At 43.0% G+C, this 69,494-nt stretch overlaps 6 protein-coding genes across 8 annotated transcripts; all 6 read left to right on the forward strand.

The window, feature by feature from the left end:
• Nucleotides 1-8,386: 8,386 nt before the first annotated feature.
• On the forward strand, nucleotides 8,387-19,048 carry LOC306709916 (hemicentin-1-like). Its single transcript, XM_079178233.1, has 11 exons — nucleotides 8,387-8,479; nucleotides 10,168-10,443; nucleotides 10,515-10,841; nucleotides 11,424-11,657; nucleotides 12,389-12,616; nucleotides 12,703-12,966; nucleotides 14,816-15,082; nucleotides 15,184-15,345; nucleotides 15,647-15,865; nucleotides 15,989-16,231; nucleotides 17,475-19,048. Exons 1-11 carry the CDS (start codon nucleotides 8,422-8,424, stop codon nucleotides 17,675-17,677), a joined length of 2,481 nt encoding a protein of 826 aa, XP_079034359.1. The 5' UTR covers nucleotides 8,387-8,421; the 3' UTR covers nucleotides 17,678-19,048.
• Nucleotides 19,049-19,677: 629 nt separating this feature from the next.
• On the forward strand, nucleotides 19,678-25,564 carry LOC306709667 (intercellular adhesion molecule 4-like). 3 transcript variants are annotated; one of them, XM_079177905.1, is made up of 6 exons: nucleotides 19,678-19,816; nucleotides 20,334-20,606; nucleotides 20,705-21,031; nucleotides 21,159-21,416; nucleotides 21,671-21,828; nucleotides 25,443-25,564. In XM_079177905.1, the coding sequence occupies exons 1-5, from the start codon at nucleotides 19,774-19,776 to the stop codon at nucleotides 21,826-21,828; spliced, it is 1,059 nt and encodes a 352-aa protein (XP_079034031.1). In that variant the 5' UTR covers nucleotides 19,678-19,773; the 3' UTR covers nucleotides 25,443-25,564. The 3 variants fall into 3 exon arrangements, with proteins under 3 accessions (XP_079034031.1, XP_079034030.1, XP_079034032.1); XM_079177904.1 differs by lacking the exon at nucleotides 25,443-25,564 and having other exon boundaries at nucleotides 21,671-23,706; XM_079177906.1 differs by lacking the exons at nucleotides 21,671-21,828; nucleotides 25,443-25,564 and adding an exon at nucleotides 21,516-21,659.
• On the forward strand, nucleotides 25,445-28,505 carry LOC306709668 (vascular cell adhesion protein 1-like). Its single transcript, XM_079177907.1, has 5 exons — nucleotides 25,445-25,619; nucleotides 26,102-26,368; nucleotides 27,263-27,595; nucleotides 27,689-27,943; nucleotides 28,015-28,505. The coding sequence occupies exons 1-5, from the start codon at nucleotides 25,568-25,570 to the stop codon at nucleotides 28,020-28,022; spliced, it is 915 nt and encodes a 304-aa protein (XP_079034033.1). The 5' UTR covers nucleotides 25,445-25,567; the 3' UTR covers nucleotides 28,023-28,505.
• Nucleotides 28,506-30,717: 2,212 nt separating this feature from the next.
• LOC306710008 (hsp90 co-chaperone Cdc37) lies at nucleotides 30,718-34,652 on the forward strand. The gene is made up of 8 exons (XM_079178371.1): nucleotides 30,718-31,075; nucleotides 31,535-31,816; nucleotides 32,163-32,268; nucleotides 32,350-32,465; nucleotides 32,552-32,674; nucleotides 33,207-33,389; nucleotides 33,480-33,551; nucleotides 33,675-34,652. The coding sequence occupies exons 1-8, from the start codon at nucleotides 30,968-30,970 to the stop codon at nucleotides 33,813-33,815; spliced, it is 1,131 nt and encodes a 376-aa protein (XP_079034497.1). The 5' UTR covers nucleotides 30,718-30,967; the 3' UTR covers nucleotides 33,816-34,652.
• Nucleotides 34,653-35,997: 1,345 nt separating this feature from the next.
• Nucleotides 35,998-46,598, forward strand: tyk2 (tyrosine kinase 2). Its single transcript, XM_079176815.1, has 24 exons — nucleotides 35,998-36,139; nucleotides 37,108-37,310; nucleotides 37,403-37,523; nucleotides 37,615-37,747; nucleotides 37,850-38,013; nucleotides 38,495-38,873; nucleotides 38,960-39,136; nucleotides 39,502-39,659; nucleotides 39,766-39,883; nucleotides 39,966-40,149; nucleotides 40,226-40,332; nucleotides 40,424-40,594; nucleotides 41,226-41,313; nucleotides 41,544-41,671; nucleotides 42,018-42,153; nucleotides 43,370-43,521; nucleotides 43,625-43,775; nucleotides 43,874-43,965; nucleotides 44,056-44,245; nucleotides 44,538-44,656; nucleotides 45,329-45,501; nucleotides 45,591-45,708; nucleotides 45,797-45,922; nucleotides 46,021-46,598. The coding sequence occupies exons 2-24, from the start codon at nucleotides 37,127-37,129 to the stop codon at nucleotides 46,159-46,161; spliced, it is 3,510 nt and encodes a 1,169-aa protein (XP_079032941.1). The 5' UTR covers nucleotides 35,998-36,139; nucleotides 37,108-37,126; the 3' UTR covers nucleotides 46,162-46,598.
• Nucleotides 46,599-47,994: 1,396 nt separating this feature from the next.
• Nucleotides 47,995-56,477, forward strand: raver1 (ribonucleoprotein, PTB-binding 1). Its single transcript, XM_079177669.1, has 15 exons — nucleotides 47,995-48,333; nucleotides 49,278-49,344; nucleotides 50,382-50,851; nucleotides 51,961-52,152; nucleotides 52,248-52,368; nucleotides 52,449-52,549; nucleotides 52,702-52,737; nucleotides 53,132-53,204; nucleotides 53,531-53,718; nucleotides 53,800-53,881; nucleotides 53,998-54,140; nucleotides 54,277-54,348; nucleotides 54,438-54,560; nucleotides 54,724-54,789; nucleotides 54,897-56,477. The coding sequence occupies exons 1-15, from the start codon at nucleotides 48,007-48,009 to the stop codon at nucleotides 55,041-55,043; spliced, it is 2,208 nt and encodes a 735-aa protein (XP_079033795.1). The 5' UTR covers nucleotides 47,995-48,006; the 3' UTR covers nucleotides 55,044-56,477.
• The last annotated feature ends 13,017 nt before the right edge of the window (nucleotides 56,478-69,494 follow it).

The raw sequence follows: 69,494 nt of genomic DNA on the forward strand, positions 1-69,494 counted from the left end.
CATAAACATTAATAATGATTTATAACAATAATCAAAACTCATTATGAAGCATTTTATAATGACTTATGCCGTCATGATATTTCCCAATTGCTGGTCACTCATTGAAATTGTTGAAAGTATATTGTGTTTTATAATTCGATATATTTGTAGTACATGATTATCTTTTCATAATGCATCAAAGTCACTGTTATAATGCATTACAATGGGATTGTGCTCATTGTTCATTTTAAATAAAGTGAAAAAAGTCATTAAATCTACACAAAAACAACACACACAACGTTATAAAAGTCATTTTTACTTTACTTAAATGTAACTTATAATCACATTGTAATACATTATAAAATGATTATAATGTCATACAACTATGACAAATACACTCTGATCCCTCCAAAGACAAGTCAGTGAGTGAGCAGCAGTTGTGAAGTATTTTAGTACTTGACCTTTTAGGTCATTACAAAATGGTTCCTTATTTGTTTTGTGATTATTGTTATAATGAATATTGAATATATTAATGAGTACTTACAACTATAATTATACAGCCCTATAAGCAGATTGTAGCAGATAAAGCAACACAAGCAACCAAAGATTGACAAATCTTTAACCTGTGACCTGCATTCGAAGACAGAAGTGAAGTGATCATGAAAGTAATCTTTGCAGCTCATTTCCTGCCAAATGTCTGGTTAAAGGTTGACTAGTTACACAAAATTAAAAAAGCACCCTTTACGGTTAAGATTCATAGAACATGGAGGCTTCTCCGACACCCGTCACAAGTAATGATATATTCAAAATACATCGGACTACTTGTCAACTCAGTTGGCTTTGACCATGCTAATTAGGTTTCCCCAGCAGCTTTGTTATGGCCTCAGAGTGAGTGCATGTGGTCGCTGTGGCTCCACTGCTGAGGTTTCCTAAATCCACATATCTGTTTGCAGCAGCCCCCTCCTCCACCTTTTACCAAAAAGCCTCAAATCTCCTATCAGGGAGAGGAGATCAAATCCACATGAAGAATAAAGAGAGCTGCAGTTTTCACGTTTGATTTGACACTATGCTGCCATCTAGTGGTGACTAACAGTCATCAGGTGCAGACAAGTCATTGTGTAAAACAAGGGGAAAGTATTGATACTTAAAAAATGTTTTGCAAGCATTCATTTGACAGATAAATAAAATGTTTATCTCTAAATGAAGACATGTGTGCACTTTGTTGAAATCGACACGTGGGGGAGCCAGAGGTCAGTGACGTCCAGAGGCTTCTGCAGTGTCAGCACTAACGTCCTCCCCTGGACAGAACAAAGAGCTCTCGGAGGAAACGTTCACCGATGTTTCTCTCCCTCCCCGTGGACACATTTAACATCATAAACAGATGTGATTTGGGGGATATCATGCAAAAGGGGTTTAGAGGACTTCTCCTCAAAGCAATCTTCCCCAGATGATGTAGGAGGGTCTTTGCTGTTCAACTGGAAAAACATTTGCAGTTTATGGCTCCCAAAATGCATGACATCATCCTTCACAATCTCTTTACACAGCAGCACATGCGCCTCCTAAGCCCGGGTTTCTAAACCTCCTCTGATAAAGCTAATCAAATTGAGGCGATTGCAAATCTCACTTTTTGATGATTTCTTCTGTTTTAGTATTGTATGACAATAAAAAGAAAGGTCTGATTAGAAGAAACCAAAGGAGCTCTCTCTCTGTTCCCCATCACTCAGCCCCTAAACATTCCCATATGGCAATGATGTCAGGCTTTATGTTGCAGAGCAGGGATCCTCTCCTGGGACCATGGATGATGAGACAACGGGCCCTGAGCACAGCCAGGTCTAATGCCCCACCACCTCTACACAGCAGCAAAAGACACTGACTTAAGAGACGTTTAGGCTGCTTTTGTTGTTGTTTTGTATGCCTTTGTAGTCATTACGCACCTCTGTGTGGTTTTGTCTCTTTGTGGTCATTTTGTATCTCTTTGTGGTCCTTTTTGAGTCTCTTCCGGGCTTGTACGTGTCTCTTTGAGTGACATTTTGTGGGTGAAGGCCCTGACACTTTGGGCCCCTAAATCTGTGCCCCTTCAGCAGTCCATCCATGCTGCAAACATCCGTCCAGCAAAAGTGCTGTTGAGCAGGGTCAATTTAATTTTCTTTCTGTTTTAGTTTCTATGAAATTACTCAAAAGGAGCAAGAGAGGGGAACTACTGATACTGATTCCCAACAAAGTGACTCATAGTTTTCTGTGGAATCTGTTCAGCATTGTTCAATCTAAAATGTGTCTTCTCTTCTTCTACAGCTACAATGATGGGGTTATTTGGCAAATCCTCTGACACATCCTCCCCCGCCAACTGGAAGTTTGTGGATGAATCTGATTGCTGTCGGCAGGACAGTTGAGCAAGGGGGGGGGGGGCAGATTGTTCCTGGAATGGCCTTCTTCTATGACTCAGCTGGACAGGAGTGAGGCTCCCTTTACGAAACAGGTTAACAAAACAATGTAATTCCTGTGAAAGGAGCTTTTCAGTCTCAGCTGAGACTCCCAATAGCCATCCGGACTAATACTCCTTCATTACCAACTGAAGAGAGCTGGTCCATTTAAAAGAAGTCGGAAAAAGGAGCAGAGCAAAAGTGAAAGAGTGCAAAGGAAGGGGTGGGGTACATTGCAACTCAAGACAAGAGAAGGATTTAGGCCAGCAACTGTATGCTAACGTCACATTGACAAGCAGAGATCCCAATATACTCAATGCACGCTCAAACCACAGGATGTTTGTTCATAAGCAAAGGGAAAGGGGAGGATGAAATACCAGAACAGTTTCATTATTTCACATAAATTGATAGAATGCCCTCAGGACCTGGCGCACAGAGGGGACGGGGATTTACAAGAGGAAGGGAATCCACTACTCGTGGTGTCCAGGAAGCAGAGCAGGAGGTCACCCGGAGAGAAATTAGATCAGGAAAAGAGTCTTCCAGTCTGTCGCCGTCTTTGCTACTCTCACTCTGGATTTACACTCTTCCTGTCTTAGAATTGTCCAAAGTAATAAAGATATTTCCTGTTTGTTACCTGGTTCCTGCATTACACTCACCCTTTCCGTTTCCATCACAAACTATGTTAATCATGTGTCGGGCTTTTTTCAAGTTAATTGACTGACCAAGTTTGATTTGGCACAGAGAACTTTGTGAGGACTAAATATTCATTAGAAAAGTGAATCAGAGTCTGACATATCTGTTGATAATAGGAGCCCAGAGTGCCAAAGGAATCTAATTTAGGGAGCGTTGCTACCTTCTCCTCATGTTTTTTTTCTCTTTTGTCTTTTCTTGCTGACGCCGTCACGTTTGAAAGACACGACTGCTCGCTCGGCTTACAGATGTGCTCAGCTCGTCAGCTCAAACTAGACCACGTATATCATAACGTCTCATCACACGATCGGACAACAACAACATATTACCCAGAAATCATCACTGCACATCTGTATATGACAGAATGACCAAAGGAAAAAAGCCATTTTTGTATATAATGTATTATAGTTATGTAGAATAAGCTTATCATTTTGTCTGCTAAAAATGAATATATATTAATGACAGTCGTGGGTTTGTTTTTGAGGGAATATATTTGACATATAATGGCCACATTGTTGGTTTTGAATGCAGTTGTGAGTGATGAAGTATAGGCTTGCATCTGGAACCTCTGGCTCTGTGAACCTTCCGAAGCGAGTTTGCATGAAACATTACATAGAACATATGTACAGAATCCTTTTCCAAAAACACGCATGCATTCCAGAAATGACCCCTGCTCAGTTTAATGATCAAGGTTAAGAATGCAAACCGTGGCAGGAAATCGATCTTACTCAATGCTGTGGTATGTGGAGTCTTAACTCGCAGTCAGTGCACTGAGGGGTCTGCATAGAAAGCCATGATTTTTTAAATTTGAATAGACGTTTGTAGAAGTGCACTGATTCTGGAATAAAAGTTGTTGTTTTACTCTGAAATTCCTTTGAGCTTCTGACAAAGTTTGGCGGTGTATATAAAAATTGGAAACCAGCGGAGCCTGTGCTGTTTGATTTTATCATGCAGTTTGCCCAGCAGGTAAGATTTAAATGACGCTGTGTAGTGGACCGAGCAATATCTAGAAAGACATTTTAGGATTCTGTAAACGCACACTGACGCTGGCATCGTTTCTTTATTCTTGCACAAAATAATGAAGAATGTCTGCTAGATGCAACAGAAACTCAAGGAATCTCTGGGGACAGAGGGGCCTCTGTTAGCCTCATGCATTTTCCATGATCACATTACAGTAAGCCTTGCTTCAGTGAGTAAATGGACAACACTCATATTGTTGCGTACTGAATGTGTAATTCTCTGGTTGAGCATTAAGCACCAGCTCAGTGTTACAACTCCGGTTGAGAGAGGGTGAGAAAAAAGCATCTGTGTGTTCTCTGACAGTACAAGGTCACTTTATCAGTGTCCCGACACTCTGGATCTGTTCGTTCACATTCTTACAGATATTTCCTTTTTGCCACAGAGTTTAAAGAGGTGACGTTGTCGTAGGAGTCCCTCAGATTGTCTTTTTGTAATATATTTTATTCTGTTACACATCATTGATATATTAGTTTCCCTTCTGTTATTTGAACATCTTGACACATTATTTGAATCAGTTTTATCTTCCAACTACAGATAAAATAGTGCATAGACAAACAAACTTAAAAATAACCAGCACCGTTTACCAAGAAGGAGGGAAAGAACTTTTGGGGGGTTTTCATGAGAATCACGTGGTTCTTTTTCCCTCTTTCTTCCTCACCTTTTGTTCCATCACTTCCAGTTTTCTTCCTATATTTGCCGGGGATTTCCAGTCTTCTGTGACTGATGATAACTATCTCTGTTTTTATCTGAGGGATGGAGATATTTATATCAGGGGTTAATCGAGTCATCTCCTCCATATTAAAAAACTCAAATACGAATTACCTGCCATGCTGCTGAAAATGGATCAACACTGTCATATCATTACCATGCAAAATAAACCCTTTATCGTGAGAAAGGAATCCTCCACTAGAGCTGCCATTTTTCACACCGTTAACTATTCGGTGACTCACTTGTGTAAATATCTGAGCACAGATAATCCCCGGAGCAGGAAAGGTTGCAGCAGCGGCCGACGGGGCTCTCTGAGGTCTCATGTCTTTGGACATAAACAACAAAATGAAGCTGATAGTGATCTCACACTGCAGGCAAAAACACTTTCAGTTCTGTTTGGCAGCATTCCTTATTTAGTTTTCGGTTCCTCTGGCTTTGTTGCTGGGAAACAACGATCCTTTGTCAAGAGATTAAAGCTGACTATGGGCATGCATCCAGTAACAATTTATTAAAAACTGAATGTGTGGATAGACCTCCTGAATTTAAAGTGCATGTTTTGCGAGCAGGGAGTGATTCAGCAACACGACCGGAATCTCAATGCTTGTTTTCTTAACTGAAGCTCTGTGTTTGTCTTTCGTGGCCTCCCCCTGTTGAATATCGTCTTCTATCATCCCTTTCTGCTGCCATCTAATGAACTGCTCAAACAACCTTTGACCCAAACTGGATTAATTAAAGGCACCTGACTGTGTGCAGCTGTTTATTCTCAGCATTCTCACTTTCCCTGTTTCACAAACCAACGCATTGTTTCTGTGGGTCACAAGGGTTCAGGGAGGATGTGATAACTCGACGTGCTCTATGCCTTCCTATGAAACAATCAGCCTCCTTTTGTTAATTATTCCTGGAGATTTGTCTGCCACGAATGAATCGCTCTGTAAGGCGACTCATCATCAGCGTTCCTGCATCCATGGGCGCATCAGGGAAACATTTTCCCCAAAGTAAGGATCTCATATCCTGCATATCCTGGAAAATCCATTTCTGCGATATGAAACATCTAAAAACAGGAAGTGACTGCATACCACAAGTAGAGTGGAAACTCCACAGATTAGCATCTTCGTGAAAGTGAAAGCTGCCATAATGAACAAAAGCACGGTGTTAAATATAAGATCCTGGTGCTGGTGCATTTCTGCATTCTGTAGAAATGTGTGTGTGTGGGTGTGAATCTCTGGTGACCTGAAGAAGCAGCAGCGTGGGCATAATGAATCCCTCCAACATGAGCACAAAACTGTTTGTTTAGCCCGATTGAGAAAAGGAGCATGAGACCATCACTGTCATCGAACTTGTTCCTTTCTCGTACAGCTTTCTTATTTTTAGTTGTAAAGCAGTTTTTATTTTTCAACCGCATGGTCGAGTTGAAATTTCCATATATACATTTTGACTAAAAGTATGTATGTATGTATATGCAGTAAATTGAAGAGACAAAAGTAGTCACAGAGAAGCACAGTTACTCTCACAGTTACACAGCAACAGCTGCACCTGAAGCAGAACAAAGATGCATCAAAGTCTGTAGAAGTCATTCATCCTCTGTACTGTTTAAACTGTAGCAGTGCTTCAAACTTGATGAACTCATGAAGTATTTAAGTAAGTACACAGTTTTAAAATGGGAAAAATGTTATACGATAAGTATTTTCTTTGCTTCACCTTTTTTCATTTGTTCAAATATTTAACAGTGAAATATGTTTGAGATATTTTGGTGCAATTTGCATTATCATTTGTTTCTTTGGGGAAAAAAAATAAAAGTTTAAAACAGGAGCTTTGTTCATATTTGTGATATCGGTGTAAAACATGACTTTTCAACTATAATCAGTTGAAACCCATAAAATATACTTTGATATGCAAATTAGTTTCTTACCTTGTGATAACTAAATATGACAATGAATCATCTTTCAAAGGAACGGTATCGTGATGAAATCATGAATTGAGCTGTCGTGATACACACTCTTACTCTGAACTGATACTAAGGATCACTTGCTAACAATGATTTCTGAAGTGAAATCAAACTATTTTCTTAAACTACAACCTCATCCTCAACACAGACAAAACCAAAGAAATAATAATAGACTTCAGGAAGAATCCTCCCCCTCTACAGCCTCTTATCATCAAGGGGACCGAGGTGGAGAGGACCGACGGCTACAGATTCTTGGGAATGCAGGTTACTTCGGACCTGAGCTGGACTCCTAACACCACAGCCACAGTAAAGAAAGCCCAGAAAAGGCTTTATTTCATCAGGCTGCTCAGGAAAGCTGGTCTGAGCCGTCGCCCTCTCACCCAGGCCTACAGAGGACTGGTAGAGAGCACCCTCACCACAGGCATCACTGTCTGGTATGGCAACACCACACAGGCAGAGAGGAAGGCTCTGCAAAGAGTCATAAAGACAGCGGCGAGAATCACAGGGACAACACTTCCTTCCATGGACTCTATGTATGGGCAACGCTGCCGGAAAAAAGCAGAGGGAATCATCAGAGACTCACTCCACCCAGCTCACTCTCTGCTCAGACACAAACAATGCACCTATAACTTGAGGCACAGCAGAGCGGACAGCATCATCACACACACAACACGTTTTTTCAACAGCTTCTTCCCTGCCACAGTCAGAATGATGGCAAAATAAAAAGGCTGAAACATGTGTAAAACAATAATCCACTTTACTTCACCTCACCTAACATGTGCAATATTATTATCCATGAAAAGGTGCAATATTCTTATCTGTGCAATATCCCCACCATAACCTTCTTCCACCTCTCAAAATGTGCAATATTCCCATAAACAGGTACTCATTCTCCATATTATGTTATTTATTATGTATAGTGTTTTTATACTTGTATATTCTTCTTCTATTTATAAAGTGTTTTTATCCTTACTTTTATCTTCACTATCTTCTAATGTTGACCCAGAGAGCTCTGCACAAATAATTTCAATGTACCTGGACTGTTGGTCTATGTACAAATGGCAAATAAAGAACCTTGAACCTTGAACCCTTGCACTAAAGTTCTTAATTAAAAGAAAAATGTGTCTATCTAACAGGAGTACACAAAATAGGTTAATATGGTTGTTTATTTATTGAATTAGCAGAAAACATGCTATAGGCTACATTGTCACATATATTGTCATCGACATATGAAATGATCTTCATCGTGACAGAATAATTCGGCCAAGTCTTTTGTTTAATTTGTAGACATTTTAAAATAGTAAAGTATAATGAACTAAAAACAAGATTCACCGCGCTAAAAACATCAAAACAACAGATCTACCAGGCTGTGTAACATCGGCTGACTCATGAATAAAAAGCCCACGCAAACTCAAACCACCAGCGACCGTACAGAAAGGCAAAGATAGAGAGACAGAGAGAGAGAGAGGGGAGGGGGAGAGGGAGAGAGAGAGAGAGAGAGAGAGAGAGAGAGAGAGAGAGCATAACCCCCTCAGAGTGTGTTGGGTGTACTTCTCTCTCCTACTTGGTTGGTTACTACAGACCCGGACAGCCTGCAGCTCCAGAGGAGAAGCCGAGCAGAGCTGCAATAAACGACAGAAGGGACGTTGTTCAAATCAAATGAGTGAAAGCACATCCTTTGTTGGACTCTTTTTGGGGTTCCTGCTCAGTGTGACAGGTAGGTCTGTATGATGTGTATGATGTGTATGATGTATATGATGTATATGATGTATATGTGTGTATGTGTGTATGTGTGTCTTGTTATTCAACAGAAACTTAAAGAGAAACTCTATATGATATTTGCTGACTATGTGAAAACGTTGTATGAGCCTCGGTTTAATCAACCAAGAGTCATCAACAATAAACTAGCTGCAGGTGAAAGTATTGCATTTCACAATCGGGGCAGAACTTTGTTACGAGCAGAGGGGAGCGGTACCATGTGGAAAGAAAGGGACTGTTAACTCATGGCGCATCGAGAGAAAACAAACAAACAAAGAAAGAAGTTTCTCCAAGGCTATAAGAAAGTCATGTGTTTTAATCTGAAACATTGAATGATCTCTCAATACATTTCAAGAGAACATTATAAACCTTTGAGTCCATCAGGGGGAAAACAGCAGTTTCTATGATTAAAGCAGACCCCCTAATTAATGCCCTGAAATGAGCGGTGTTAGGTAACTGTCATTTAAAGATTACTCACAAGATAAGCCTTTTTATGTAACAGTGTTCCTCAATCTGCAGGCCCTGTTGATTGTTGACATGATTTAAAGGAATATGTGGATGAGAATATTTTTCACCTTAAGTGCAAACGTCCCATTCTTAAAGATCTGGTTCATTATCTGATTGACTTGATCACATTGCTGATTAAATTCCATATTGTTTTTTTCTTTATTTTCCAAAACGTTGTGCATTTGTCTGACATTCTGTCACCAGATCAAAATAAAAAAGTCACATTAATAATTGTTCAAATATATGAATCTGATATGCTTTTGTTAAAGCTATATGTGATTGTAATTCATTGTTTTTTAGTTATTTAAGTTGGAACAAAGTAGTTAATCAGGACGATTTGAGGAAAGCACCATTGCAGGACAAGGAAGTCCTCTGCTAACCAGTTCTGACTTATTGTGCGAAAGAAAAAGTGAAAATGAAATTTTTCCAGAGTGCACTACTAGATGTGTCCTCTGAAACATTGCACCGTAGTTAACCATAGACAGAATGCTTGAGGAGAACTAGCATTATTATAGAGATGACGGGTTTTATAAAGTAGTGCTTACTTGGAGTTCACTTTTGAACTGTTTATTACGTAACTACAGTGATGAATAAAACATTGTACTTACAGGTCGCTATTTTGGTGAGTGATAAACACTCATTAGTCCTCCTTTGTCTTACAATGAACACATTCATTGACAATACTGGTAACAGGAAACAGCTCCAGCCCAACAGTGGTGACATGGAGTTCAGTTAAAGAAACAATTATACCAAAGAAACGGAGACACATACACTCTCTGATGGTCGGGACACTTTTAATTTGCTGACAAAGTAAGAGAAAGGAGACATCCAGGGGACATGCTCTCAAAACCATGGATGGATTACTGAACCGGCCTACCAAAGACAACCTCACAGAGACTAAAATGAAGTACAAATAGACAAAACAACTTCAAAGTGATGCAAAAAAACCTACAAAGTCTGTGATCTTGCTCCTTTATGTTTTAATGACCTTACTGAAGACACACGTATCCTCACACAATGGTTTCTATGATATCTTCTATGAAAGGTTATTATCAATTTGCCGGCAATTGAAACCCAGTGGAATGCTTCTCTTGTGGCATCTACGCAAATACGCAACATGTCATGTACTCCGTGCTGCAGGTGTGCATGCCTCCTGTCCCATTGAGTTGAGCCCCCCCAGTGTGGTGGTGAGATATGGGGACTCGGTCTCAGTCAACTGCAGCACATCGGAGAGCCTCTTTGAAGGGATGGGCTGGGAGGCTTCACGAGGAGGCACGGGGTTATTGAATGTCACCCATCTGGCCTGGACCGTGGCGAGCCTCACTGACTGGACTGCCTCTCCGTCATGCTTCATCAACCCATCAACGGGCAGCAATTTTGAACAGTGTCTCCAGAACCCAACAGTTGTACTTTACAGTAAGTCCTGCTTATTTTGCAGAGGATCGGAATTATACGAATGTGTCTGATAGCCTCCTCTTTTTCTCCAGCATTCCCAGAAACCATCAGTGTCCGCTCCAGCAGCGGTCCAGGTGGTGTGATGAATGAAGGAGAGACATATAACCTCACCTGTGACATCCACGATATAGCACCTGTTCAAAATCTCACTGTACTGTGGTACAAAGGAGATGCGATGGTCTTTGAAGACCCCTTTGACAATCCCAGTAAGGAACCAGTGAATCAGTCATCTTCATGGAGCGTCACACCGACCAGACAAGACGACGGAGTCACGTTCAGATGTGAGGCACATCTGGACCTGATGCCAGAAGGACCTCAACTTAACGCATCTTCACAAGAGTTTCAAATTACAGTTCACTGTGAGTACATCATGTGTGTACTCGCCAGTCTGAAATGTACCTAAAATGGTCAGTTTGAATTTTACATTTTTCTATGCTGTTTTTCACTGGCGCTGCTTATTTGATGATTATTCTTATTAATAGCGATAATAATACAAATACTACTACGACTACTACTACTACTGACAGAATTACATAATTATGAAAAATAAGATAGAAAACTTGATGAAATAAGATAAAAAATAAGATAAAAGATGAAATAGAATGAATAACATCAAATTAAGATTACGCGATTAGTCAATCAAACTATTTTGATAATCGTGCAAGTAATTTGTCAAAACGTAGTGACAAACATTTGACAGTTTCAGTTTGTAAATCTACTATTTGTAAACTATATAATAATATACTATGAATAAACAGAATTTCTTTGGGTGTCAGGCGGTTAGTCGGACAAAACCAGCAGTAAATTATCTTTCATACTCGTCTAAGAGGACAAAACACCAATATTTCAGTCGGTTCTATTGCCTCATTTACGTCACTTCATCTGCTTAATAAAAACGTACAATAGTAGTATGAATTGCTGCTGTGTTTGCTTCTGTCTAGTTGGACCAGATGTGCAATGTATTTCACTGGACATACTGGAGTTACGGGAAGGAGAAACATTGGAGAGCGGATGCCATGTGACAGGACATCCCAGTCCCAACGTCAGCTGGCTGAAAAACAACCAGACCACCAACCCAGCTATCCCTCTGAGCAGGAGCGATGCCGGCCGGTACACCATTAATGCTGATCAGGGCGCCACCATCATCCGGAAGGAACTGTTGGTTCATGTATTGTGTGAGTGTCATCAGCACAAACAAGAGCATGAGGATATTTTACACAGGCTCATAACCTTGTTGTCACATCGCCAGGATTTGTTCTGTATTCTTTTTTTTTAGTATTTGTATTTGCAAATACCTTGATGCGCAAACAGAATGTGGCTATAATAGGATGCTACAGCAGGTGCATGGTGCACGGGATCTATTGACAGAAATGCAATATACAATATTCATAACTACATTTTTATTGGTGTATAATCACCTGAAACTAAGTATCGATGTGTTTTCTTAACCTTAGAAAGAGCATTTTATACCCTTACACGGAGTCTGCAGTGTTGCACCATCATGTTTCTACAGTAGCCCAGAATGGACAAACCAAACACTGACCCTAGAGACGTCCTTTTGAGGCCACCATAGTTCTCTGTCACGCTTGAAAAGAGAGGGGTGAGCGGAGAGGTATTCGGTGAGCTGCAATCTGCGACCTCACCACTAGATGGGGCTCAGTAAGTAAAGCAGTCGTCCTTTAACCAAAACCACAAGGTTGGCAGTTCAATCCCCAGCTCCTACTGTCCGCATGGCGTAGCGTCCAAAAAATGCTTACGAATTAAACCACAGTAGGGCTTTTGCAGAATGGGCAGTGTTATTTTATTATAATATAAATATAAAGTATCATGAAAAGGTGTATGTATTGTTATGTATTGCTGCTCCAGTGTAAGTCTAAAATACAGTGTTTTGTGTTTTTGCTCTCAGATGGACCAGAGGTAACGTGTCCACACACTTACACAGCAGTGGAGTACGCTCCTCACAACCTCACCTGCGTTGTGAAGGGCTTTCCGAAACCTGAGATCACCTGGTACAAAGATGGCGAGGAGGTGGAACTTCCAGAGAACCTAACAAGAGACGACTCAGGGCAGTACTCGATCAACGCTTCAAGCACTCTGTCAAGCGTCAACCACACCGTGGATATCAATGTCATATGTGGGTTATTTTAATCCTAAATATCTACTGTCAGCACGAGTCATCTGACCTGAGTTTCTCTGACCTGTTTTCATTGCTGTCTCCAGACCCACCATCACAGATAGTTGAGCTTGAGGACTCTGAAGTTGACGTTGGTTCTTTCGTGTGGCTGAAGTGCTCCTCGACGGGCAACCCACGACCACAATATTCATGGAATTATTACCAGACCACCAATGTGAATGTGCATAATGAAGATGGAGTGTCCCGTCTGCAAATCCACAATGCCACTGCATACAACACGGGCTCCTACACATGTCACGCCTCGAACGACAGAGGAAATGTCTCTAAAACAGCCAGAGTCACAGTGAAAGGTAGGGTCAATACAATGTGATCAGCAGCACTGATTTAAAGAGCTCGTATGTCTGCTTACTACAGTCCAACTGGGGGATGCAGTACTGTGGATTGTTGTTGAAATATGAGAGTATGTGTGATGTGATTTTAAAATGACCTGACTTCTAATACTCACTCTTATTACTTTTATAATAAAAAAAGTGTGCTGTTGAATAGGCATGACCAAACTTTATAGGAAAAGGAAAATTAACTCCCCTTCAAGAACTCAATGACGCACCGATACAGAACAAAAAACGTGTTTAAAGTCATGGAATAAAGCATTTAACAAGACAGTAGATTTCACCTCAAACCAAAGTCTCCAATGAAACTTCACCAAATTTTTCATTTTCCACCAAGACACCTAAACTCGCTTGACAAGGGGATCCTGTAATAATATTATGGGGACTCTGGCCCCGATATTCCACCACCGTCTGTCTGTCTGTCTATATTTTTTTACTTTTGAATTTAAAACATAATAGTAGTAGTAACAGGTAATAACAAAACCATAACAATATCAACAACAGTCCCAAGAGAGACAAGGCCCCTTCCTCATCCCTACACCTCTCAAAAACAAACTTTATACATTTTCTAAAATTGATTAATTAAGCACTTAAGTGCATAATTTCTATAGATTCACATCACAAATTGACATAGACGCTCTTTCTAGACACAATGGTTCTTTTGGATAAATTAAATAAATAGTTATCTTAGGTTATAACCCTTCTTATATACAGTCTATACAGGTTTATTTGGTGAATTGGCTTCATATAACGGTCCCCGGCCTAACGTCTGACTTGAGTCCAACTGGCCCAACGATAGCGACATTTATAGTCTCAGAGGGTGTGAGTGCTGGCGGTGATGTGTGAGTGTGTGTGCGTGTGTGTGTGTGTCGGGGGGAGGGCCGTTTCCTCCCCGGTGATGTAGTGGAGACTCGCTGGGAGCTGTTCTGTGTTGCAGCCGTAGCTTTAGCTTAGCTTTCTCCCCAAAAAGTCAACAAGTCCCATGTAGCCGAGGAGAGGAAGGAAGCAGGAGAAACCTCAAGAGGCGCTGGGTGTAACAGAAGAAGGTCGACAGCTGCCGCCGGGGACAAACTTTAACGCGACTTCAATGGATGTTTTGAACTCTCTTCGTCTGCTTTCAGTCCTCTTGACCGTACAGCTGCTGTCGCTGTGTAACGGGACAGGACCGAGTGAGTTGAGAGGCTGGACCTCATGTTTTCTTTTGTGTGAGACTGAAACGGCTCGTTTGGGCGAATTGACCTTTTAAGGAACAAAGGTCTGTTTATGTAGCGTGCTGAGTGATGATGGGGAGGCAATTTAAAGCAACACAGTAAAGTTTAATGAAGTCAGGAGGAAGTTCAGAGTGTGTTGTATGAGCTACATGTGCTTTGAATGGACACAACTGTTAGTGTGTGAATGCTGGTGGGATAATAGTACTCTGGTGGTCTGATTATTGGTGAGTGTTGTGTTTATCTAATCTAAAGTTTAAGCCCCCTCACATCCTGAGTGTATTATCACCTATCTTTTCTGAGTTGGGGTTACTGTTAGCTGGGAATGGGCTTGGTGGAATGTGACGCATTCAACTGAGGTATTGATGTTACAGTTAAATTCCAGCCCAAAGAATGGTGGGCTGCAAGTGCAGACTTTCCTAAAGGGAGGGGGTGTATCCTTCCTGCGGCTTTTCCTGTTGCGTCCTTAGACACAGCTTTTGTTCACCATTTCCCCGCCATTTGGATGAGGAACATGTTGTGTTAAGATAACGGACTATGTGTATATGTTGACCGGAGAATAATATTTCTCGTGCCCCCCCCTCTCTCTCTCCGCTCCACAGGTGCCAGCCCAGAATGCCCCATCGAGATAACTCCAGACAGGATGGTGGTGCCGTACAAGGGCAGAGGCCTGCAGCGGGCGACATGCACGGCAACACCCAGTGACTCCACACATCTCAGTGACGTATACTGGCATGTTGGGCAGAGCGCCACAACTAACGCAACTTGGCTTCCTTACGCCCCTGAAGACTGGGACCTGGAGCCTGTTTGCACTGCGACGTTTAAAGTCACAGGACCATGCCAGAAACGTTTAAACTTCACCCTCTACAGTATGTGTTTCTAACTTTTGTACTCGCACTGTCATCGTGTGTTTCTCAGATGTTGGAACTATGCTGATTATTTATTCCCCCCCCCCCCTCCATCTCTTCAGAAACACCGGACAGCGTCTCCATCCGTCCTGTGGATAACCTGAGCTCAGCGGTGGAGGAGAGAGCGTTCCAGCTGCGGTGTGACGTTACCGGCGTCGCTCCTGCAGGAAGCGTCGTTGTGCGCTGGTACCGAGGGAATGAAACCTTCGAGCCACGTAGCAAAGGTGAGGGGTCTTTCTTAACACCAGGTCTACCTTTTACTGTGAGATCCACCGGTGCTCAAAGCAATACAGCACCAACAGACATGTAATAAATATCCAGCATCCGATAAAAGGAACAATTATGGAAGACACATTGGGACTGTTCATTCATTGAGATGATAAACTGCAGATAAGATCAAATGCAGTGTGAACATTTGAAGTTAATGTTAATTGTTATCCTAATTTCCTTTTTTTAATCTGCTATGGCTCATTAAACCAGTAAAATGTAACACCAAAAACTCCAAAATGTAAATTTGTCCATCAGGCCCCCTGCGAGTGACCGGCTGCCTGCCTGAGAACGACACAAACTGTGACCTGAGTGTCGTCCGCTCCCCGCTGAACGTGTCGTCCACCATCAGCGTCACCCTGAACAGAAACGACACCGGAGCAGAGTTCAGATGTGAGGCTGAGTTGGATCTCGGACCTGCGGGGCCGCGGCCTCCTCCGAACATGATGTCCAGTCCTCTCAACGTCACCGTCTACTGTGAGATCACACTTACACTATCGTGTAGACAGCACACTGCTGCAGTAATAAGAAAGAGCTGGTTGTTGTCCTGACAGTGGGACATTGTAAAACTAGTGCTTACACTGCTTTATATCTCAACAGATAAGCCCGTCATTAATACCACAAAGCTTCCAAAGACGATCCCCGTGTTCAGAGGTTATCCTGAGGAGCTGGTCTGTGAAGCCGACGGTAACCCGCCTCCGAAGATCCAGTGGCTCTACAGCCCGGAAAAATTTCCCCACGTGTCCGGAGACATGCTCATCGTGTCCGAGCCCGGCGTCTACAGCTGCAACGCCACCAATGAGGTTGATTCCATCTACCACAAGGTCAACGTGATTTTAAAAGGTAACAACGCTCAATCTAAACAGCTTTGAGCATTTTTAGAAGAAAATAGACACGTCTTCCTGCAAAAATGTCAAATGGAACTCTTTTCTAAATATACAAAGTGCCCCAGTGGTGGAAACAGATGTCTTGCTTTAAATATACACTCTGCTCTGCTCGCCTTTATACAAACGCTGTAAGGAATTAACTGTGCTCTGGGCAGCCTAAATATATCTCCTTTTAAGTAGAAAGGGAATACTTTACCCAAGGAATGACCATTTGTATATTAAATACTCACCTCGTGTTACCTTTTAATTCCTGAAGAAAACCTGCCTCCACGTTGTACGAAGAATCAAAAAAGTGAGAAAAGTCTTGATGAATTGTAAATAAATGGGGGCTTCGTCAAAAAACGGCAAAACTACATCAAAACGTCCGACTACAAACTCACGCACAACTCGCGCATTATAATCCAGGTGCCATTTATCTCGTTGTCTGCTCTCTACTTCACAAACACATGCGTCTCTACTAAAAACCTCACTATCTAAAACACTTCGGACGTGCACAGACGAGTAGCAGACAGGAGCTTGTCGGCAGGTTTTTAGCAAAGTTGCGAGTGCTTTTATTTAGTTTTGCGTTTGTTAAACTCGACCCCCAGTTACTTCAATTCATCAAGACTTTTCTGTTCTTTGAAACAATATTTTCTTCAAGAATTCAAGGTAACATGGGGTAAGTAATTAATGTTCAAATGGTCGTTTTTACGGGTGAAGTATTCCTTTAAGAAGCGGAGACAAACTGCTGCGAGGAGGATTCTATCCAGCAATATCAATTTATTTCAAAGCGGCGCTGCGTGATTTCTTTGAGCGGTTTTGCGTACAAAGACAGAAACAAACAGGCCGCTGGAAAGGTTGGAGGTTTCGGTAAGTTTTGTTGAAAAAGCTTCTTTTTATACAGGGACTTGTTTTCTGTTGTCAGATGTTATAATAAGAGGGGCTTCATTGTTTTTATTACACAGACACAAGTAGCCTTCAACTGACTGTCTGATCATAAGTCATATGTTAAAATGATACGGAGATAATTAGAAACCTTTTTAATGATTTGCATCCAAATAGTAAAGTTCATCTTCATTGATGCTGCAATAGAAAATCAAAAGAACTGAATTTTAGGACTGAAAGTTCACATAAATGTAAAGAAGCATGACATCAGTTTATTTTGACATTCTCAAACATTCCTAAACATTAACATGCTGCCCGTGTTGATTTCTTCACAGAGGACTACCTCCCCCTCATAGCCGGATTCGTGGCTGTCACAGTAGTCGCCATCTCCGTCGTCTTCCTCTTCATCTACTCGATCTACTACAAGAACACCAAGATGCGCCGTTACAGCCTTAAGAACCCCAAACTGGACGCCCCCAGTAGCAACGTAGCCCACAACGGCTGGGACATGCAGTTTCCTATGACCAAACTGTCTTAGCAGGACATCTGAGGAGAGCCCGGGATGGATCGCTGACCACTCTGAATGAGCTGCATCTCTCTGCCACCACAAACCACGAAGCCCGAGCCACTCTGACATCCTCGCATCTGTCGTCACACATGAAACAGTATTTTACCTTTTCATGGAATAATCTTATTATAGGAATGAGCAACCTCGGCTTGAGATGTGCCATTTTATATTTACTACTGGATTTGACCTGTTTTCACTGGACAGAAAGACGAGGAGGAGCAGGGACTTAAACTTTAACTCTGAAAGGCCAGAGAAACTGTTTTGATATAATTTCATGAGCACAAAGATAATAGAGCGCTGCAGGAATGAGTCAGCATTTTTGCTCTTCCGGTTTTCTCATCTCGAAGAATTTTGAAGCTTTTACAAGTCATAAAAAAGGCGTTTGCTAACAAGTAGCTGAAGTAAATGAGACTACTAATCGTCATCCCTGGAACACGAGCCGTCCTTTAGCTCACGTGGTGGTGACGACGTGAAGTCATGTGACCTTGCTGTAGTTCGCTTATAGAGTTATAACGTCAGATGTTTTGCTTCTGGCGATTGCATTCACGCTTCAAAAATTACGAAAGCGGTCGTCATTTGTGAAGATTATCTTACTGAACAAACCATAAAAGGATCATAAAAGTTTGTTTGCCACAGATTACATTTTTCTGCAGGAATGGAAGTGGAATGGAAACATTTCAGTGTGACGCTAACGTCCTGTTGGCCTACAAAAATGAGTCATCCCTGCAGCACTCTATATTTAATATGGATTTTTTCGTTCATTCAATGCTTGAGTTTCTATTATGCCCCCTTAATATTCTCTCAACCTTAGATCTCTGTATGTTCTTATTTCTACACAGCGAACATGATTTGAGAAACTGCTCTGGTTTTAACAGTCGCACTAACAGGAAGTGCAGCGCGTCTGGCCTCTCTGAAGGTGTGACATGGACTCTGTGAAGAAGGAGAGCGGCTCTGCTCAGTCCGTGGACACTGTGACTCGGGCATACTTTTCATGGAGCCCTTCACTATTCTTTGCACTTCTTTCTGGGTTTGTAGCTCCGGCCTTATGGGACAAATGGTCTTGTCCCACAGTTTTATGCTTTTGTATGAAGGCCTATCAGAACTGCATATTCAGGAGGACATTTAATGTAAATGAAAATCCTTATTTATTTATGAGAAGATGGAACAACTTAGTGTTAAATGGACTGCAGACAGGTGGTAAACGTTGCAAATGTTTAGGGGGAGTTTAAGTCCTATCTCGAATGTTGGGGACATGAAGACATTGTAACACATTTGTGAATACAGCTGTAAATATTTGAGACTGATGTAAAACTGTATTTTAGTATTAAAAATCGTGGCTATTCAAACTGATTGCTTTGTTGTTGTTTTTTTTACCTTACAGCAGGCCTGAATATGTCTGACGTGCATTAATGTTAGATCTGAAACACAAGACTATATTAATGTGCTGCTAATAAACTTCTTGCCTGGTAAATCCACATCGAAGCACAGAATTTAGATTAATTTCTTGAGGGAATCTTTCTATTTAAGTCGACTTTTGCAGTAATTTGCCTGTATTTTTGTTTCCTCGTAGTATATCTTGTTTATTGTATGCACCAAAAACATCAAGGCAAAAATTCTGATTCCCATCCAGCAGACAGGTTTGATCAATGGGCCTATTTGGCACCACACAAGAGAGAGACCCGTCCAGCCCTACTCCTTGTCCCCTGATGGTCCTGCTCCTCGGGAGGGTGCTGTTAACTACAACCAGCAGGGTTTATAAACTGGACTGTATGCATGCTGCCTTCCGGTGCCGTCGGAAATACGGCAATCACAGAAAGTACCCGAGAACTTCTTTCCATTTGGGAAAGGGAGGAGTTGATATTTCAGTTGCTGGATGTGACTTCCTAGGCGTGGGTGTTGTGGGAACGAGTTTACGAGGAGCGCGTGAACGCCTCACAGATATCGCGTTTCTGTCGGGACTTTCTCGGTCTCCAGGTGAAAGGAAAAGTACTGCAGCTGCAGAGGAGTCTGTAGCTCGGACCATATAAAGTCGTAAAGGTGTTTGTTGTTAACACGCCGTCCACATCATGAGGTGGTTCTTCCTATTGAGCGGCGTTATAGCGTGTGCAGGTAACTATTTCCTGTCGTGTTCGCTTCGCTTTTTTAATTCATTAACGTTACAAGTGATGTCACACTTCAATGAGTGTCAACAGTCTGAACGTTACAGCGTCGACGCCCTTTTGCCGGATACATGTTGCTCAAACCTGATGGTTATCGGTTTGCTGTTCTCACTGGCGGCGATCAATATGAACTCATGTTTTTGTAGATCATCTGCAAGTCTTTATCCCAAATCCCATTCGTGCACAAGAGAGCAGCAGCAGCACACAATACATGGGATTTGTAGTTAACCTGAACATATATGATTGTTATGAAGGATCTTCAGGCTCAAGGAAAAGCAACAAACATGCATTTAGCCTTAGTTATATATTTACTATGAATATGTGTAATCATTGAACTGCTGTTTTAAACTGGTGAACACTCTGTAAACCAGTCAAAGTGTCCCATCCAATCCAACAATGACGTTTAAAACTGTGTTTTGCTGAAGCTTCTTGTGCTGTAAGCTGTGATACGCTGTGTGTACCTCCAGGGCAGCCCGTGAGCTCGTCCTGTCCCATCCAGATGAGCCCCCCGAGCGTTGTGGTGAGATTTGGAGACTCCTTCTCGGTCAACTGCAGCTCATCATTTGACCAGATAGAGTCGATGGGCTTGGAGACTATTTACGGCACCGCAAAGACTACTGGCCTCTCTTATGTTAACATCACGATAGAGTCTGTGAGAGACTGGAACATGGGACCGATCTGCTACATTAATCGTGTCACTGAGGGTCAGTGTTTAGATACGCTTCCAGTCACCGTTTACAGTAAGTATCCTTTACCTTGACGTGGCCGAGCAGACTCCTGGTAGATTTGGATCAGTCGATACGTCTGATGTTGGATTTTATTATTTTTGTGTGTGCAGAAACGCCGGACAGGGTGTCCATCTCTCAGCCAAGTCTAAAGGGCCCCCTGGTCGAGGGCGACCAGTACAGCATACAGTGTGACATTGTTAATGTGGCACCAGTGAGCAACCTCTCTGTGCACTGGCACAAAGGAGATACCATCCTCTACACGGAGAGGTTTGACGGCTCCAGTCTATCTCCAGTCAACGAGACGTCTGTCTTCAACCTGACGGCCCAAAGAGGTGATGACGGAACTCAAATCTGGTGTGAAGCACAGCTGGACTTCTGGGGACCTGTACCAAATCTGACCACCACCAAGTCGGAGTCACGTGACGTGATTGTGCTGTGTACGTCTTGAATGGCATCTTGAGTTTACCGTCACAAGTTGGTAGAGGACATTGGGTGTGTTTCGCCTTTCTCTGATTGCGTTTGAATTATTCTTTGTTTTTGATTGTAATTTTCTCATTTCCTCAGACTCACCGACCTTCATGCAGCCCAGAAATGTGACACTAGAGCTCCCGGCTCGCAGGAAATTCATTTTAGATTGCGCTGCTGCAGGAAAACCAACGCCGGTTTACAGCTGGCAGTTCCCACACCCCATACAACAGACCAATCAAAGCGAGAACCAATCCACTTTGGCCCCGTCCATTCAGCTTCCGGGCATCTATAGGTGCACAGCGTCTAACAGCCAGGGCTCCAAGGCCAAATATTTCACTGTCACCGAAGCTACAAGTAAGATATTGTTATAAAAGTCATCCTCATCTTGTTCTGCTCCATTAATGTCGTGCCGTGTTGATTATTCTATAATTCCTTCATTCTATTTTCCATCAGGTAGTCACACTGGAACCACTGCTGGGATTTTAATGGCTGTGTTCTTAGCTTTAATCGTTGTTTTGGCATGTGTGGTTTATCACAAACAGAAAAACCCTGAACAGGTGAGCTGAGAGAAAGCGAGGATGTAACAAAAACTCTCCCGTCTCCCGCAGGGAATCGCACAACCTTCGCAGCCTTGGTTGGAGGATTTGTCTTCCTGGGAGTGGTGATCTTCATTGGCGGTCTTCTTTTGTTGACACCTAATGGCACATTTTCTTTCAGCCAAGGCGGCTATCTCAAAGGACGGCCCACCTCATCGGGACCCATATGAGTTTGACTTTTTTTTAAATTCAATATTGCATGGCTTTACAATGAAAATAGCGTGTTTTATTTTGGGGGCTTTGATGAACTTATGAGAATGACGTCTTTTAAAAGCCTGTTCTGCATGCTCAGTTGGTGGACTGCTGCTCATGTTTGGTCGCTGTTGCATAATCCCATTAGTTTAGCTAATCATGTTGTATTAACAAACGGTACATTTACATTCACTCAAGAAATTGGGTTATGCAGTCGATCGGACTGCAGGTCAGTAATCAGATTACTCCCCGACCCCTCACCTTATTTTGGAAGTGTCGTAGACCTGCACGTTCAGAGCTCCAGAGGCTACGTTGTGTTAGTTTCAGTTTCAGTCTGACTTTATATGGAATTATTTTCTATATACATCAGTCAACCTGGTTCCTATAAAACTAAATTGCAATCTAAATTACGTTTCTGATGGAGACGTATTTTCTCCCGGTTGCAGTTTAAAACATGCAGTTAACGTAAATTGAAACAAAGTAGAAAACAATGCAAAATTACTTGCTTAAGTTTAGTAAAAAGCATCATGGTCTGGCTTAAAATGACTGTGAAAGTTAAATAAAACAAAACAAAAACACAGCAAAAGTACTGAGTTCATATGCGACACAAATAGCAGCCTCCTGGGTGAAAGCCCGAGTCTCATGACACAAACCACACCGACTTATTTCCAATTTGAAACTTATTTGTGATTCATCAAAAGCAAACGTAATCCACAACAAAAAATGTTTTCCTTGAAGCGTAATTCACAATGCAGTTTGATTGTGTGGGAACGTAACATTTAGGAAACGGGGCTGTCATCGGTACATGTTGTTACCTCTCCTCTCATCCCACCGCTCTGCTGTCACAGCGACCTGCATGTCCTCGTGTAACAAGCTGACTGTAAGCCGGTTACTTCGGTGCATGCAGACGCACTGACTGAATCTAATCACCTTTGAACCGGAGAGCATCAACACCGACTCTGTAAAGAGGGCATATTTTAGCTCCCATGTTTTGGGTTTATGGCCTTCTGTATAGTTCAGTCGATCAGTTCTGATAAACTTCACGGCTACCAAAGGGACGAGATGGGGATGTGCTTTTGAACATGTGAAAACTAACATTTTTCTAAGGACTGTACAGACTAAAACCAAGCTGAAAGCAGAATATGTGTAGGATTTAAAGCCTTAATAGGTCAGGCCCAGTGGGTTTGTCCATTCTTCTGCCCCCAAGTGGCCAAAAAGTGAATGTCTTGTGTGCCTTTGGTCAGTCAGTAGCTGCGCTCTGAAACAACTCTGTTTTTATTACTTGTAAAACTGTCTGATGATTTATGATGACAGACATATTGGGGCTTTTTTGCTGGAGTTCTAGCCTTGTTTCTTTTCATTCTGCAAAGCCGCACACGTCCACGTTTTTCAGGTGAAACCTAAGTTGTTTTTAATCCACTCAGGTATATTTAGATTCAGTTTCTCTCCGCATACTTTCAAGACACTACGATACAGTAATTACTTGAGAGTGCTTTGAACACTACAATGGGGTACAATGTTGATACTGCTAGTTTGTATTAGTTTTTATTATTGTATGAATAAATTCATGTTCTGTAAAAATGTTACCAAATAATCTTTTTAATATGCGATGGTACAGCTCTGGAATGTTTCATTTCTTTTTTTGCACTGAAAAGACTGACCATGCCAATTCTGTGATGTGCCTACAATTTGATATGAGTTTGGTCTTATTGACAATGACCTGAATGTGAGCCACTAAATCCTGTCTGATGTACCAGTAAAAGAACGTGCACAGTGATTTCCATTTGTAAACCTTTGTTCTTGTGAAAGATGAATTAAGCGGAGATACTATAAAAACATTGTTTTTCATACACTGATCACTTTTGAGATACTTTGCTTCCATCACATGTCTTCAGACTAGGACGATAACATCCAAAATACACATTATGGTGTTTATTTTTTTGTCTATTTGCGTCTGCAGATTTCTCCTAAATTCACCCAAAGTTACCATTAGATGCCTCATTAGCATATTTAAAACTAACGTCTCAGAAAACTTGTAAAACAAAAAAGAATTGTCTTAATGTCAGTAATAGACTGTAGAAGTTTCATGGTGACATCTATGAGTTCCTTTTTTTTTTTTACCTTATTCACCTTATCCTTTCTTTAATACAACAAATCAACTGGAGTTTTATGGTGATATCTGAATGTTTTGCTCTACTCAAGTTTCTCCCCTTAATTGAGAAAGTAGAGTTGGAGTAAGAGAACGTGTTTTAAAGTGTTGATGTCTTTTCTGCATGAGCAGCTTGTGTCAACTTCTCTGTCAGTGATCATCCTTCAACAGAATACTGATCGAGGCGCTCAAACCAGCGTCTTTCATTAATCTCTCCCTCCCTCTCTCTCCCCTCTCTCTCCATCCCCCTCTCTCTCTCCTTCCCTCTCTTTCTTTCTCTCTCCCTCTATCCCTCTCTCCCCCTCTCTCTCTCCCCTTCCCTCTCTTTCTCTCACTCCTTCCCTCTCTCCCCCTCCCTCTCTCCCTCTCTCTTTCTCTCACTCCCTCCCTCTCTCCCCCTCCCTCTCTCCCTCCCTCTCTCTCTCCACCCCCTCTCTCTCTCCCTCTTTCAACCTGCCTTACATACCGTGCTGAGGCTGCCATACTAATTAGTCCTGCACAAAGTGAATGTAAAGGAGAGCATTTGTTGTCCTGCCCATATGAAGCCATGTTCTTTATGTTCATTCTCAAGCACAACAGCTTTTTGCCAAAAAGCTGTTTGTGTATGCTCAGACTGTGTTGCCATAACAACCTGGCAGGGTGGATATTGCTCAATTTGTCGTGGAGTTGAATAAGTTTTATTATAGAGCTGAACATATGTTTTGTTGAAGAGAGAGCATCATATTCGAGCATGAATCTGTACATTGAGATAACCCGGCTGTGCTCACCATGAATACCCCCCCCCCCCCAAATAATCGATTCCTTGCTCTGCAGTCGCGGTCAGAGCGGTTACGCTGTGTAGCATTCTGGTCACAGTGTGAGACTTACAAGCTACATGCTGCACCAACACTCCTGCCTGCTGGGACTCCACAAAGAGTTCAGGAGCAACAGGAGACCAGCATGCAAGCAGAACCACACAGCAGACTATAGCAGATGGTTTAAAGCATAACATGGTCACACTTAAGGCTGTAATGTAGAGAGTATTCCAAAGAAGAGCAACCATCGACTCAATATAATAGATAATAACGAAGACCAGATTTATATTTACACGAGTATTTCAGTGAAGAGACGTTTGGGCTTCAGAGGTAGTTTGAGTTGAACTTGCTCTGAATTCTGCACACGGGAGAAGTTGCCGAAAAAGATTTAGTTTAACCCAAAACATGATCTGTCCCTGAACCTAACCACAAAGGTTAGTTGCCTGAACCTCAGGAGTGTGCATGAATGGTACATCTCAATTATTCTACATGTGCTTGGATACTGAAAATGGAGAATGTATTCGTCTTACGTCCTGATTTCCTGAAGACCAGAGCAGTGCAAAGGATCAGCTGTGTTTTTCAAAAGGCCTGCCACCTGTTAAATTTCCCTCTCTCCCTTTACACCCCCATCCCTCCCCCCCTCCCAAAGTCAGCTGAGATGAAGGGGGCCCTTTTGTTCCAACATAGTTCCCTGCAGAGTTGCCAAGCTTGTTCAAGTTGGAATTTTCTCTCTCTCTCTCTCTCCTCCATCGACGGCTCAGTGCAGAAAATAACATGGGAATCAACTTTCTCAAATGGATCCTGACGCTTTGCATGTTTCACTTAGGTAAGATCTATTTGTTTCTCTCACTTGTTGACAGATTATGAGAGGGGCTTGTGAAAAAAATGTGGTGTAGCAGGCAAACTGACCTTTAGTCGGTGATATGAGGACGACCAGACCTTTAATAATAAGATAACGCTTTGGTTTATTTGTCCTTTAAAGCACTGTTGTAGATCGTTGCAGCATAAAATATGCCTGTTTGTCTTTGCATGGCTTCACTATATTCTACAAATATAATTAGAAGTTAGGTCTGATTCTTTACAGATTAAATAGGCCACACATTTTGTTGCAATAAATAGAAATAACTGATAAATGAATTATTATATACAGGCGTATTTTAGGCATTCCCCGATGTGATTTTCTGTGTGTGTTTGTTAACGGGGTTACATAACAGCTGAAGCTCGCTTTTGTACTAAAATTGAAAGTGCCACAATTTGAAGGAAGGAGATTATGAGGATGATGATGATGACTGCTGCCGTGTGTTTCAGTGTCAGGTGAAGGCTGCTCCCTGATCCTCAAGCCCTCCCGGGTCGTGGTGGGCTTTGGGGAGCCGGTGTCAGTCAGCTGTGAAGCCACTCGCCCGGTTCGTGTCCTCGGCTGGGAATCGGCCATCAGCGCCGCTCACACTCAGCAGGAGCTGTCGGTCCAGTGGAAGGTGGACAGCCTCATCGACTGGATCGAGGAGCCCATCTGTTACGGGGTGTTTTTCACGGCCCCCCGACAGTGTGAGGAGAAACTCAACCTGGTCCTCTACAGTGAGTTAACTCCAGCTTTATTCAGAGATGCACCGATCCGACTTGTTCAGTCCCGATATCTAGACCCATACCTGTGGCTACCGAGTACCGATCCATACAATAATAATAATAAGCTGTGTGCCTCTCTGTGTGGAAGAGACTGGGGTCATTCTTTCATGTGAGAAACAACATCAGACTCAAAAATAGCTTTCAGAACTTTGTAAAACAAAATGTAACAAATAAATACAATATAAATGTACAGAATTGTTATTAAGTATTATTAAAATATTAAATCGTGCACCTGCAACTTGGTAAAAAATCTTCAAAATGAACAGTTCAAGTGTAATTTCTTTTAATGCAGCAACACATTGGTTAACATTTAAAGTTATATTTCAACCCCGATTAAAAAAACAACAGGTCTGTGGATTATCTTGAGTAAGTAGGTCATGGTTTCTGGAGAGTTTTTCAAATGTATTTTTTTAGCTCACTTCACCACAAGCCGAGTGCCATATCGTCCCCTTGTGTCCCAAAGTGTTGTGGTTTTGTTGCCTGAATCTAACATTTGTGACATTTTTCTACATGTAACTAACTGTTTTTGTTGCTTAAACCTAACTTTTGTTTTCTAACATACTAATGTCCCAAAAAAAGGTCCAAGTGATACGAAAAAAATCTGACAATTTGTGTCCCTCAACACAAAACCAATAGACTGTGTGACTGTGTGACTGTATACCGTATAACAATGCAGAATTAAATTAAATAGATTGACCCCATTGTCACCGACACCTGATCCAGCTATTTGAGTCAGTATCGGCCAGATATCCGTGTCAGTGTCGGTGCATCCCTAGTTTTGATACACAGTGTAGAAATGGATGACTCAAACCTGTTTGACATGAACTGTGTGTATTATTCATTTAGAGACCCCAGATAGCGTCTCCATCCGGCCTGTGAACCACACCGGCCCCATGGTGGAGGGCAAAGAGTACCAGCTGCTCTGTGAAGTTCAGAACATCGCTCCGGTCCAGTACCTCACCCTGAGGTGGTACAAGGGCCAGACTGAGGTTTACAACCGCTCCTTCACCGAACTCACATCTTCCTCGCCTGTCCAAGTGTCCTCCGTCCTCATGGTCACACCAACCAAAGCCGAGAATGGAGCACAGTACAGGTGCGTAGCGGAGCTGGAGCTCGGACCAGAGGGACCACGACCGCCTCCGACTGTGACCTCGGAGCCTCTTAATGCCTCTGTGTACTGTAAGTCATGAAGCTAAACTAAAAAGAAAACGAGTTCTCATGTGTTTAAAATATTGACCATGGTGCATCTAACCCCTGTGATGTTTGCTGTAGTTCCCCCGACGTTCCTCAGTCCCGAACCCGAGGTTTTGGACCCTGTAGTGGGGGCTGAAATTACCTTGAACTGCACGGCCACAGGAAACCCCACACCCGTGTACAGCTGGCAATCCTCCAATCCCAATGAGGAGAGGATGGAGGATGAAGCGGCTCTCACCTCCCCCTCACTGCTCCCAGGGACCTACACCTGCACTGCCTCCAACACACTGGAGAAGAAGAGCAAGCAGTTCGTTGTCAAAGCCAAGACCAAAGGTAAATGAGGGGACTCTGAGGTGCACATGTTGTCTCTTTACACCGCGTCCTAATCTTGTGCTTCTACTCAGGTGTTTGAAACCAGACATCTTGAGATTGGATCAGATGACCACATTGGACATACAAGGATTCTAACTAAGCGGATTTTACTGCTGCAGCTTTGGAGACGGAAATGACAATGACTCAACAGATATTTATGAGGATCTTGCTGTCAGACAGAATTAGATTTCATTTAAAAATATATATATATATTTGAATATACTATGTTTGGTAACTGTCATTTAATTTGTCAGTATTTTAACATGTTTTCCGTGCGATAGATTGTTGATATAGTTCCTTTGTGATACCCTGTCCCTAGTTTCTATTTTTCTAGAATTATTTTCATATTAATGAAATTATCTTGTAACATTATGGTAGCTACTCTTGATTTAGCAATGATGACTACATTATCATAATTGTTTGCTGGCAATTTAATTCCGAATGTTAAAGATCAGCAGGCCATTACTGTAAATATGAACTGTTTCTTGATTTTCTTATCTTTATTAATAAAAGTAAAATAATGTTTTCTCACTTGTTTACTTTATTATATTATAATTACATTAAATTGCATTAATTTTGTTTGTATTTTAAAATTAAATGCATTTGTAATTATTATTTTGGTTGCAGTTATCAGGTTTATATTAGGGGGGTTGTATTAAAAACTAACAACAACAAGACAATATTTATTCATATGTGCCATTCGTGCTGTACTCACCTCGCGCCACCAGATGTCGCTGCTGCATTTTCTTAAAGAGATGACTTCATTGGCTATCGGCACGTCACGTGATCAAAACATTGCCTCGCAGTCGCAGGAGGAAGTAGCGTTAGCTCCGCGGCTAACACCAGCAGCAGACGACCTCTAATCTGAGACCTCAACAACTGTCCTGATCGATTGATCGATACAGGTGGGAGTCGGTCCGCAGTGACGCAGTGCCCGATGTTTATTGACACACTTCTGAACACTGTCCCTCTCTGTTCCCCTTCAGGTATGCCACAGAAAGACCCGTGTCAAAAGCAAGCATGCGCAATACAAAAGTGTCTACAAGGTACATACAGCAGTCACTTCAAAGATGTTGCTGTAGCAAATCCTGCATGTGTCGTTTAGCTAACCCCCCCCCCTCCCCTCTCCCCTCTCTGTGGTCCTCGTTCTGCAGCTCACAGATACGTGGAGAGCATGTGTGCGGACGTGATCAGGGACATGCGGCGTTGCTGCGAGTCTCAGGCGGGAACCTCCATCTGCTGCTCCGGGTTCAAGGACTCCAAACCCACGGAGAGCAAAAGTAACACATAGCTCCCTTTAGCCCGTAGCTGTTGATGGGAACAATGGAGGAAAGGGACATTGTATCAATGTTTCATTGACTAACAGTGCAGGTCTTACTTAGTTGTGTAGCAGACATCTTCACATGTCATTGCAGAAAGGCACATTAGTGCTATAGATCCTACAGTTGGCACACAAACAGCCCATAGTATATGTTATTATCTACACCTGTATTTGACAATCCAAAACGTCACTCTTCTGTGGCACAACATCAAGCATTACAGTGTAAGATGAAAAATGTATTTATCAAAAGGGAATCATTTTCTGTGTCTTTTCATGTCATTGTGTCCACACCCTGTGATGAAGTATGAAACGAAGTATGTTCGTGCATGTCAGCACTGAGCTACTGAGACATATTGCAGATGTGACTTGTTAGAGGCCCTGCACACTCATGGTGAACCCACACAGGAGATTTAGATTATTTGGCTGGTTAGACCCAAAGACTGTAGATAAAGATTTGCTCAACACAAGAAGATAATTTAGCAATACATTGAGTTTGGATTTTTAAAGGAAAAAAAAGCTATTTCAGCTTTGCAGACATCAAACTTAGCTTATCTGGACAGGGAATGTAACACCTCATCATGTCCATGAAACACTGTTTCTCTAGGTTTGATCAGCATTGAGCTCTGTGTCTACTGAATTAGTTTCCATTAGATAGACTGTAGGGTACATCTGTCTCTTCTCCAGTGACGTTCTCTGTGTGATGGCTGTATGCCAGGCCCGGGCCCCTCATGTATTAGAAAGAAGCCCGTGCTTGCTTGACTTGCCGATGTACCGTTTCATTATTTATTGGTCAATGTGCTGTCCTTAAAGAGTTATTTTCAACAGCCACATTTCCAAAACAAATTAAAATCAATAAACTTGAGGAAAGAGGCCAAATTGACTTTCTTTCAAATGTCTAATAAAACTATAAATATACACTGCATTCACAAGTATTTCATTTACACATTTGCATGAATCAGACTACACATTGCACACAGTACAATATTTATTATTGCACCCTGAAGCAGTTCAAACGCAAATTTAAAATAATTGAAGTTTAAACAGCGGAATATAATAAAAAGAGAAACAGATGGAGGTAAAATAACAGTGATTCGTTTTTGATAGAATGGTGAACTTTAGTTATAGGCCTATTACTGCATTAGTTTAATTATAGGCCTATTACTGCATATATATATATGGAGGTTTTGGAAAACACTCACATAGAAAAAAGATGATAAAAACAACTTAAATGATTATATTTTTAATAATTACAAAGATAGATTACATATGTTGAATTAATTAATGTTTGTTATGTTAATAAACGGTTGATTCAGGCAAATCCACAGCCACCGATGCAGAAAAACAAAAGCTCATCTTTTCTGTCTTCCGGTGTCCTACGTCCGTGTGACGTAATGACGCACTGACGTCAAACGGAAATTTGCAGCAGCAATTCTTTCTAGAAAATCTGAAGCCGTTTCTCGCTAGCCCGCTGTAGGTCGGTCTATCGAAGTTTATCTGGGCAAGAACACAGCCGGCCGAAGACTAACACACGTATCCGGGTAAAGTGCGTAGTTTGTGTGTTATCTGCCTTTCGTTGGTCGGAGGTCCCGGTTCTCCTCGTTTAGCGCACTAACTTAACGTTAGCCGAGTCATCTCCGGAGCTAACGCTGTGAGGCTCTAACGTCATGTCGAGAATAGACTACAGCGTGTGGGACCACATCGAGGTGTCAGACGATGAAGATGACATCCACCCCAACATCGACACACCCAGCCTCTTCAGATGGAGACACCAGGTACACGTTTAAATATATATATACATATACACACTGTACTGTAACCTTTAGCTGGTCAGTGTTTCCTGTGCTCACTGTGGGGCTGTGTACCAGTGATGAGATAATCACAGTGGAGTGGTTAACAACTCTCCAGCTTTCAGGTTGCTGTTCACTTGAAGATTAAGATCCCTCACTTTAAACTGTTGAAGGGTGAACCACAAGGATGCATTTTAGGATCTTTACTTTTCTCTATTTTTATTATAATCATGATTTATGTGCTTAAATCTTTGTTAACTTCCATGTTTAGTGCCTGAGGTCCCCCCTATAACGAGCTGGTGCATCTGAAGTGGTTTATCCTCTAATTACATTTAGATTGAAATATAGTAAGTTATTTTTGGTGGCCATCCTCCGCCTTCTACCACCTGCTTCTGCACCTGTTGTTGGGACTGATATGTGACTGTATTCATATTTGCTCTTCAGGCTCGTGTGGAGCGAATGGAAGATTTTGAGAAAAAAGGCGAAGACTTGAAAAAGGCACATGTCGAATGTCGGCGTAAGCTGTCAGAGGCACAGAAGAAAATACAAGAGCTGACTATTTCATCGACCGATGACGCCAAAGCAGAGCTGAGCAAAGCCCAGGCCGAGGAGAAGAAGCTGAAAAAGGAGGAGCGGGATTGGGAGAAGAAGTCGACGGAACATAACCGGGAAGAGAAGAAGATGCCGTGGAACGTCGACACGCTCAGCAAGGAGGGTTTCAGCAAGGTGAGGCAGATAAGGGAGGGGGGGGGGGGGGGGGGGGGTCGCCGCCTGCCGCCGCTTGTAGTGATCAGTTTGATCGGGACAGACGGGATCACTATACGTGGCTTCCACTGTCATGATCATTTGCATGTTCTATGCTACAAAAACAAGCGTCACATTTGCAGCAATCTGATGCGCTGCACTTCAAAATTGGTTTTGATTTTACTTCTAAAACCACTTTATGAGCTCCTGTCGTTGAACCGTTCATTGCTTCTGTAGTTTGTCTTTGTGTCCGTGGCTTCATAATGTACTCATCTCTGACTCTTCTTCTGACTTCCTGATACTAATCTTTAAACATTTCCCTCCACAGAGCGTTGTCAATCTCAAACCTGACTCTGCTGAAGAGACCGAAGAAGACAAGGAGCGAAAGCACAAAACCTTTGTGGAGAAAAACGAGAAGCAGATCAAACATTTTGGTGAAGATTATTGACGTCCATTCATCCATGCATGTTGCAGAGTATTATAGGAAAGTAGATTCACTGCTGTCTTCACTACAGGCATGATGCGACGTTGGGACGACAGCCAGAAGTACCTCTCTGACAACTCTGATCTAGTGTGTGAAGAGACCGCCAACTATCTGGTCCTCATGTGCATCGACCTGGAAGTGGAGGAGGTAAAGACGACGACAGGAGGATGTGTTTTTGTGGGCCGAAACTACGAGATACTCTTTATTCACGTTCTTTATTCTTCTCTTTGCAGAAACACTCATTGATGGAGCAAGTGGCTCATCAGACCATCGTCATGCAGTTCATTCTAGAGTTGGCCAAAAGCCTCAAGGTGGACCCCCGCGGCTGCTTTCGGCAATTCTTTGCAAAGATCAAGGTGATAAATGATTTCTCTTTGTCCAAAATCAGTACTAGAGTGCTTGTTTTACGAACGAAGCAGTCCATGAGTTGAAGCGAGATGTGTGTGTTTGACCAATCAGCGATCGTCATCCTTTAGACCCCACCGGGAATGTTCCTGTGCTTTCAGAAAGTACTACCTCCCGACCAGAGCCTTGTTTAAGGGGTAAAATATTCCCATAACTCAGTTTAGAACATGGTCCCTGAGGTCAAAACACAATGAGTTCCCCAAAAGGTTCCTAGTGCCTGTGAGTGTTCCTGCAGTTGAAAGGATGAGGTGGAAAAGAAGACTTGTTTTGCTGCCCTCTCTGGTTGAAGATGTCCATCCTGCTCAGCCTCAGACAACACCTAGCAGCAGGATGAGAAGTTAAACCGCTGTAGATCAGCAAAAACAAGATGTTCACGCCGCGTTAAGATGCTCTCTTAAGTTCCTGAGTTCCTCAAAAGATTCCTGTCTTTGAAACATCACAATTAATACAAATGCTAATTTGAATGCTCATTTTGACTCACAGACCGCAGATCAGCAGTACCAGGATGCTTTCAACGACGAGCTGGACTCATTTAAGGAGCGGGTTCGGGGCCGGGCGAAGATCCGCATGGAGAAGGCCATGAAGGAATACGAGGAAGAGGAGCGACAGAAGCGCCTGGGACCCGGAGGACTCGATCCGGTGGATGTGTATGAGTCCCTGCCAGTTGTAAGTTCTTCAAGAAGCCTCGGCACTCTGCCTTCAGGTTATGTTGTTGGGTTATAAAGTGCCTAAAAAAAAATCTCTTCTTAATTGCAGGAGATGCAGAAATGCTTTGATGATAAAAACATCCAGATGTTACAAGAAGTTATTAGCAAAATGGACCCGACGGTAGGTTCCCTTGTTGAAGCCTGCAGTCTTATTTCTGCTGGGGATCATATGTAAATGTATAGTTATGAGTATTTTTCGACCTACTTTGAGTCCGTTCTAAATGTGATTGTTTGAATGATTTAGGAGGCGAAGGTTCACATGAAGAAGTGCATAGAATCGGGCCTCTGGGTGCCCAACTCCAAGACAGACGACGGGGATGAGAAAGAGGAAGACGGTACCTACGAGGAGGTGAAACAGGAGCCCGAAGAACCGAAGAAGGAATGACCAACATTGATCCCGTGATATGTTTTCCGCAATGTACCTACCTACTGTATTGCGCCCCCACAATGTGTATGACTAGTTTGCCAATCATGGAACAATGATATAACTTCTGTTAAATGCTAAACTGAGACTTGAGGTATTAGTGTTCAGCTATCTGCACAACTCCGTCTCATCAGTAACTCCTGCTCGGAAAAAGAACCCGCTGCTCGTGTTTAGGACTTTTATTTGTTTGGACGTCGGCTGTATTCTTCCATGTACTCGTATGCACCTGTCGGTCTGTGTGGGAGAGCCGGCCTGCTTCACTTGTGCTGTCGTATGGTTAAAAATGTTCCAGACATTTTCAGGTTGTGCATTTACTGAATTGAATGGAAGGGTTTACCAAATTTGTGATTTGTTTTGTTTGACTTTTAAGGCTTTCGCGACCAATGTATTCAGCTGGTTATTTCCCAGAAGTGACATTTTCTACAAACTTGCTTAACTAATGGTTGAATTATATCCAACTATTCAAAACTCGGGTGTTGTTGTTTTGTCTGGAAACTCGAGGTGTGGGTGCCTTTCTTTTCAAATCATAAAATAGGATTGAATAGGTAGTCATAAGAGAATGAGCTGTTTAAACATGGAGTATGGTTTTCTAACGAAGAGTTACATACACTCAGTGTGGGTAAATATGATGTGGCCTCTGGCACATCACAGTGCACCTTAAACAGGAAAAGACACAACCGATACTAAACACAAGTCCTTACAGTCCTAGATAGGCGTGGTTGCATTCTACACTTTCACTGTTGATGCTTTTATTTTGAAAGTGCCAGAGCTGACATAAAAATAAACAAATATTAAGTAAAACAGCTTAAACAAAGGCGTTGTTTGACCATGTTGGATACCACCAAATACCAAAGATGCTCCCAAGTCTGTTTTGTGTCCAGGTCACGTCTCTTATGGTTCCTCAGCACCTGACACAACAATATCTGAGGAATTCAAAGCGTTCACTGTTTCATCACTCCTTTATCTCTTGGAATAAGGTGTCAGCAGTAACCGGTTGGTTGCTGTATGATCACTTTAAACAGGCTATTGCGATGTAATATCAAAATGTTCCTTTAAAGCAGGGGTAGGCAACCTTAACCTTTATACTTTTACATAAGCATGCAATAATAACCGTAACCTATTTTTCAATGACAGCATACAACCCTATTATAATTACTCTGGGTCTCAAGATAATCTACTGTAATTTAACACGTCCCTCTAGCTCACAAGATGCTCACAAATCACTTTTTTGAGCCCAAAATCAAGTGTCAGGTCTTTCAGGGACCAGGTCAAGTCTCAAATCTCTGTGTGCGAGACTTTAGTCCAAGTCCCCGTCTCTGCTAAACAAGCCAGCTGACAGAAGCTAGTGTGGCTTCTTATTCCAAGCTTTAGTTTGAGATGATTTTATTGCGAAGGACCCGATGAAAGGCAGAACAACCACCATTAAACTTTGACATGACACTGACCAAGGTGGCTACAGATGTCCTGAAATTGACACCGGACATCAGACCGCAGACGCTCATGAAGAAAAGTGTCCAGTTGAAATGATGAAATGATGACATCTAGTGAAGAACTGTGGACCTACAACACAGCATGACAACTGGATGAACCTGCTTCCTGAAGGCCTGTTTGTGGTTTTTGTTTTATGATGGTTGGTGAATAATGATAATTCATCAAAGTGTATCGTTTATATGGACTCATTCCATTCTTAAATCATTACAGCTCATTGCAGACTAATCGCAGGTGGATCCGTTACTGTTCATTTATTACACCTGTTATCATCTTATTAAGGCAAAATGAATGCAATGAAAAGGTCTGCTGTGGTCACATTGACAGTGCATTACAACATGTAAAAGCAAAGTATTCTGACATTTATATATAATATAATCTATACTATATATAATGTTCACTCTTTGTGTATATATGTTGAGTACATTTTTACAAATGTATCATATATGTTTTTATGTAATATTAATCTGCAGAGGAACTAGTAACTAGTTGTCAAATAAATGGAGCGAGGCCAAAATTGTACAGTCCTTAACTTTTATCCTCGACGTTTATTTTGAAAGGTCAGCCCGTGTGTGCGTTTGACGCGCACGACTGCCCGAGGGCGCGGCCACGTGAGTTTCAGGAACAACTCGTCGCCGCTCGCAGTTCACGAAAACCCGAGAGGAGGCGAAGAAGAAGACGAAGAAGAAGAAGAAGAAGAAGGGGGAAATACGCTGAACCATAATGAAGCCTGGCTGTCACTTCGTCACGCTGTGTCAGCCTCTCGTGTAACACCGTCCACAGCTCGCCGTTAAATGGTAAGATACGGATTTGCCGCACACGTTGTTACGTTTTGGCTGTAATATTGTTTACATATTTCCATTTCACGGCATCGGATACACCGTAAAATGTTCGAGGACGCGTGTTTATGGGCCACTCGGTCACGTAGTCGGTGAGCGTTAAAGTAAATGAATATAAGACACGTATACCTGTTATTTGATGCTGTAGAATGTTGCACAATGTAAACAAGTTAGACGAGGAATAACCACCGGAAGTCCCTTTGACTAATCTCTTTACCTGACGTCACATTTATTAGTTATCTCCACATTTTTTGGGTCATTGACATCTCCGTTCTCTAAACTAGCCATCGTGTAGAAAGAGAAATATTAAATACGTGATTACAGAAAAGCGCAAAAGTATTGTTTTTGTTTGTGTAAAAGTCCTGTACTGTGTTTTACATTCAGTGGTGGAACAAGTACTACAATATATAAATACTTTGTTAACAAGTACAAATCCTGCATTCAAAAACGTACTCAATAAAAGTACAATAGTATTAGAATCAAAATATACTTGAAGTACCAAAGTAAAAGTACTCATTAAGCAGAACGGTCCATTTCCCAATCATGTATATTATGTTATTGTATTATAATAATCACTTTACTGGCAGGGTGGGGCTCATTTGACTGTATACACCGTTGAATAGCAGTATAGTCTTAAGTCTTAATATTACATAATTTAATTTACATACACAATTTATGTATTGATCATATTTTGGATTATTAATTAGGATTTATAAAAAGTGCAATATTTCCCTCTGAATTAGAAGTATAAAGTAGCAGAATACTCGAGTAAAGAACAAGTACCTCAACACTGTACTTTCCACCACTGTTTACATTGGTGTGTGTGTGTGTGTGTGTGTGTGTGTGTGTGTGTGTGTGTGTGTGTGTGTGTGTGTGTGTGTGTGTGTGTGTGTGTGTGTGTGTGTGTGTGTGTGTGTGTGTCTCAGTGATTTAGCTGCCCCCACCATGTCCAGAAGTGGGTGGTCCAAGCGTTCACGGTCTGGGGCGTCCCCCGGCCTGTGTGAGCCCCCTCAGGGTCCGGGCGTCCATGTTTACCTGTTCTGGTCAAAGGAAGGGACGAGGTACCTGTCCCACACAGGAGGAAGAGTCACGGCGGAGGAGCTGTGCATCTCAGCTGCAGAGGCTGTAGGTGAGAGTGACCACGCACAGACCACAGGGTGGAGTTCCTGTCTTCATGTGGTGTTTTATCCTGCTGTGTAACATCTGCATGTTGTTCCCCAGGGATAACTCCTCTGTGCCATGTGCTGTTTGCTCTGTACAATCCACAATCCCGCTGCTGGTACAGTCCAAACCACGATTTCAGTCCAGAGGACTCCAGCCTGGTTCTTCACTACTGTATGAGGTTAGTCTGTGTTTTGATGACTCTGTGTTAGGGAGGCAGAGGAAACACACTCAGCATCTTCACTTCGTTTCTCTGGTTTCCTTGTAACTAGGTTTTACTTTCGGAATTGGCACGGGTTAAATGACAAGGAGCCGACTGTATCCCGTTATGCTCTCCGATCCGGGACAACTCCGGGCGGCTCGCCTTTGTTCGAACTCACCTCTTTAGAGTACTTATTCTTCCAGGTTGGTGTTTGAAATAGTCTGAAGGGTTTACTGTGTATCAATGAATTGCTGTGTTCACAAGGATTAAGTGCCGACCGTCTTTTCTTCTGGTGTCTCCAACAGGCTAAATATGAATTTGTGAACGAGGTGGTGCAGATGGAAGACGTTCAGACGGAGGAGGAGCGAAGTCGCTTAAAAAACGAGAGCTTGGGGATGGCTGTGCTTCAACTCTCGCACCAGTCGATGCAAACAAGCTGCACCTTACAAGATGTTGCAGAAAAATTCAGGTAATTACTGTGGAAGGAGTGCATACGGTACGGTGAAATAGTAGAGGTTAACAACTGCACTTAAAAGGAACGTCTGGGTGTTTTGACCTGTCTAGCCCGGGAATCGAACCCCGGCCCCTCTGGCTGTGAGGCAACTTTTGTTGTTAGGCAACCAAGCCACCACTGTGCACCGTAAGGTGTTTAAAAACCGCTGTTTCTCCAAACTCCATCTACTGCAGTACTACACTGACTGTGGATACGTACCTTATAAAACATCGAGACTATCCCTTTAAATCTGTTAACGTATGTAATAACAAATACGTTAAATGGCTTGTATTCATTTGAATATGTTCTTTGTATGATGATGATTTGTCTCACTATAATGAGGCTGTGCTTTGTGCTGTTATTTCTATCCTATTTTCTGCTCCTGTGCTAATCCATCAAAGCTTTTAATCTAATTTAATCTCCAGGTAACATCAAAACATCTCTTTTTTTCTTTCAGCTTCCTGCACTGCATTCCAAAGTCTTTCGCCAGACAAATTTCCAAAGACAACTTCCTGACAAAAATCCGGATCCGGCGGGTTTTTGCAGAGTTTGTGCGGACCTTCCAGCAGCACACCGTGGACACTGGGCGCCTGGGCACCCAGGAGATCATGTATAAGTACATCTCCACTCTCGAACACTTGGCGCCACGCTTTGGAACAGAGACCTTCACCGTGTCACACCTGGAGCTGAGAGACGACGGGACTGGAAGCAGCTCGTACTCCAACACCAGCCATTGCCAGGGTGCCTCCGAAGACGATTTCATAGGCCCGGCCACCCACGAGATACTGGTGTCTGGCACCAAGGGGATTCAGTGGAGGAAGGTGTCCAAGCAAAAGGTTTGTCAAAACGCCATTACAAGCTCCTGACGCTGTAATTCTGTGCCATGCGGACATTTTGTTTAATTCAGTGTCTCTACCTATAGGCGCAGGCCAACACCTACCTCAGGAACGACTACATGAAGAACAAAAAGCAACAGTCCAGCCAGCCGAATGCGAGCGCTCCTAATAAATGGACCTCCGTCTGTGATTTCCCTGAAATAACTCACATAGCCATCACTGGAAATAATGTGTGCATTAGCACTCTGGACAGCCACTGCTTGGTGAGAGAGTACTTGTTTACCCCTTTATGTAAAAGCTGCAGTGCATTTATTTAATTGGTAAATGTGCTTGTGGTGCATTAGTCCAATTGATATGCTGCATATTAGTCATTCTACTGATCAGAGTGAATATACAGTACAGTGTGCCTGGATCCTCGTATGTTCTATATGTTTACGACTATCAGAGATTTGGCTTTTTGTTCGGCTTCGGGCTTTTTGTCATGTTTTGAATTTGTATGCATCTGTAGGTGGGAGCTCTGATTGTAAGCTAGTGGTGTTTCTGTGTGTGTGTGTGTGTGTGTGTGTGTGTGTGTGTGTGTGTGTGTGTGTGTGTGTGTGTGTGTGTGTGTGTGTGTGTGTGTGTGTAGGAGGTTCAGATGAACTCCAGCCAGGAGGCCCGTTCCTTCATCTCCCTCCTAGATGGATACAACCGGCTGACTGCATTCGCCCACCACTATCTTTGTCATGAAGTGGCTCCCCCAAGGGTAGTGCTGAGTGTAGCAAATGGACTGCATGGACCGATGCAGTGAGTTTTTTTTTCTTTTTTTTTCTCTCACACATCTGCACGTACAGACACAAGCAGGCTTTAGAGAAACACGGCGTGTTATATCACAACTCTGGTGTGCTTCCAGTGATGATTTCGTGCTGCTGAAGCTGAAGAAGGAGGCTGCAGAGGAGGGAGCTTTCCTCGTACGCTGGAGTGCTCTCGATTATCGCCGCATCATCCTCGCTGTCCTGAACAGAAGCGAGGTAAGTTCAACACCCACGCTTCCTCTCTGGCAATGATGGCAGTGCAGCGATGGTGAAAATTGCATTTTTTTCCCGCTCGTAGAACGGGTCGAAGCCCAGCCACAAGCAGTTTCGGATTCACCTCAAGGGTTCGATGTTCTCTCTGGAGGCCTGGGATCGAGAATTCTCCAGTATGAAGGAGCTCACGGAAAGCCTCAAGACCTTTGTGCTCAAGTCTGGTTCAGAGAGCTTTACCGTCAGGAAATGCTGTTTGCCAAAACAAGCAGGTTTGTGTTTATTGGGCGTAGTTACTCTGGTGTTTTGGGATATTGAGGTCTCAACATGTGTGTTTGTGTGCTGTAGAGCTGTCCAACCTGCTGGTGATAAGGCAAGGTGTCCACACCGCCCCCCTCACCGTGAACATGACCCAGCTACGCTTCCACCAGATCAAGGACAAAGAAATCGTACAGGTGACAGAGGCCACACTTCACCTGTTCCACCTGACCCGCTCTGTGGTCCGCGTCTCTGTGACTGACCACCGGGTGTTGTGTTCATGAGCAGGAACAGCATCTGGGCCGCGGGACCAGAACCAACATCTTCTCGGGACGTCTGCTGGTGCGAGGTGGAGGAGAAAATGACGAGGATGACGAGTTCAACAACAACTCCGCTGACCGCAAAGGGATCCAAGTGGTTCTCAAGATTCTAGACCAGAGCGATAAAGACATTGATATAGTAGGTTATGTGGTCTTCAACAGCCTTTAAGGGGTCATTGGATGTGTTTTGCAGTGGGGTTGTATGAGGTGCCTAACCATAGTCAGTCTATTAGCTACAGTAGATGAGGTTAGACGGGAGTACCAACGCGGGAGCAAAGCAATGTACTGCTGAGGACGTATTTCAGACAATCAATATCAGTATAAGGGTGTGCTATTTTTAGTTTCACTGGTGTAACTTGCCGTCAGACAGACCTCTCTAACAGTGAAATGAAACCGTTGCATCAATCTATGCACCTGCCAACGCCGCCAGACTTTATTTTACCTTGCAGGACAAGGGGTTGCTGGTCTACCTCTGCCTCTATCGGTTAGTTAGTTTGTGTTATTGTGTGACTTAGTTGAATTTGAACGAACCAAAGTCACACAATAACACGAACAAACTAACCGATCGGGGGCAGCGTTAGACCATCAACTTCCTGTCTGTTTCTCCAAACTCCATCTAAAGCACTGACTGTAGAGAAGTACTTCATACAACCCCACTTAAAAACACCTGAACTATTCGTTAAAGCTAACCAACACTCAAAAGGAGTAGCGGCGGCAGCATGCATGTGTATTAACATCTCAGCTCTTTGCTCTCCTTTTGTGTTTCTCAGGGGTTTTTGGAAACTGCAAGCCTCATGAGCCAGGTATCCCACAGTCACCTGGTGTTTGTACATGGTGTGTCAGTCAAAGGATCTGAAAGTAAGAGCAACAACGCCGCTCACCTTCACAAACTGACTTCCTCATTTGCTACTTCCTCATCACATTGGTGGCTATAGTCAAATTCACGATCCCACGACAGAGCGAGTCGTGACGCAGGTGCAAAACAACACGCAAGCCTGTTCGGTCTGAAAGAGGAAGCTGCTTGTTTGTTTACATTTAGCTCCTGGTGACACCAAAGACCTCTCATGCTTCTGTTTTTACCTTCACAGACGTCATGGTGGAAGAATTTGTGGAGTTTGGGCCTTTGGATGTTTTCCTTCGCAAAGAAAAGGCATCAGTGACGCCTCAGTGGAAATTCATTGTCGCAAAACAACTCGCCAGTGCCCTCAATTATCTCGTGAGTTCAAATACGGCTTTGTTTAGTTTTTTTTTTATGCCACAGATTATAAAATTCAATACAATTGACTTTAATGACCACACAGCTAAGTGGTCATTAAAGTGAAATAATCCGGTCGTGCAGCTCTCCAACTGCTGCGTGCCGAGTTTTGAGTCTTGAGCTGCAGGCAGGAAATGAAATAATCGTATTATCAGACCTGACTTTACGATAAGTGCTGCAAGTAAAGTTAATCCCCCCCCCCCCCCCCCGATAACTAACAGCATTGATAGTGTGTGTTACACTTATTATAATGACACTCAGGGCATCCCAAATATGTTCAACACCAGTATTATTATCATCACTGCAGGAGGCCAAACGGCTGCTTCATGGAAACGTCTGTGCCAAGAACATTCTGGTGGCGAGGCGTGGTCTGGAGCACGGCACCACTCCTTTTGTCAAGCTGAGTGACCCAGGAATTTCCCTAAGTCTCCTTTCAAGGGAAGGTGAGTACCAGAAACTCTTAATTAAACTCACGCTATGACAAAGTGTCCTTTCAGCTTCAGAGGGCTTTGTGTTTTCTGTGTTCTGCCTTTTTCTAATCAGATCACGTCACAGGAAACTTCAACCCGACCATTTCCTGTGACTTACTTCCTGTCATCTTGCAGTTTTATCTCAGAATGGGCCTTAAAATATGAAGTTTGGTCAAAAGAGATAGGCAAAATATTCATGACACAAATATTCCTATTTTATTTGCATATCTAAATGAGACGACACTAAACCAAAAATATGTCAATTGTTTTAAAATTCAAAAAGGTCATTAATGAATATCTATGGACCTTATTTCCCGATTGATGTTTGCAACAATGTTTTCTTATTGTTGCTCTTCTTTTAGGCGACAGAACATTTTACGAGTTTTACCAAGACAACGGTTTTAAAAATGAGAAACATAAACAAACCACATGAATATCAAATAATACAATTTAGATTATTATATGTTTTAATTATATTAAGATCAGATTGAATTATTAAGGAGAGTAACTATAATGATTTGATTAATAATTCATACTGTTGGTCCATTGATCCCATTAAGACGATGAAAGCTCTCTGATGATTGCATTCTGCTCTTAATGCTTTCTGATTCTCCTGTAACGCTGGAAAATCACACCTTTATTTCACTGAACCTCCATTTCACTACAGCTGAACTTCTTCTTCTTCTTCTTCCAGCCTTTTTTTGGGCTTCCTCTCCAATTCTTGGGCATCTGCCAGAGAGTTTGCACACGGCACAACAGCCGCCCTTATATAATGTACATTACGTTACCTGTGTTAATATAAACAATCAGCCGCACGACTTCAATTTATCATCAAGTGGAAAATATCATGTCCCTGATTAAGCTCCCCACACACACACACACACACACACACACAATACTCAACTTGAGTGGCCCCTCACTGACCATGTCTGACATTGATTCACTTTGTTAAAACACTGAATGCTCAGACAATAAAAACAGATCGATAAGTCATCGTGGAAATTACCCATCACACTACACGGACCAACTTTTATTTTTATTGACATACGGTCATTTTACGCAAACGTACAGCAACAATTTGCGACATGTGTTCACTTCTCAAACTAAATTCTTCACCCGGAGCTTGAGATCACCGTACCATGATACGTGTACCTCCTGTCATTTTAAATCTCGCTTTTCTGCACTGCAGAGCGTCTTGAGCGCATCCCGTGGATCGCCCCTGAGTGCGTTGACAGCGGCTCTCACATCAGCAGCGCCGCCGACCAGTGGAGCTTTGGCGTCACGGTGCTCGAAATCTGCAACAATGGCGATCTCCCCATGAGCGGCAGCACACTGTCCGAGGTAGGCCCTTTTTTTATTTCTCCTCCCAACAGCCGCACAAGCTGTGCCTTCTCGTTCTATCCGTTCTGGCTCCTAATTGCTACACTGTGACCCTCCCGAACAGAAAGAGCGCTTCTATCAGCAAAAGGGCCGTTTGGCCGAACCTTCGTCCCAGGAACTGGCCAGCTTCATCAGCATGTGTTTGACCTACGAGCCTTTGGAGAGGCCTTCGTTCCACACTGTGCTCAGAGATCTCACAGAACTCATGATCAAAAGTGGGTTCTTTACTTGCTCAAATTTGCTTTTTTGTTTTTTTCTCCAACCCATCTGTGTGCTTTCGATAACGTGTTGTTGTTCTTTCTTCTGCTCACAGACCCTGATATATCCCCCAGTGAAGCTCTCCCTGACACAGACCCCAGCGTGTTCCACAAACGCTACCTGAAAAAGATGCGGGAGTTGGGAAAGGTGAGTTTTAACACCACATCCCCTGTGGTTTTTCTTCTTCCTGTCGCGTCACGGGAAGAGTGATCCACCTGCTCGTTGCTCTGTCTGCAGGGCCACTTTGGAAAGGTGACTCTCTACCTGTATGACCCGGCCAACGACGGGACAGGAGAGCGCGTGGCAGTGAAGGCTTTGATACAAGAGAACGACCAGGTTCCTGAGGGCTGGATGAAGGAGATTGAGATCCTGAAGTCTCTCTATCACAGCAACATCGTCAAGTACAAGGGCTGCTGTACTGAACTGGGTGAGGCCTCAGCTGTCACCCGTCTGCTTCAAATGGGTTCATTGAAATACATACAACAATATACAGTGTTCTCTTCGAGCTTGCAGAGCTTGATTGATTTTTTTTTTTTATCCCTGCTGTTCTTCTGTAAATAATGAAAATCTATTGAAAGTGCCACACTGTTTCCCTTGTATGTCAATATTTTGAGCTTTCAACACACGTCATGCTGAGCACCAGCAGGCAGCAGGTCAATCTTGCCGTCGAAAGGTAATGGAAGTAGGAGGATAAGCCCTGTTGTTTTGTCCACTGACAGGAGGAACAGTTGTGCAGCTGATTATGGAGTACCTTCCTCTGGGGAGTCTGCGAGATTACCTTTCCAAACGCAAGCTGGGGGTGCCCCAGTGCCTCATGTTCGCTCAGCAGATCTGTCGGGTGAGTTTAGGTGGTTTAATGTTTCTGTGTGTTGTCATTAATTCATACTGTCGTTTAGTAGCACTAGCGTTATGTTTTTCTCTCAGCAACCAGGAAATAATCACTCGGCATGTCGTTGATTGTCACATCATTTGCATCACATTTCCAGCCGGCTCTGACATTGTAAACTTGTCATTTTACGATTGAATTTACATGCTATTGTTTATAATAAACGCAATATTCAATGTTGCTTTTTATAAAGTATAACACACTTTGTGTTTGGTAAATTATGTTGGAGAAAGATGTTAAAGCCATGCGGGTAAATAATAACATCAGCATGCTAACATGCTCACAGTGACAATGCTAAGGTGCTGATGTTAAACGGCTTTAATATTTACCGTGTTCTGAGTAGCATGTTAAAGGAAAGGTCAGGGGGTCACCAAAGTCCGCAAGGTTTGTCATTTGGGGAACATGAATGTCCGTAATCTGTCGAGTAGCTGTGGAGACGTTTCAGGCTGGACCAAAGTGATGGACAGACTGACCTGATATGTGCCGCTAGCACGGCTAAGGATTACATGCTATAGGAGACTTTAAAGGACAACCATTCAAAAACATTGTACTCTGCTGTTTCCCTACACTGTTCTAGTGTTTCAGTTTGACATCCACATCTGTTCTTTCTGTTCTCTTTTTAAGGGGATGGAGTACTTGCACTCTCAGCGATACATCCATCGAGACCTAGCTGCCCGTAATGTCTTGGTGGAAAACGACAGTTTGGTGAAGATCGGAGACTTTGGCCTGACGAAATACATCCCTGAAGGCGAGATTTACTATCGTGTTCGAGAGGACGGGGTCAGTCCGGTGTTCTGGTGGGTTCATGCAGCACTTTGAAGTCTTATTCAATGCTTTGTTTTAGGACTTTGGCAACTAAACTGTATTTTTTTTTTGTGCTGTATAGGTATGCCATTGAGTGCTTGAAGGAGAGTAAATTTTCCTTTTCCTCTGACATTTGGTCCTTTGGCGTTACGTTGTATGAGATCCTGACCCGTTGTGACCACCGGCAGAGCCCTCCAGAGGTACGTCATGACTCAAACCTGTTCATGTGAGACTAAGAGTACATTTTGAGTCCCCGTGTTCAATGCACAATGTACTCTGTTTTTGTAGAAGTACAATGAAATGCAGGGAGCCCGTGAGTCCAATGATATGCAGGGACAGATGACTGTGATGGGGCTCATAAAACTGTTGGACAAACAGATGCGATTGCCTCGTCCCAAAGACTGCCCTCATGAGGTAACGTGTCCTTTTAACAATATGGACGTTTTATTGGCATTATGAAAAGCCTGATATTTTCACAATGACTTTTTTTTTAATTTTTTTTTTACCAACAGGTGAGGATGTTGATGGAGCAGTGTTGGGCTGCAGATCCGGCACAACGGCCATCATTCGGATCCCTCATCGAAAAGTTTGAAGCTATTTGCCAAACATACACCTGGCAGTCGAATATCAACTTTTCTTTGGCTCAGATCTGATTTTTTTGTATCTATATGTCGTCACTTTGCCACTATGGCTGCCGTATGTTTCAGGGTAGTAGAGTTTCCCGCTGTGCAATGCCTGCTGCCTCCATTCTCACAGATGTCTTTACAGGTTTCTTTTTGATAATAACACACTGCTATTCACTCATATGTGATATTAACACAATGATAAACTCACTGTGTGGTTCTTTTTCCTGGCTGAGGAGATGAACTTAATGAAGAATGCCGATGCCTTTGGCAAGTGCCAGCTTCTGCCTTTCAGAAGTTCTAGGTTTGCATATATAACACAGTTAGTAATGTCCGGTTTTCTTAATACTATCTTTCATTTCCTGTTTGTACATTTCTTTGTGTGTGTGTTAACTTTGTGTTTCATTTGGTATAAACCAAAAGAACAAAGTCAGAATCTAATAAAACATTTTTAACTTGCCCTTTCATTGAGGACTGAAACGGATTGATGCATGTGTCAAAAAGTATATCAAATGTCAGATCTTTGTTACTGGATTTCCTATGTGCAACAAAGTCCAGTGTTTTAACCATTTAGGTGCCTGTTCACGTGCCACGAGGAAGGAAAATAAATAAATCACATTTTTGAAGACAGAAAACATGCACTACCACTGACTGCACCATGCCAGTCTAACTGTGACATTATGCACCTATGACTTTGCTGCACAGCGACAAAAAAATCAACAACACTGCTGCCCGGATATTGCAGAAATGTATACTAATGTGCACATTAACCACATAATTTAGTGGCTATAAGACGGGCCAAATGACCTGGATACACCACAGACCAGTTAAGAATCCCCTCCTGTTCTCTCATGCAAAGAATATTATATTCAACAGGCATTTGAATCAGTGCACACACCTTGAGAAACACCTTAAACCAGGTGCAACCTGATGCATGGAAAGAGCCTCAACCTCAACACTGCTGCAGACATCTGGTCCACATTTACACTGGACAGCCACAGTCGTGCACACCGCTACAGTCGCACCGTAAACATAACAGACTTGCTGCAAACGTCTCACCATGTGTTTGAATGGAAAGTGTATAAAGGACCAAAAGCTGGTATGAGGAAGAATGTATCACTGTAGTAAGGAACACACGTCGGCTGAGACTCTGCATGTGTACTGTGGTGCTGGGAACATACGACTTACTGTCCTCTTACCAGCCCGCCAACACAATTACCAGGGGGCATTAAGATGTAAAAAGAAAAAGATGGCGGCCATTGTGTCTTTTATTTATATATATGTATATTAAAAATCATATATATTTATTTATACATACATACATTAATACTAACATCTTTAGTTTATAATTATGCATAGGGCTGGATGCATCTATTAAAGTGTTCTTTATTACAAATAAATAAACACATTTTTATTGCACTATAATAGGCTTATATTATGCTCTTTAACATTTAGTTTTTCTGTGTCGAACCTATTTATCTTGTCGATCGATACTCGTGATGTCATCCCAAGACTGTTAATGAATGATTTAAACATCTACAGTCCAAATCATTGTGTCTGATCCAGCCTAGACGAAATAAAATTGTGATTGTAAATGAAAAAGTTTCTCGTAAAGAGTCCCTGACATTAGTTATATGGCCCTCAGTGACTTCCTGCATCACTGAGCCTGTTTCCAGCTTGAGTTTTCTTTTTTTGTTGCAGTTTATAGGGAGCACTTGTGGCCCCGCCCCCGCCCTCTGTTACGTCGTAGTCATGGAGAATGCGTCCCCCTCTCGTCCAATGAGAAGCGGCGCTGGGGCCATGTGTGTATTGTTTAAACTGCTCAAATCGGGGCTGAGTTCTCCAGACCGATAAAAACTTCCACCAAACAGAGTGATGGCGGCCGTCGTGTCTGTTAGCACAGCTGCCGGAGATGAGAGCACAGACACCGGGCTCAGTTTCGTCCCTCGGTCTCTCCACGATAACTACGACCCCGCTGCGGACCACGAGAGCTGGATGTCCGGAGACCGCCGCCGGTATCCCGAACTCGAACCGGCCGAGGAGGACTCGACGTCGGACCGCGAGTGTCAGCGCAGGGTCGACGAGGACCTGACATCACCGAGCCCCGAAGAGATCGAGAGCCGCTTGGAGAGAACTCGCCGGGAGTTTTACAACCGTAGAAAAATCATCATAAAGAATCTACCCTCCGACGTCAGCAACCAGGTACGAGTCAAAAGTACATTTAAAAGTTTTAATGATTGGATGATTGATTGACGGGGTCGTTTGGCTAACGTTAGCCTAGCTCCAATATGCTTTGCCATGCTACCTATGTTAGCCTGCTAGCCATTTAACTCGTTAGCTGTCTTTTTAAATGTGATTGATGCGACATTTTTGCTTTTATTAAAACTGTAATTTATTTAGAAGGCAACACACGGTTAACTAGGAGCCACTGAAGAGAACTAGAATAGTTTATAATTAGTTTAGTGTTGTTAGGATAATAACTGCCAGGTGGTGAGAGAACGTTAACTGTCAATAATGGTCATCTGTGGCCTGTATGACCTGCCAGTCCGGCCTCGTTGGTAACAATTTAAAAACTTAAATATTCATGATTTTTGTTCACTATTAAAGCTTACAAGCTGGTATATCGGTGATTATTAAACTCCCCACTTAAAGGTAACAGGTGCACCGGGACTTTTTCCTCCATCAGACCGTCTGTTTGTGTAAACTTCAGTGATTTTACTCATGATGCCACATTATTTTTGGAACGTGCCTGACTCGTGGGGAGCGGTTGGCCTGCGGGCGGTACCATTGTTCACTGAGGGGGGTGGGAGTTCGAGATGTCAGTTGCAGTACAACAAAAGGTGGAAGGTGTGCAGACAAAAAACGTTTCAGAAAATGCTAGACAGCGTCGCCGTTTCGTTTGTGAATGGTCAAAAGCAGCGCAGAGCAATTTCTCCAACAACAATGAGTCGGTTATTAACCTCTCAACCCCTCACAGGTGCAACTTGTTGCCCAATGGACATGAATGAGTTAATCATGCGATGACCAAAATATACAATTAAGCCGTCTACAATTATATGATGGCCAAGTCAAATGTTTTGGTTAGCGTGTTGTAATAATTGAAATGTCTGAATGTAATAATTTTACTTTTCTTTCTCTATATACAGGAGGTCCATGAGCTGCTGGGCAACTATGACTTGAAGTACTGCTTTGTTGACAAATACAAGGGCACAGGTTGGTCTAACTGCACCATGTGAGACATCACATGTCCAGTTTAAAGGAGTGAAAGATCTCTCAGATGATCTATAAACTTGATAGTCGCTTTGGTTGACTCTTATTTAGAGCCGTTCACTATTTGCTACAATATTCTTGAGGATAAATTGCTTCACAGTTTGAAATGCTTTTGTTCACAACAAAGAAAAGCTTCCTGACTATTGAACAAAGCGATCATGTGCAGTGATGCCTGTTCTTGTTGACAAATGGAGGAACTCACTCGTCACAATGTCTTACACAAAGTTATCAATTTATATGCAGCAAGAGAAGCTGTTTCTACAATTAATGCTCCAAAATAATCACTTTTAAATTATGCTAAGGGTTGTGAATCAACCTTTTTATGCCCCAAAAATGTGGGCTGTGTCCTAATTCAGGGGAATTGGCTGTTTACAACGGTATAAGTGCAGGAAAGTTCAGCATGCCGTTGGTCTCAAAAGACATTTTGACAGAAAGAACTGACATTAAAAGAGAAACGGCCACGTAGTGGCAGATATTAATGGGCCAGATGTTGAATTGAGGATATGCCTGATACGGTATCTACCGTACTGTTGTGGCATTTAGATGTGTTAGTCTGGTAAAACGCCTTTGATTGGTGTGACAGACATTGTAGTCTGTTCGGGGGAAATGTTGCGTTGACAGATAGCTGGTGTGTGAGGTGACATTGTGCCACCAGCGTTAACTTTTATCAGACCAGCTGAAAGAAAAATGGTGTCACAACCACGTTTGCCTTCCCGAGACCTGCTGCGCATGAGTTACAAGAGTGTTTTAAATCAAATCCTTTGCTTTTGATTGGTCTGCTAAAAAGTGGGCGGGCTTAGAAGATAATTTGATATAAAAATACAAAAATATATATATTTTTTTTGGTGAACTTGTATTGTTAAGTAGGTACTCAATATGATCGGGGAATGTGATCTAAAAGGGTTTCATCTTGACTTTAATGCTGACTTATCAAATGTCACTCCCTCACTTCACACCATATTGTTTATTGCCTCCCTCAGCCTTTGTGACACTGCTCAATGGGGAACAGGCACAGTGTGCCATCAAAGACTTCCACCAGCATGTGCTGCGGGACCGGGAGATCTCCGTGCAGCTGCAGCCGACAGACGCCCTGCTGTGCATCGCCAACCTGCCCCGCGCTTTCACCCAGCAGCAGTTCGAGGAGCTGGTGCGTCCCTTCGGTAACCTGGAGCGCTGCTTCCTGGTGTACAGCGCCTCCACCGGCCACTCCAAGGGCTACGGCTTCGTGGAGTACATGAAGAAGGACTCTGCTGCCCGGGCCAAGTCGGAGCTGTTGGGAAAGCAGCTGGGCTCCCGCATGCTGTACGTCCACTGGACCGAGGTGGGCTCCCTCACGTATCCGCTCCTGCACTCTAAATGCCTGTGTGTGGACCGCCTGTCCCTGAGCCTGCAGACCGCCCAAGACCTCCGAAACGCCCTGGCTGACACCCATACGCCCGTCTTCTGCCAGGTCAGATCCACCACATTACTGCCATTTCAGAAGGATGCATGTTACAGCAAGAACAATGAATAAAACACCAGTTTATACCAAAACCCCTCCAGGTTTGTGGTGTTGATGGTTTGTGTGTATCTGGGAGTTGTAGGATCATGTTTGATCTTTCTGAACCGTTTCACCTCTACCCCGGTCTTTCCTGTGGCCACTCAACGTTTCTATAGCGATGAGCATTGCTGGTTTCCATGGTGATGACCACCTGACTCCCCCAGGTGGTGTCATTCAGAAGGCTTTTCTGGAACCAGAGAGGGGGGGGGTCCTCTTTAGCACAGCGAGCATAGTGCTTTTTCTGCTGGTTCCAGGGTTTTTAGGATTGTAGTGACGATTTAAGGAACCAGTTCAGCTTCCAGCTCTAGTGTTCACTAGATGTACTAGTTGTGAGCTAATAAAACCTGAAGGTATTAAATCATGAGATCACATCTAGCGACTGAAAAGGAAATTTAATATATAATAAATTGTATTTATTGTAAAGATTCAACAGCAGGTTATGTTATCTGGATCTCTTCTGAAAGGAAATAAAACGGTAACAGTAAACATTCTTAAATGTGAAGCTGCTATATGAGAACCTGTCAATGCTAGAACATAGATTAGAACATAGCTTAGAACATAGCTTAGGAGTCACTAAATTATCAATGAACAAGAAAAGTACATTTCTGGTGTGTTAGGGAATATTTCTAACATTCATGTGCATTTAGATCGTCAACAAAAGATCTCTTTAGTCATATTTTTATTTATTTATTTTTTTTAATGCTTTTTCATGCCCAATGACATTTTTCCAAAAACTAATGGTGGTAAACACAACGGTTAAACTCTTGCTTTTTGTCAATTTTAAATCAACTAATTGATTAGTGGACAAAATTGTGTTGTCGAGTGGTACCACAGCCTCATTACGCGGCGCAGATACAGCAGCTAAACTGAGCGTCTCGATCACAGCTCTGAATATTCACTGTCGATTACTACTGAAGCTCCAGAGCCAAAGAAAATGTATTCGGGACAGGCCTTCTTGTATTTAGTGGCAGAACTTCGGCTAACTGCGTGTCCGTTTTTTTAATTATTCCTCTCCACAGTTGGCTCAGGGACAAGATGCAAGTTTCCGGCGGTTTACCGTGTTGGAGTTTGCCTCCGCTGAGATGGCCGAGGATGCTCAGCGACTCGTGGACGGCAGGCTGCTGGGCGGGACGCACATCAGGGTGTCCTTCTGTGCCCCCGGCCCTCCTGGAAGAAGCATGTTGGCTGCTCTGATTGCTGCCCAAACCATGGTATGTAAATCAGAAACATCCACATGTGCGTAGCTGCTGTTGAGTTAGGCAATCAGCACAAGAGCAACGGCTGACTTGTGTCCTCTCCCTTCAAGGCTGTGAACAGGGGTAAAGGTCTCCTCCCCGACCCTACAGCCATGCAGATTCTCACAGGCCTCAACAACCCCGCCACCCTCAAGATGCTGCTCAACCCACTGTCACAGGGACCCAAACAAGGTGAGGAGTCTCTTAATTAATGCCTCTGTTGTAGGGTTAGTTCTGGCGCTGTGGGTCCTGATGTCCCCTTTTGTGTGCAGGCCTCCTCGGGGCAGCCCCTACGATGCCCCTGCTGGCCAACCCCGCCCTCTCCGCCGCCCTGCTGCAGCTGCTCCTTCAGAACCAGGCCAAGGCCCAGCAGGTACTGCTGCCTGTCTGCCCTCTCTCTCTCTCTCTCTCGCTCTCTCTGACATGTGCCTCCTTTGCTGCCCCGCCTGTTTTCATCCATCCTCTCGTGTTCATCCATCCTTTTTTTTTCCCTCCACTCTCTGCTCTTTCCCCGTTTACCATCAGCAAGCCTTTCTGGGAAATCATCTTCTGTGGGCTCAGGTGCTGCACAATAAAGAAAACCCTCTAGTGCCTTGTGTGAGTGACGGTGGTGTTTGTGTGTGTGTGTCTATCGCTGTGTGAGGTGCTGGTTAAGACTTTTGTTTTTTGTGTGATAGAAAACGCAACGCCTGGGTGGGTAAGCTCTGGATAGGAAACTTGTTTTTGTGTGGGCTGTACTTTTGAGTGGTGCTGAGTGATGTAGTAGGTGTGCTCCATTGTGCACAGAACAGTGTAAATACCCACTCTGTAAGGACATAATTTCATACGTGGTGAGTAATCCTTGGTGCTGACTAAGCGTGCCGGTGTAGTGCAGCCGTTTCTCAACCGCTGGAGTGTTGCAGCCAGGCAGTGTGACCCTCTAGTGACACTGAACTCTGCTCTCTCCTTTGGCCAGCAGGCAGGACTCATTGGGGAGAATCCTCTGGCTGTCCAGCAGGGCGTCCATCTGCTCGGAGACCTGCCCCAAGGTTTGACATCCGCCGACTCCAGCCGTCGCTCCTCGAGCCACAGGCTGCATGTTGTTGCTTTGCCTATGATGCTAAACATCTGTGTTAATCCCGGTTTCTCCTCTTTACGTTGGTCAAGCTATTTTGGTCACGATGCTAGACGAGTCTTAATGTTATGTAGTATTCCATGCCGCTTAAATATTGACATTTACTTGATTCGGTTGCATCTGTAAGTTAAAGGAACTTTGCTGATTTGCTGCAAATCTGAAACCGGGAACAAGAGGTATTCCAACGGATCGAAACATCGGTTTGTAATTTACAATCGGGCCTCTATCTATTTCCTCTAGGTGGTGTAGTCCCGTGTCTTGATCCCCTGGCCCCACTAAAGCCAATGCAACTTGGCAGAGCGCTGAGGGAGCAGGAGTCGCCCACAGCGATGTGCACCTTCCCCCAGACTTCCTCTCCTGCTCTGCAGGGCCTCTCCATGCCCCTGATGGGTGGCATGATGGGGCCAGATGGCCTCACAGCGCAGGGGGTGAGGACCACAGTCATTTCCATAATGTTTTCTGCCCTAGTGTAAATGGTAAGAATGACTCACCTTTCCCCCTCCCGTCAGGTATCCATACTAGGAGATCCTCCCAAAGATGGGAACCATCCTCAGAGTGCCTTCCTCGGTGTCGACAATGTTTTCCCCTCAGGTGAGGTGCTTTTTTTTTCTGTTTGCATGTTGGGGTTCTGATTTTCTGACTTGGCAGTCTGTTGTTTGCTGCATCAGATCGGGTTAATACATTTCAGCATGTCTGCACTACTACAGGAGGAAGCTGCAGACCTCACCCCTACAGGAAGAGGCCCACACTAAGTAATGTGTCCAACCAGCACACGCACCAGAGCATTCAGCCCAACTACAACCTGCGCTACCAGGATTCCTACAGCCCAGAATATCCTCCTCTACACCAGGTCACCGCCACGTTTCCGTTGCTTTATTCCATATATATTTAACCTGGCGTCACTAGATGAATCTGCAGTGTAGTGAGTGGCTGCTCATTCAGGAGCCTGTATGATGATCTGATGCCCATCTGGTGTTTCTCCTCAGGATCCTCTGGCCCACTTGTATGAGCAGCAGGAGAACCTTAGTGCTGGATCCCTGGCAGGATTCGGTCAGCAGGTAGTGTGGGCATATTTCTTTACATGTTGTTGGATCACACTTGTGCTGCTCTATAGTTATACAGTTTGTCTCTGCGGCTCTCTCGCCAGCCCGACTACAGTGAGCGTTTCCCCAGCTACAGTTACCCTCCCAGTGAACTCATGTCCTCCTACTTCAGCTCGGGGCCCGAGGCCTCCAGTAACGGTGGCCTCGCTACCACCCATCTCAACCGGGTAAGCCTAAAGCTTTGGATTCTTTTTAAAATGACCTCTGGTTTGGTTTCAAACTATAAGGGTTAGATTGGGTTCCATGCAAAGGCCCCTGTTCAATAATTAACGTTGTGCTCGAGTAGAAGAATTGTAGGTTACTGAGGGTTGTTTGTTTGTCTGTCCTCAGGCTGTGGGAATGCCTCCTGTGAGCCACACCCCCAACTACCCACCAGGTCTGGGGAATGCTGTGAAGGTAATTTAAACACCTTCATGTCTTTGCCCTTTTTATTTTTAACCTTAATTTTTGTATACATTCTTCAACCAAGCTGCTCTTTATTGATTTTATAAATCTTCTTTTAGACTCCCATCGGTAGCCACAAGCGTTTGTTCAACCGGCTGATCCCGTCCCCGGAGCCGAGCCCCGAGGGCGGCTACGTGGGCCAGCACTCCCAGGGCCTCGGGGGTCACTACGCGGACTCCTACCTAAAGCGAAAGCGTATATTCTAATCCCAGCCGGATGAGTAGCCTTCCAACAGCCAGGACACAATGGCCTCTCCTCTGGTCTCTGCCAATGAACTGCATGGCGCGGTGATCCTTGGATTGGTCTCCTGTGTACTCCTGGTAGTGACCCCTGGGGGGTGCCGGGGAGCGCAGCCTGTTGCTATCTGGACAGTTGTCACTCCATTGGAATTCTTGGTGGTTGTATTTTTTTCTGTCGTGTGTGTGCGTGTGTATATATATGATTTTAGTGTGTTGGTAAATTAAGTTTTTACTTTTTTTTTTTTTTTTTTAAATTTTTTTTAAAAATTTGCCTTTTTAGTTTCCTGTTGAAAAACTTGTACAGTGAGAAAAAAAATGTTAATAATCAAATGAAGTATTTCATCTTAAGGATTTTTATTCCTGTGTGAGTGGTGTATCAGCAGAGCTACGGATAGTTTTCAATGGCAGCCATAGGCTGCTTTTATAATGTTTGACGTCTCACTAAAGTGATGCTGTCTCCAACTTCAGGCATAGTATTAAAACAAGCTTTACTTTAAAGGCTCTACTTTTTTAAATGGCCCTCCTAATTCATGTAAACAGTTCGGTAGTTTGTGTAATGAGAGTAGTTTTGTGTCTCTCTCCCCCCCCCCCCCCCTTTTACACAGGGTTGTTAATGTAGCTGTATGGCCTCTCCTCATTGGTTAACATGCAGCTTTCCATCCACCAATGACGGCTGTTTGTCCCTGGCTGTGTATCATGAAGCTTTCTACCACTCTTACCTTTTCCACGTCGTTTGTCTTTTGATCCACACCCTCCAGCTTGTTCACGGAGGCGGTTCTTCTACACTGGTTGTTAAGTGATGCACTTGGAGGTCACGATCCTCATCTGTTCTCACTGCTTTGTAAAATGCCTCCTCTCACTCAGATGTTCAGGAGTTGAATATTTTCTGTGTTTATGTGAGTTCTGTTTGCTAAGTTTACATTTTTGAATGTCTTGAGGTCCAAACACCTCACCTGGATGGTGGGGGTGGGGTGGTGGACATGTGCCATCTCTGGAGTCTGGGGAAGTACTCGTGGCAGGTGATTGGTCGGTGACATGACTGTCCTCGTTTTTTTTCTTCTTTCTTATTATCTGGTTGACAGTTTGATTGTGAAAACCCATTACCTCTGACTTCTGCTAGTAAATGCAGCTACACTTGAGCCGTAACAGTGTTCTCTGTGATCTCATCCTGCCCTGTGTTGGCTTCCATCTACATTTACCGTTTCTGTGTTATTTGCCGTGTAAATAGTTGAGCTTGCTCATTTTTCCTGAGTCCAAAACGTTTTTGTTTTCTCTAATCATACCTGCCTCTGGTCTGGTGTTTTGAATGGATTTGCTGCGCCTCGTGTTTTTGCCTGTATGCTTGGACAACTGATGTGACGCCACAGCCGACGGCTCATGTTGTGTACGGACCAAGAGATGCAGCCGTGCTGTATGATGATCATTCATTGTGAACTGCCATCTTCTCCTCTGTACCTCCATGGTTGTCTCTGTACGTGCGAGTGTGTGACGTGAGCAAGTAAATGTTATTTAAACTCATGTTGTGAACTCATCATTTACAAAGAAACAGTCTTAAGACATGTGTCTTTAGAGTTAACTTTGTGTTTAAAAAGAAACAAATATTTAAACCGTTTTCTTTTGGGGCATGCTCTTGTATTTAGTTGATCACATTATTATTTAACTATTTTAAAAGTCTTAATTCAGGAACAAACTAATTTCAGACCTGAGTTTAGTGACTCTTAACACATTTCTGCTTTTAAACCCAGAATGCAAAAAGAGCTACATATTATATTTCTGTTAAATGTTAGAACCTTCAATCAAAGATTTAGTGGACCAGTTTGTAGGATTTTAGAGGAATCTAACTGTTTACAATTGTTTTTATTACTTTAAAATGAGCCCTTAATACATAGGAAGCAGGTCCTCTTCGCTTAGTCAGCCATATTTCTACAGTAGCCCAGAAAGACCAAACCAGACACTGGCTCTAGACAGGACTTTGACGCTCTTGTTTTGTCACATTAAGGCCACCGTAGTCCTCCGACATGCTTAGGAAGGAAAGAGTGAGAGGAGGGTTGTTCAGTTGGTTTCAAACTGCAACCTCACCGCTAGATGTCACTAAATCCTACACTGTCCCTTTAAATGACTGTGATCAATTCAAAGAGGACCTATTTAACACTTAGTGTAACATTTGGATCAATAGTGAAACGGCTTGCCGTCGTGTCATCTTTCAGCGGGGAAAAGTATGAATCAAAACTTTGCTGCTTGCATGAAAGTAACAAATATTTGATTAACACAACCTTAAATTTGTAATGAACTAAAAATGTTCTACAAAAGGTTTAAACTGCTGTCGAGCTAAAGGAAGAGGCACATCACACTGATCTTTTAGCCCGATTATGGAAGCAATGAACCCGAACTGACTACCCAGCCAGCTGATGTTTTGCTTTATTGGACAGCCGAACATAAAACAAATGTCTTGTGCAGACGGGTTCTTAGGAATGGGTGCAGCGAGATCTCTTCTTTTGTTGCCCAAAATGGAGCCTTATTACTTCAAACGACGGTGTTAGTGTTCCACGATGTACATAATGCCTAACGATAACTGGATAACCTTTGACTCTTCCTGTGTACTCCAGCTACATCATGTTATCGGTTGGCTCTATCAGAGCTGTGCTGCTGCTCTGTATGAATGTTAAACACGTTATTGCTTAGAGGATTAATTGTGCTCCCTGAATGAATAATTGAACAACGGTCTCAGTCAGTAATCAGCTCTAAAGGCTGATAACAGGCAGCTGAAGAAAAGCAAACAGTGAGGAATGTGTCAAACTGAAATACATTTCGCTCTGATAAGCCTGAGAATGATGACATTCAGATTTAACTAAACATTCTTTGAGTCCCGGTATCTTCTGTTGGGGTAATGTTGGATTGAGCTTCAGGTCGTCGGCCCAGGTGATCGGCGGCGTGGCAACACCGAGCCCATCAGACTGAGGTGCTGGAGGGCAAGAGGCGGTGAAGAGAGCTCCTTTTCCTCTCAGCCGCCATCAGGATGAAAGGTTTTGATTAGCTGTCGTGGACCCGCTGACCCTCGAGCTGATGGAGCTCCCCCCTGATGGGCAAAAACACGACTGCAGTACATTGGTCATAAAACTCCCCTTTCTCAACGTGGGTATCGTTTGTGACGTTTTCCTTTGTGCTTGGGTCTGTGGAGTCACTTAAGAAATAAATCTAACTGAGAATATCTCATCAATCTGTAACGGACGATGGAAATAAGAACACTGAAGAAATGATGGGGTTGTTGTTTAGACCTTCTGGCATTATATTCATGTTTTTGTGTTTTTTTTACCAGCCGCTGGGGTTATTTCTGTAATATTTGTCTGCAATGCTTCAGGCACCCTTGAATTATGTTCTCATACCTGCAGCCAGGCTACCCAGAGTTCTCAGAGGGATCCACCGCGGCTCGGTGGACGCTGTGTCAGACACATTTAGATTTCTGCCTTTCATATTTCCACCCACACAGTCACCCTGCACAGTTGCTGGTGAATGCTGCTGAAACCTGCGATTCTCCCGAATGCAGCTCTGAAGGAGGAAGAGCTCTGAAGGCAGATCACTGCAGCCTCATTTATCAGCTATTACAAACAGACAAATGAATGGAAAGTTAAAGATTACTGTGTGTGTGTGTGTGTGTGTGTGTGTGTGTGTGTGTGTGTGTGTGTGTGTGTGTGTGCTGAAAGGGAAACATCCCTCTCCTGTTATTGCCCCGTCTGTGTTGCGTAGAAATGGATGTATTAAAATACACAGGTTCACTGTAATATACATGTAAAACACACACTAAATTCACATGTGCTGTGATTTATTACGGTTGTATTTCAGTATACGAGCAACAAAGAGTAACTGAAAGAGGGTATGTCACAAGAGCTGTTTATAGCAGGATTAGTCATAGAAAACAGCCCACTCCCCCCGGTGACAAACAGTCTATAAAACAGTCGAACATCCAGCAGAAAGCTGCAAGTCTGAGGAGACGGTGAGGTGCTCCTGTTTATACACCCAGACAAGATTATATTATAGCAGGGATTTCAATTTCAAGCCACAACACGAACCCTCATCCCCCTGACATAAGCTTGGCTATTGTTACACTCTTCTTTTTCATCTTTTCCAGTCGATCCTCTGTGTAATTGTATATCAGCGTGACACTGGCAGTACAAGATAAGATAACCACTTCTGGTTATTATGGGGAAATAAAAGCTAAGTTTCCCAGCACAGTGTTATTGTTCTGATGCACTGAAACAACACACCTGGTTTCTGAGATGAAGAGGGGAAACATCTGGAGCAGCTTGTAATCCAGACATTGACGTCAGTAGTAAAATGAACCTGGTTTAAACTATCAGGCTAACTAACACTATCACAAGAGTTTATTCAAAGCACCAGGGAGGTAATGTGGAATCCTGAAGTCTTTCCACCACACGCCAAACAAACTCGTCTCTTAAAGAACCTCTTTGTCCTGAATCATGTCTTCTGTCCCTTATTGTTGTCCTCAACATTAGTAGCCTTCACTTTCATCTAGAAGTGCAGTATCTATTCTTTATCTCTGATTGGTGTTTTCTCTATTTATATCCCTGTTTGATCTAAGAAAAGAAGGTTGTTTTGTGGAACTCTTTGTATATTGCTTAAAGCATCTATGATGTGAATATGGAAACTGACTAACAACAAAGCTGATTTTTATTTCAAAAACAGCATGTCTTTAAAGGAACAATGTAGAAGAACATGCCATTACTCCCACATGAGAATCACTCTTATTGGCCAAGTGTGTGTGCAAGGAATTTATTTTTGTCTCTCTGTCCACTAAAGCTGGACCGATGGAGGTAAACACGTCTCTAGAGAGGGACTTTCACGCTGTTACGTCACCTGAAGGCCACCGTGGTTCTCCCTTGAAAAGGGAGGAGTGGTCAGAGCGGTATTCAGTGTGTTGCAATCTACAACCTCACCACTAGATGTCACTATATCCGACACACTGTCCCTTTAAATGGTCACTGTGATCAATTCAAAGAGGACATGTTCAACACTTGAATAATGTCCTACTATCATTAGTAATAGTAAAAGCATGTGTGGTTAAAAGCAAAGAACAGACAGTAGAATACAAATTAAATGTCTTTATACAAGTAAGTTGTAAAAAAATACAAATAATTCTAAAAATACAAAGTACTGAATGGATATAATACAATGACTTCATCAACCATAGTTAGATCTGAACAGAAAACAGGAGGCTAATGAGTAACCTGCAGGCTACTATTAACTGTTAGCATGATGTAGCTTACACTTCATGGTTTGTGTTGAGCTAACGTTAGCACTCATTCGGTGGCTGCCTAGCGACAATACCAAAAAGATGCAGCAAATTGCAAAAGGAAACTCAGAGCGCCGTCTCCTCTCTGAACTGTCTCTGACTTTAAGACTGACAAGCTGAACACATCTGCTAGCCTTGTGAGCAGTCAAGCCTTTCAAACAGAGAACAGTAACTCGGGCCCTTCACAGCAGTGTGCACTGCATCCTAACTAGGCTTACTGAAGGATCTTTTCATTTCATTGTCCCTGATAGTCCATTAGTATATCTCACACCAGGAAGTGCATTGCAGATGCACATAAGGAGCGAAAGAGCAACCTTGCGGCCATTCTGACACTTGATTCTTATTTCCATTTGTCGTTATAGCTCCACAACATCATTAGTAGAAGTTTTTAGAAGCACTCAAATCTAGTTATCAAGTCGTTTGAGATCTCACTGGTCCTCAGCTTGTCCCCGGAGGGAAACCTCGCCTCCCTGTTGCAACATTTCCCATCTAGCTCCTCCTCTGCCTCGGACTGAACAGACATGTCAGCAGCATTCGATGGGTTTGGAGGACAAACAAGAACGTACTTGAACAAGTGAAAATTAGGTGAAAAGTGTTGGCTCGCTCTCGCTGTTTGTGAGGAACTCATCCCGGGATCTCTTCTGAATGTGTTGTTGGATGTGAGGAGGATTTGTGCAGCTCTGGTTTACACACATGAACACACAGCGTGGACAAGGGCCACACACACACACACTGCACCTCCACAGGAAAAGACAATCTAAAGCTATTTCAGGAATCCTCTTTAATATAAATGGCCTGAAACGCTGTTACACACTGCTGCAAGTCTATGCCTTTATCTCTCTCTCTTTTTCTCACACACACACACACGCACACACACACACACACACTCTCTATTATCACTCTCCATCCACTTTTCATTGTCCTACATATACGTGTGCAGACACACATGTGCCACATAGCTGCCAGACTATTGCTCACTGTCTGACCAAGAGGTGTGGATTAATATTTCATGGCCCTTCACTGGCAGAAAGTGGATCCATTTCCCAGCATTCCCTGGTGCGCGATGTGTAGACTCAGTGTGGGGCCAGAGGCCAGACTGACAGCTGATGGTCTGCTTGATGGGCAGAGCTGGGTGCCTTCTGTGATTGGCTGTAAGCCCGAAGAAAATGTTCACAAATTCAGTTTAACATAATCTTCCAGCAAGCTTCTACACACTACAGAATCAGTATCATATGAAACTAGATATCCTAAAGACATCATTGATACCAAACAACCATGTATCGCTCACTTGACGGTGAGGAGGCGAAATCATCTTGGTGAGGGAAAAACTGGCATGGCCATATTCACAGGGGTCTCTTGGCCTTTCACCTCAAGATTTGTAAATGAAAATGAGTCGGGCATTTGTTTGCATGCAGTATAAATGTGTTATTTTCACCTATTCTAAAATGGTGTATTTGTATACTTTTGCATACTGGAGTCCCTAAACAGTCTTGGAATTACATAAATTTGGTACGACTGGAAAGCCGAGACTCTTGTATTCGTGTGTGATGATGTTAGTTCCCATAGTAGCTGCTTCACATGCAGAGACTTAACTTCACTGTATACAAGCTGTTGTGATCTCTGATCGGTGAATATGTAATTCTTGCAGAAATGTCCAATTGTGAAAAGTTTTTGATACCAAATCACAGCATGGAGTTTTCTATGATGTTCCTCGAGGTCTCGTTGTCATAATGTGGTATTTTCAAGGAATCTTTGATCAATTCTCGAGAATGTTTTTTACATTTAGCACCAAATCTCGACAACTTGACACACAGTTCTGAACTCAAAAGGTTCAAAAGTTTCTGGATGATGTACAGCACTTCTATGTGGAATCTACTGTTGACCTGTTATGTTAATGATCCCCTGTCCCCCACTAAAAAAAGGCTCTTTGGTAAAGAGGGGTGGAGTAGAGGAGGTTAAAATCTAAATGGCGAGGACGCAGTACACGCAGTACTTTTCCGTGGCCTGCTCAACCCTCTCATCCACCTATACTGAGTCAGTAAGACTGCTTGGCATTTCATTTATTCCTCACATGAATGAATGAGAGCCATTTGGCGAGGTTGATCATAACACATCAGACGCTCACTAAATGAAGTGTGCAGCTGACTAAAGCAGGAGGAAAACATTTTTTTCCCCCCGACACCACAGTGGAGCACTGCAGTCTGCGTTGTGGTCCGTGGTCACTTCCTCAACCACTGCATCCCCGAATACACATGGTGATTTGACATAAGGTCCCTTTTCTGCAATAGAACATTGAAATGAGTCAGATAGTTCCTACAGACAGAAAACATATTGCCCGCGTTGCATTCCAGTTGTCTGTATGGTTTGTGTGTTTGGTCAAGGTTTAGAGCAGATGAAGGCCGTGTGACCAAAAGAGGAGTTGATGAAATACAGCGCTACATGTGTGCGGTTATTTCTTTTCCTTCGTACCAGGTCAAGGTTTTTTAGAGATGAAATGAAAGCAAGCAGGTTTCTTTTGTTGTTAGCATGCAGGAATGAGGACTGCTGGAGTCTTTGTGTGCTCATTCGTATCCCCATGAAGCGACTCAATCGTGTACTTAATTGTGCTAAAATTCTTCTAATTATCCTTCAGAGAGGAATTCCTTACAGAACAATTCAACTTGATTGTAAATTCATATTTCTATTTTTAAGGCCCGAGTGTTTCCCAGAGAAACACTACTCTAATCTGTGATTGTGATAAACAGCCTGGAGTTGCTCATTTCGGGGTTTTCTGAATCCAAGCAGCCTTTTAATGAAACAGGATTATCTTATGATTTCATCAGCTTGTCAGCAATACAGTTATTTCCATTATTCTTCCTGCATCGCGTTACAGACTGCTTTTTCCTTTCCACTTTCTAAGGACAGGTAGTACTACAAACTGACAAGTTTCTCTCAAGGAGACGGTATTGAATGCACATTAGAACGGCTGCCCTGACAGAAAATAATCATTTAAAGCTGAAATTCAAAGCAGGTTTATTCGGTGTTGTAGCGAGGATGTTAGGTTACAACAGAAACGCATCAAACCCCAGCGTCATCACATGTTTTAAGGTCAATAGTCAAAATATGTTATCATTTTTAAGCTAACTTCTATCTACGAAAAAATCTTTTCGAGGCAAGAATAGGTTTGAAGTGATCGTAGCTCCAGCGCCTGAGGTAAGTCTGATACCGGGTGAGCGCTGTTTTCATCTCTGAGCTCAATAAATCACAATCAAACTTGTTTCTTGTGTGAATTGTGAAGAGACACTGGTTTGTCCAGAGTCCTCAGATATTCCTCAAAACAACACACGGTTGTGTGTATTTCCAGGGCAGGCAGCAGGATCTTATTTAGTTTATCTTCGCCTAGTATGCAATCTAAATTTCGAAGGTAATACCACCACTAGAACCAAGATCCCATGAATAATGATACAACTGAATGTCTTCTAGTACTCCCTACTACAATTGGTACTGTATGAAAATACACCAAAACACACCATTTATGATAAGTTATCAATATTCACATATGACTGAAGAGCTCCATGCTATACAGGCAGGTTCATGTAGAATGTCAGGGCCCACAGTGGATTATGAGGTATCCACAGATTCGTCTCAGCAAGCTGAATAGAACGATACGTGTAAGAGTGTTGCTGGTGTGAGTGCTTTGACACAGCCACAAGATGGCTGCTGATTCCTCCCTCGGGCTCACTGCAACTTCTCGTCGGCTCCAACTTTACTGTCGAACCATAAATAACTAAAACGTGCTCGTTATCGCAAGAATAACAAATACCTTGGTGAAATATTTTGGCGGATGTTTCCAGCGATTCCAAAAATTGTAGATTTATAGACGAGAAAACAACCGCATAAAGTGTTAATGCCAGTGTTCGGCCCTGTGTGTTTCTCCAGTAGGTTTATTTCACCGTCACAGACATACAGGTCAACATCAAGACCCTCAGACATTTTACAAACCGCCTTTTTTTAATGCAACAAGCAAAAAACATATTCAATTGTGTTTCTTTCCCTCATTCAGCTGAGAAAACACTTCTAAAATTAGGCCAAAATGATTAATGCTTGTGTGTTGTGGTTGAACTACTGCAATGCTTCTCTACATCCCTTCACCAAGCTGCTCTACTTATGATGCTGCTGCTGCTTTTCTCTGAAGGTTACCACAGAAATGTCCAAATTACTTTAAATCGCTTTGAGTTGTGCGGAAAGCTTTTCATGATGAAGTACCACAGTGTATCTGTGAATACTGTTAGGTCCATCAGGTCCTCAAGACAAGAGTTCTTGTTCATTCCAGATGGTATTTTTAGTGCTTAATTTATGATATTCAGTGATGCTCTCTCCAGGGAACAAAAACTACATTTTCACATTGTAACGTAGCTATTTCAAGTCTACATTTCTGATCGTGTGCTGCATTATAAACCATCCAGACCTCTCAGGTTGTCTGAGACAGGTCTGCTTTCTGTCCCCAGACTCAAAACTGAACATGGAGAAGCAGTGTTCAGCTTTTGTGCTCCATTATATCTGGAACAAACTCCCAGAAAACTGCAGCTCTCACTTCTTTTTAATCAAGGCTGAAGACTTTTCTGCGTGTAACTGCCTTTTATTAAATCAACTCTTGCACTGTAACTTTTACTTTTTGTATTTTATACCAGCCTTATTCTATTTTTTCCTTCCTTTTTAATTGCTTTTAAATGTCCTTCTATAATGGGTTTGTTCTGCACTTTGTCTCGATGCTTTTGATGGTTTATGTTTGGTGCTTTTAATTGCCTGTTGCAGAAATGTGCAATACAAATAAATGTGCCTTGCCTTGCAGGCTCAAACAATATTTCAATCAGGAGAGACAAGTCGGATAAAGAAAAGATAATTGTTTATTGTGAACAAATGACATGCGATGATAGTCTTCAGAGTCTTTGGCGCTTGGACCCTACAGGGAGATGTGTAATGGAGGGGCGTCGGCGCTGAGCAGCAGCAGGATAACCCCCCCCCCCCCCCCCCCCGTGGAGTCCAGACACTGGTGGTGATCGTGGCTGATGAGGCTGACAGAATGATGAAGCTGATGAATCTGCGGAGATGGAGGGTTGGGTAACAGCAGCATGAACGTATACTGAAGGTAGAGAGAGAGAGATATTTAAGAGAGACAGCAGCAAGATGATAGGCCAACGATGTCATTGTGTCATTGTGCTATTGGATAGAGAGACCAGCTGATCTAGACAGCTGATGTCACGATCAACAGCCCCAAACAATAACAGCAAGGAAAAAATGAGTGTGCCTGCGTGAGGAGTGATTGGCAGGTGTATGGCAATTAAACTACGGGCTTAGGCGTGCAAGAGTATAGTCTTCCTGACTGAACTTACGCCAGAGCTTCATCACTGTGCACACGTTTCAGCCACTTCATCTGAGGCAGCTACACGAGCACAGAGTCAAATAATGCTTTCATTTAGGCTGAGGCAGAAAAACAAAGCACGAGGAAAACAACTTTTTAGAGTGTCAGTCTATTTCTAAAGCCAGTAATTACAGTATAGATAGAAACCAGAAAAATAAAATCTATAACCGCTCTCTGCTGCTCTGTGAGAATGAGGCGCTCACCAGAAAACAAAACAGTTGATTTAGGGCATCAGACCACGTGTGTATGGTTTATAAATTGTGTTTTTAGTGTGAAGTCTCCTAATGTGCCCCACATTTCTTTCTGGTCACGTTCTTCCCAACTTGTTTCAATGTGTCTGAGCCGAGGCGCCACCACTGGGGAGACATGGGGGAACGCTGACAGGGGACCCAAAGGAAAAAGTGGACTTTTAGTTAATTCTTAGTGGCACCGCTGCTTCTCCAAAACAGCTTTCCTCCTGCTGCAGCGTGCCACACACAGACGGCAGCAGCCGTTCGTCTCTGGTGGCCTCCGGCTAATGAGCTCGACTCGCCTGAGGTGTGAGGCCTGAGGTCAGAGCTGCCTGCACTGTAGTTCAGCCAGCCAGCGTTGGATAGAGCCAGTGGGTGAGACTCTCCACAGACCCTCACTATGACTTTATCAGAGTTATTACAGTCTGGAGTGCCATCTGTTTGTGTTTATGTACTTTGACACCTTCCTGGTTTGATGTCATACTTTTTGATGCAGTAAAAAAAAAGCACCACCTTGGCACCAAGATGTTCAATTCGACGATTCATAGCTGTCTGTGGCACCATTCACGTTATTCAGAGCATCGCTCGCGAGAGCATTCCCACTGCGCTGGCAGAAGAAGAGCGGCAGCAACTTTCAAAGGTTTACAGTACATCAAGACATCCGTCCGCTGATTTTTTCTAGCTCCTTATCTGTGTCAGAGTGACCCGGAGGCAACAAGCGGAGCAGCCCCGATGTCCTGTTTCCTAACATCCTGCTCCGGCTCCTCTCAAGGAATCTGAAGGCGCTTCCAGGTCAGCTGAAGCCGAGGCTGTCATGAATCCAGCCATTGTGCTTCCTGGTGGGTTGACGATTAGTCAACTCTTGACATTCGAGGTCCTCGCTGAACGTTTTTATTTTTAGCCAGGTGCTTCAGAGCATGGGGGAAGTGTGCTCTATCTGTTACACCACTCTGACAACTAAGGAACATTTATTTTCCACTTAATGTACCCGCGTTTAAGACACAGGGAAAGAGCTAGTGTGTGCCATCTAAAACTGGCACAGTGATTCAGGAATGAAACATGGTCTCGGAGGTGGACATGCTACGAACACCTCCAATGCAATGAGGACAAAAGGTTGACACAACAACAAAAGACGCTCCTTAAGGTCACCGACCTGCAGACCGTCTATACTGCAGCTGCAGCTTGATTAGTTTGACTCAGGTGTTTGACATCTTAAATCAAGAACAGGCAGTTTTCCGTTTTTTTTTAACCACTTTAAACGCTTGACATTCTCCAAACTGTAAATTGTCACAACTGTTTCGTGGGACATCACAACTCTGCTGCATGTCCGCAAAAGGTAGTGGCTCACCCGCAACATTTCCTTCATGCTTCAAAACCGTTGGTGTGTCAAAGAACGGTTCAGTGGCTCCAACATGAGAGGTTGATTTGTCTTCATAGGAGATCTACTTGGTCAAAATGTTTAGCTGTATTTTCAACCTGGAAATGTTTCTGACATATCTGTGTTTTGTTGACACTAACTGCTGACTATACGATACAAGAATGTCAGTTTTGTGTATCTGAATGCTTCTGTGCGTCACGCTGGGCTTTTAGATTCTGATTTCAACAGTAGCTAAAGGTTTATACTGTACTGTACAATATTGTAGTACACCGATAAAGGATATGCACATTTGTACAGTAAATGTGTTTGTGTAGCAGCGTGTTACAGAAAATGAGCCACAAAATGACATCAGCTCCAATGATGAAAGGGTGCTTGGAAGTCGTGAAGAATGGGACAATTTGACAGAGAATCAACTCGTCAGTTTTGATCAGCAAACCATGTGCAAGTGGTATTTGTGCAAAATGTAGACAGTTGTTCTTTCTCACACACATGTGACAAAACACGTGCAATCTGCTTTAATGATTGAAAAATTCAAATCTGTTGTAAACGATAAACTAATTGTTCTAAGATTTTAACTTAGTGTTTTGAAAAAAATAATTCTCATTCAAGAATTGAGCCAAAGTAAATTAAAAAAAGATTGTCCTGATCCATGCATCTCGCTAATTTACCACATCTCAATTTATAGAAATCCACTTGATAAAGAGACATGGATCATATGACTTAGAGGGAACATCGTGTCATGTCATTTTTGTCAAAGTTACATTGTTGTTATTTCATGTCACGATAAGATTTATATGCAACATAAACACAATGGCAGCCCTTAAGATGTTGCAATGGCAGAAACTTAAGGCAAGACATGTTTTTCATGCTACTGGTCAACTTGGAGATTTTGTCTTCTCTCCGACTATTTGAAAGAAAACTCACAAATTACACATTTAGGTGTTGATCCTAAATTCTTCAAAATGTTGCATTAGGAAATGCCTCATTTGCATATTTAAACATACAATTTCCAAAAATTATAATTGTGTTAAAATAAGTAATGAAATAGTGAAGTTTCATGGTCATATCTATCAGTTCCTTTTCATCTGTAGTGTCTTCAAAATGTATGTAATTTCACAATGAATATCTTTAAACCATTTTCTCAAAATGAGTTATTTCTGAGACTCTTACATACAACAAACCTTCCAGTTTCATCTTCTGAAGGTTTTTACAGAGGGGGTTGTTCATAAATCATCCATAGCCTGCCATACAATGTTCAGATTTATGTTCTGGAAATGTTTTTTTTTTTTTAGCACATATTTAATAAGATAATGGCTCATTTGCATGTTTAATCATGACATTTCCAAAAATAATTGCCTTCATGTCAGTAATGAAGTTATATCTTTCAGTTAATTAAAGATTGTGTCAGTTGTGTTTGCAGCACAACACTGGAGATACTGCGAAACAAAAACACTGAAGTAAACATTGATCCCAGACTGACGGAGGTCAGCTCATTGTCACAGATGTCACTATAGATGCTGCCATCCAAAGTGTTTCACAGTACAGTGCCATTAGCTGTGGTGGCCCTGATGGGAATAAGAGCTTTTATACCTGACATTGAGAGAGAGCCTTGTACAGCTCCCACAGCAACAGCACAGTTTACAGTTGATCCTCATCTAAAAATACTGGGTGCAGGAACAGTTCATGGGAGGGACTGGAAGGTGCCACTCCAGAGGGGGCAGACACCTGGACATGAACTCCTCAAGCATGGACAAGGAAGTCAAAGTGACAATGTTCACCCCCAAATAAGTAAAGTGATGAACAGTGGCATGTTAAGATGTCACTGCCAGATCTTATGAGCAAGCTTCTGTCCCAGCTGTCATCATTTGAGCAATTTGCTGTGTTTTGTTTTCTGTCAAGGAAATGCGCAGTGAAGGCACGCATGGGGCAAGATGGATGAGCACATAAAAGGTTCAAAACCCTCCAGTGCTGGCAAATCACTGAAGAGAACAACCACCCAACCACAGATAGACTAGAGAGAGGAGGGGGGGGGGGGAGAGAGAGAGAGAGAGAGAGAGGGAGAGAGAGAGAGAGGGAGAGGGAGGGAGAGAGAGAGAGAGTG

The sequence above is a fragment of the Pholis gunnellus genome, assembly GCF_910591455.1.
Source record: "Pholis gunnellus genome assembly, chromosome: 17".
NCBI lineage: Eukaryota > Metazoa > Chordata > Actinopteri > Perciformes > Pholidae > Pholis > Pholis gunnellus.

Coding starts and splice junctions, on each gene's coding strand:
- LOC306709916 (XM_079178233.1), top strand. CDS start 8,422: ATGAGTGAAAGCACATCCTTTGTTGGACTCTTTTTGGGGTTCCTGCTC. Junction 8,480..10,167: donor GTTCCTGCTCAGTGTGACAG/GTAGGTCTGTAT, acceptor TCCGTGCTGCAG/GTGTGCATGCCTCCTGTCCC. Junction 11,658..12,388: donor ACTGTTGGTTCATGTATTGT/GTGAGTGTCATC, acceptor TTTTGCTCTCAG/ATGGACCAGAGGTAACGTGT.
- raver1 (XM_079177669.1), top strand. CDS start 48,007: ATGGCGGCCGTCGTGTCTGTTAGCACAGCTGCCGGAGATGAGAGCACA. Junction 48,334..49,277: donor CCTCCGACGTCAGCAACCAG/GTACGAGTCAAA, acceptor CTCTATATACAG/GAGGTCCATGAGCTGCTGGG. Junction 54,561..54,723: donor CTACCACCCATCTCAACCGG/GTAAGCCTAAAG, acceptor GTCTGTCCTCAG/GCTGTGGGAATGCCTCCTGT.
- LOC306710008 (XM_079178371.1), top strand. CDS start 30,968: ATGTCGAGAATAGACTACAGCGTGTGGGACCACATCGAGGTGTCAGAC. Junction 31,817..32,162: donor GCAAGGAGGGTTTCAGCAAG/GTGAGGCAGATA, acceptor TTCCCTCCACAG/AGCGTTGTCAATCTCAAACC. Junction 32,675..33,206: donor AATTCTTTGCAAAGATCAAG/GTGATAAATGAT, acceptor TTTGACTCACAG/ACCGCAGATCAGCAGTACCA.
- LOC306709668 (XM_079177907.1), top strand. CDS start 25,568: ATGGGAATCAACTTTCTCAAATGGATCCTGACGCTTTGCATGTTTCAC. Junction 25,620..26,101: donor GCTTTGCATGTTTCACTTAG/GTAAGATCTATT, acceptor CGTGTGTTTCAG/TGTCAGGTGAAGGCTGCTCC. Junction 26,369..27,262: donor ACTCAACCTGGTCCTCTACA/GTGAGTTAACTC, acceptor TTATTCATTTAG/AGACCCCAGATAGCGTCTCC.
- tyk2 (XM_079176815.1), top strand. CDS start 37,127: ATGTCCAGAAGTGGGTGGTCCAAGCGTTCACGGTCTGGGGCGTCCCCC. Junction 39,660..39,765: donor GGACTGCATGGACCGATGCA/GTGAGTTTTTTT, acceptor GTGTGCTTCCAG/TGATGATTTCGTGCTGCTGA. Junction 43,776..43,873: donor CACAGAACTCATGATCAAAA/GTGGGTTCTTTA, acceptor TTCTGCTCACAG/ACCCTGATATATCCCCCAGT.
- LOC306709667 (XM_079177905.1), top strand. CDS start 19,774: ATGAGGTGGTTCTTCCTATTGAGCGGCGTTATAGCGTGTGCAG. Junction 19,817..20,333: donor CGGCGTTATAGCGTGTGCAG/GTAACTATTTCC, acceptor GTGTACCTCCAG/GGCAGCCCGTGAGCTCGTCC. Junction 21,032..21,158: donor ACGTGACGTGATTGTGCTGT/GTACGTCTTGAA, acceptor TCATTTCCTCAG/ACTCACCGACCTTCATGCAG.